Here is a 69765-nt window from a genome sequence, read left to right as displayed (position 1 = left end):
GCTTCTGACCAGCCTGAGGAGTATTAAGTTCTCAAGACCCAAGGAAGGTGGAAAGCCCACTCCCAGAGTCTTGGCTTTGACTGCAGGAGCCACAAAGCCACAGCTGTGCCCACAGATGCCCTTTCAGCTTTCCAGGCAAGACACCCTCACCAGTGCCCTGAGCACTTTATTTCCTTTCTGGTACCTTTGTCTCCTCTTCAGCTAAACCTGTGGGCTCAGAGCTGCACTGGGACAGTCTCATCACAGTCAGCGAGGGGAGTAATCAAGTCTTCTTCAAGCTACCACTGAGGCAACGCTTTCAAACAACCTTCAAACCACTCATACCAGCAGGAGCTTAATGCAGATTTAGTTCCCATTCGCTTAAACATCTGTGCCCAGGAATGCTGCAGGCAGGGAATGCGCAGCAGGGTTAGCCGGCAGCTTCTCTGCGGAGCTGGATTTCCCCTGGAAAGAAGGGGCCTGGGAGGAGAACAGCCAGCAATCCTGCTGACATTTCCCTCTCTGAGCTGCCATCCAAGGGTGCCGCAAGACCTGGCTGCCCTTGGGACAGCGGGGCTGGCTGCGAGACTGGGGCAGGCAGTTATGGAAACACTGACAAAAGTCAAGCTGTCAAATACAGTGATCCCTGGGAACAGTTTCCCACGTGGGGACCGTCACTGTGATCACCAGAGCTGGCACAATGTGCTTGTTTTTCTCCTCCAGGACTTAGAGCTAGAGCAGCCCTCTGTCCATCTTTGTCTACAGAGGAAAAAAATGTCGTTCCCAGACACTCCCTCCCTTCACCGGTGTTTTGTTTTATTCGCTGCTTCCCCCAGAAGCTTTACATTTTTTTTTGCATTTTTCTTTACTTTCTGCCTGTGCTCCTAGTCAAAGTGTAGCATCTTTTCTCTGCCTTTCCCTTCCACCTCAGCACGTGACACCTCGTAACCTGCCGTTTGCCCCTGAGCTAGTAATGCTTCCTTCTGCCCATCTTTTGCTAGCAGCAAGGTGGGTTTATGGTAGCTACAGAAACATGAAAAAGCCTTAGCAACTGATGGTGGCCAGCAAGGAACGCAACTGGTACCGCCATGGTGGCAGCTTGCTTGTGCCACTACAACAGTTCCTTGAAAGCACTTGCTCATTTTCTCAGGGAAATGTCAAGGGGCTGCAGAAGAAGTCCCAGCGCAGGTGATCTGATGGGAAAGGCTCAGCCCTCGGGGCAACCTCACCTGGGGAGTGCTGGAGAAGCCTTCCAGCACCATCTCCATGCTCTGGCCTGGCATCAGCTCCATCCTCGGAGGATGGAGCTTAAACACAGGGCAGGCAGGCTTGCGGCTCTGCAAGGAAGCTTTGCCCTTGGTGTCTGTGATGGCAGGCAGACGGTCACACCGGTGAGATGGGGCAAAACCTTCCATTGTCCCACAGAGATGATGAGTGTGTCCTCCTTTCTTCATTGTCTTGAAAGAGTAACAGCAGCACGGAACCAAGCTAGAAGAGAAGCAGAGATGGAAAATGTCATGGGAGCTGCCATTTCCAAGGAGTCCCTCAGCCTCAGCACCCCCACGGCCTTAGCGCACTGCACACTGCGCAATAAAGCCACCTCCAAAAAGGCTGACCCAGCTCAGAGCTTCAGCAAAAGCCAGACCTTGGCTGCCCCTAAGTTCATCACCATCCACTAGCTGGTCTGTTTGCCTCACGGAAGAAAAGCTGCGTGAAGAACATCATCTCAGTTGCTGTGGACAGAGCAACACCAGCCTTTGGCGCTTGAGACCCAGAGCATTTTTCCAAGGTGCTTCCTGCAGGTCTCGCTGCTTCGGATGCCGAGCTGGCCTGTCCTGGCTGCAAGTGGATGGCGGAACAGCTTGGCTGCCGTTTCACCTTCCCCTTGGGAGCTGCTGCCTCAGCTGGCTTCCTCTGAAGATGCTATTTGGGAGCTGCAGGGTTTGCAGCCTCATCTGCCCACCTGGATGCTGGGCTGGCCCCCGTGGTGGGGTCCCTGCCCTGGCACCAATGTTATCCACATCGGCCCCCCATCCCTTAGGGAACAGCCAACCGCCACTGCCCCACACCTACCGCCCTTTGCCTCAACAGTGCAGCTGCTTTGAGCTTTAGGAAGACGCACTGTGAGAACACAGGATCAACAGACGTTTCCCCGAGATTAACGCTGCAGTGACATTGTAAGATAAATAACTACAGCTAGACAGAAAGCAAAATGAATATGCAATGGAAATGGATTCCTTCGTGTACAAGAAACACTCACTGTGTCTTTTAATAGATTCACCTCAATAACCCGGTTTTGCCCACCCAAGGGATGCCCATCCTCAGGAGAAGGTTATTTCCCCCTCCAGTCTCTCTTCTGGAGCGCGCGCCAAGGGAAGCTACTTTATCGCTGCTGGCTCCCCAACAAGGGTGGCCAGGTTTGCACAAAGGCTCAAGGGCAGAGGAAGCCAGGACTGCTCAAATCCCACCGCAGCAGCCATGTGGCTGGGCGATACTGCTGAGAGCATGAAGAACAGCTCCGCAAAACCGGTTGATCAAAAGCACCAAAGTCTTCTTTCCCAAGAGTTAGGTAGCGCTTCTCAACAGCCCCTGAAGGACTGAAGCACTCACTTCTGTTTCTGGAAGACGACAACCAAAGCAAAACCTGTCAGCAGAGCTCTGCCTGCTCCCCCAGAGAGACCACAGCCACTGAGCCTCCTGAAACCACCCAAACATCAGCACCAGATGCAGTTTTGTCTCAAAGGCCAGGGATCCACACAACCCCAGGAAGGCAGACAAGAGAAGTGGCCTCAGCGACCACGTAGGATCCCACCAGCCCTCTTCTCTTGTCTCTGCATCCCGTGCGGAGCCCATCACTAGCCTCAGAGGCACCCACTGCTCTGCCATCAGCCAAGGGCTACCCAGCCAACACCTTCATACCCAGCTGGCAGCTGGCAGGTTTTCATTGACATTAATGTACAACTTCTCCTGGGATTCATGCTGACACAGGGGAGCTCGCTTGAAAAGGAGACCTGATGGCTCTGCTCCAGAGGTGAATCTGCAAGGCTGCTAACTGGCAAAGCTCATTTATCAAAGCTTGCCAACGAGCCGCGCAGGACGTTGCACCCGAGAAACTCTTACAGAGGAATGGTGCTAGGCTGTCTGGATGGAGCCAGGCGTTGCATTCCCCAGGGGGACCCAGCGCAGACCACCATGCCCTGCCAGGCCAACGGCCCACTCCACAGCAGCACGATTTCCCTTTTGTTATCACCTTTTATTCCAGTTCCTCTGTGCTTTCTCCCTGCGGCACTGTCACCCTGCAATTCAGTGCAAAAGCTCCAGCACAGCTGAGAGAATGACCAGGAGCCTGGTGTTAAACCTTCCTGCTCGCTCTTTAAACAAACGCCGACGCTCAGCTGACACTGAGGTGGACCAAGCTCCCTTCCAAGAGGCTGCTGGAGATCCACAGCTCCACATGCTGTCATGTACAGCTATGGCTCCTGCCTTAAGGCCTTACACTACGACTGTCTCTTCTCCCAGCATTTCCCTCTGCTCTCCTGCCTTCCCAACTTGCACCAGCTCTGCCTTTTTATTCACTCTTGGCCGGGCATCTGGCCCACATTTCATTTTGGGTCACAATGCATCAGAGATCCCACGCAGCTGGCGACTTTGGAAGGGAAGAGCAGAACCCAAAGGACTATGAGTGGATCCCCAGGGCAGCAGCCAGCAGCCAGACGCGCGGTCAGAGCTGACTGTGCATGGCTGAATCCAGAGCAGCAGGTGAGCGAAGCCGTACCACTCCTGAGGGGCTCCTGTCAAGAGCCCATTCCAAGTTCCTGGAAATCACAGGAAGACTCCTGTGGGGATCAGATTGTCTGAGAAATCTGCACCCTCCTGGAGCAGTCCAGCCTTGCTGTTTTCCCTAGGTGTACGCAGGAACCGCTCCCCAGAAAATCACCCACGGGTTTAAAACGCAAGGGGAGTCGCGGTGAGTCAGCTTTGCAGTCCCTTCCAGCTGGGCCAGCTGTTGCACTTCTCATCATAAGCCTTCACCGCATTTTATAGACAGAGCAAGCACAAATAATCTCACCCCTCATTGACAGGCTGAGCCAGAACATGCAAAAGGCCACGTGCAAGATGAGGAGGGCAACAGCAGCAGCCGCGAGGCAGGCAGCCTCTGTCCCCTCCACGTTTAACCCACAGCCTGGATGCAGTCACATCAGCATCCCATGGGAAGAAAGGAAGAAGTTTTGGCAGTTTGTCTTTTGGGGAGCAAAGCTTGCTCCCTGTCCAGCTCTGCGGGGGAAGAAGGGGCTCCAGCTCCCAGGCCCTGACACGGAAAGCGCTGCCGCCCCCAGGTGCCTCTCAGGCAGCAGCAGAGCCCCCACTCTGCTCCACAGGCCACCTCACCCCTCAAATCCTCCCCCAGAAAAGCAGCTTGGTCGCAGGGGAAGGGATCCCACAGGAGGGGAGCACAACCTGCTCCCAGGAGAGCTTTGTCAGGCCCGAGGTGGCCCTGGCCCAGGCGCAGCCCTGCCTCTCTCCCCCCTCTCACACAAGGGGTGCCCCCACACCGCTGCGTGGGACAGGGGGTGTCAGCCCTCCGTGAGCTCCCCCACAGCCCTGGGTCTCTGCCCAGCCGCGCTCCCCAGCCCCTCCTCCCGACCCTCAGCAGCCTGGGCTCAGCGGCACCGACGGCTGCCCTCCCTCTTTCAGAGGGGACAAGACGCAGCCACGTCAGCACGGGGGTGCTCACCAGCATCCCTCACCTTTCCCACACCGCGGGGACACCGAGGCACACTCACCCGCTTGATCCCAGCTGTCAGCCGGACTGTTGCCCTCGTTCCCGTAGCAACAAGGGCATCCCAACACCGCCATGGCGACAGCAGGGACACAGAGGGGAGGAGGCGGCTTCGGAACACCATGGCGGACACGGAGGCAGAGGGGACGGGGACGCTAGCGCCCACCCACTCCCGCAGGAGCAGCGCACGCCATCAGCAGGGATCTCTGACCCGCTCCTTGCTGCCCCAGCGCCACAGAAACCAGCCGCTCTTCCCTCCTTTGCTGGGGCAGGCACACCAGAGTGCCTGGCTAGCAGGGCCTCATCTCACAGCAGCAACAGCAGCTCAGGGAAAGCACACAATGGCCACTGCAGGCATCTCTGACATTGCCGCCAGCACAGCCTCCCCGCTCCAGCGCAGCCACATCCCTCGGGGTGTTACCCTGAAACACAGCAGCGGCCAGAGGAACTCATGGCAGCACCCAAAGGCTTCCTCCCAGCTCTATCACCTGTGCCAGGGCTCAGACCAAGCCAGCTAGCCTGCAGGACTGACCGTGAGCAGAGTCACACACCACCTGCAAACACCCACTCTGGCCCAATATGCCAAAAGCCAAGTCCCACACAGCCCACAGAGGTGCCAGCGCTGCCCTCAGAAGGGGCCAGCTGCTCTTCTCTCCGGCACGCTTGGTGATAACTTGGACCCTGCTTCAGCCCGCTGCCCTGCTCTGCTGGCACCTCGCACCTCCCAGCCTGCCCGTGGCAGGGCTCTGGGCACAGGCTGACACCCACGCGCACAGCCCAGCACAGCCGGCCCTGTCGCTCTCACGAAGCACCCCGAGAAGCACAGCCTGACACACACAGCTCTCCACTCTCTCCTGAACCCAGGCTCCCCCTGACTCCCTCACCCAGGAGCTCCACACGGCCTCCGCGCTCCATCGCTCTGCGCACCGGGGCTCCCTTCAAACGGATGCGTTTCACCCGAGTGCCCCTGCCCAGGGCTCTTGGGCAGGCTCTGGCACGGGGCTCAAGGGAGGTCAGTGCCTGCTGACTGTGGCTCAGATCCCTCATCTTCATCTCACGGACAGAGATGCTTCTGCAGCTAAGGAAACAGAACTGCTTGGCTGGCCGTCACGAGCACAGCGGGAAACTCCAGTTGCATAAGATGGCAAACCAGAGCACTTCCAAACCAGGTCTCTGCAGATTAACTTCTGCTTCACAGGGAGCATCGCCGCTATTTCAGTAAGACTCCATCTATAGGATAGCAGAAGCGGGGCGGTAGGGAGGCGGGACAAAAATTGGGAAAGCCAAACAGGGGCGAGAGGGGGCGGGCTAGGGAGGTCACGGGGTTCCGGGGCAGTCGGGTGTCTAGGTGGCGTGTGGTACATAAGGCTGTGTGACGCAGCAATAAATCAGCATTTGGAGCTAGATGCAATGTGTCCGTCTCTGCGTGTCCCTGTCCTGGGAGGGCAGACGAGATGGGTCTGAGCCCTAGTATTCGGGACCTCCTGAGGAGAGCAGCCCACAGAAGAACGCTACAAGTGGTGACCCCGACGTGATAAAGGCCCGGCTGGGTGAAGGGGTCTTTGAGGTAGCTGTGTGCCACAAGAGAAGAAGGACGGTTCCAGAGGAAGAAAGGAAGGGTTCTCGAAGTGGGTAGCGCGTGCTCTTCGGGAACGCGTGTGGCACCCGGGATAACCATGGCATCCATGGAGGCGGTGGTGAGCACGTTAAAGACATTAGCATCTCGTGCAGGCACGGAGGTGCATGGGAAACAGACGCGCGCGCTACTCCAGTGGATGATGCGGCGTGGTCTGGCTTCGAGTCCAGGGGGTGCCTGGACCGGAGCGTATTAGAAAAGGCGGGGGAGGAGTTGTTTCAATCGGCTTGTGCGGGAAACAAGGAGGCTGCAGGGCTAATCTCGGCATGGGGAGCTGTGCGAGATACCTTTAAGGCGCCAAGAGAGCACCGCGACACGCTAGCTGCCGCGGTCGTGGACCTCGCTGACCCGGGGGAAGGGACGGGAACACCCGCGGAAGGAAAGGAGAGCAAGAAGGGCGAGTCGGAGGACAAGTCGGGGAAAGGGGGGGTGGTCGAGGAAAACCCCGGAGAGCAGGAGACACTGTTAGCGCCGGCTGAAAAGGAAAAACACGCTCAGTATAGGGGTTCAACAAAAATAACTCTGTCGGGGGAATAGCAGGATTCCCAGGGTGGACGCACCCCGTCACGGAGGGAAGGGGGATGGGGGGAGGCCCATTCCCCACTCCGTTCCCCACGCCGCCATTCTCCTCTAGGAGTCAGAGTCGGAAGGAGGGAACAAATCAGCCGTTAGACGCCTCGGCGCCACCGGCGTATTTGGGCCGGGGGGGGAACAGGCGGATAAAAAGGGGGAACAACAGGAGCGAGAAGCGGGTGGGGGACAGGACTTGGTGAGGAAAATGATAGATCTTATGGGGCAACCGAGCGAGATGGTGGAAAAGGCCGAACAGGCAGCCCAGAGTGTCCAGCAAGCGGCTCAGAGAGCAGAAGCAGCAGAGGGGGTAAAGTTGGGGGAATTAGGGGATCTTGCAAAAAATTGGCGTTTGCGAGCGCGGGAATGCATTTTGGCGGGCTGCAGACTGGAAGCGGGGGGAGGGGACCTTCCCTTGTTATACCCGATTACCATGGGCCCGGGGGGGCCGGTGTGGAATCCTATAGATTATAAAATTCTGGTTCAGCTGCGAAAAGAGATAAAGGAGGGGGGCATACAAGGGGGGCCGGCTCAACTGCTCCTAGATAGGGTATTCCAAAACTGTCCGAGTGCTTTTGACTGCAGACAGATGGCCAGAGCAATATTCTCCCCGGCACAATGTATGCTTTGGGAAAACGCCTTCCAAGCAGCTTGTGAGGGCGCTTTCTTAGAGGCACAGCATAATCCTGCGCACCCCGCGTGTGGGGCCACGAAGGAGCAGCTAGCGGGGAGGGGGGCCTTCACAGACCCGCAGGTCCTGTGCCATCTGCCGGTGGGTACTTTGATGGCGACGCCGACTGCCGCTCGCAAGGCTTTGGACAAAATGGGAGCGCTTATAAGTAGTTGCCCTGCGTATACCCTGATGAAACAAAAACCGACGGAAAGTTTTGGGGCTTTCATTGATCGGCTGTCTGCGGCTATAGAGGCGAGTAATTTAGATGATGGGGCAAAAACACAGTGCTAAAAGATCCCGTAGGAACAAACTGCATGCAGAGTTTTAAACAGGCACCGGCTCGTCTCCCATGGGAGGCAAGTCTCGGGGAATTGTTACAAGCTGGGGTAGATTTCGAAAAGCTACAAGAGGCAGCGCCGTTGGCGGCAGCCATCTCTGCAGCCTCTCAGCAGGGGGAGGAGGACCAAAGTGCTTTGGGTGTGGGGGAGAAGGACACCTGCAAAGAGAACGCCCCAACAAGGAAAGGTCGGGGTGCGATCGCCTGCCCGCTGCGGGGTCTGCGGGGGGCAGGGCCATCTGGCCCGGAGCTGCAAACAACGAAAGCAGGCCTCGGCGGTGGGGAAAGGTGCAGAGGGAAGGAATATCGTGGCAGGAAACGGGAGCCGCAGCCAACCGCGGGCCCAGGTGGCTGCGACAAGATCACGGGCCCAGAACCGAGACCAAGCTACGACTCTGACGGCACCGCTCATTCCCTGGAGGGGACCCTGGCCGGGGCCCAACCAAGAGGAAAACTAACATGTGCCCCTATCACGGTCGCGCCCGGTGAAATTCGACTCGCGCGAATAACCTCTCCCATGGAGCCTGGATCAGTGGTATATGGGGCGGGAGCACACGCTTGGGGGGTGGACATCCCTCCTCAAATAACGAATGGACACACGGTGGTAGTAGAATCAGTAGGGCTAGAAGGGGAAATACCGGGAGAGTGCCCGTTAGTAGGCCTAGCAATGCAGGTGAAAGGCGCCCGACCCATGGTATTCCTACAGCTGACGTGCTCAGCGGGGCCTTGTAAGGATCCAACAACACGCGTTGCAGCAATGATCGACACGGGAGCGGACATCACCACGGTACCGGACAGTGTTTGGCCAAAACACTGGCCCCTGAGCACAGCACGACAGCTGGGAGGGTAGGCGGGATGGCGATTGCTAGGCAATCAGAGGTAATGATTACAATTCAGATAGAAGGAGAAAAGGGACAGGGCCGATGTCGGCCGTACGTCCTCCCGAGTTTGTCCATTTCGTTGGTGGGAAGGGATGTCCTCTCACAAATGCAAACACAAATTGTCACTGGGGAACATTTTTGTTAGGGGCCACTGGAGTGAGTTGCCAGCGGATGAAATGGGTTTCCGATAAGCCGGTCTGCGTGGACCAGTGGCCCCTCACAAAAGAGAAGCTGGCAGCTTTGCACGAATTAGTGGACAGAGAAGTAAAAGCAGGACATTTAGTCCCTACCACGAGTCCATGGAACTGCCCGGTGTTCCTTATAAAGAAAAAGTCAGGTCAGTGGCGATTTTTGCATGACCTGAGAGCGGTAGCGCTGTGTTAGAAGCCATGGGCCCTTTACAACCTGGTCTTCCCTGGCCTTCCATGTTACCGGATAATTGGCACACCCTAGTAATCGATCTAAAAGATTGTTTTTCCAGTATTCCGTTGCACCCAGATGACGCTCCAGGATTTGCGATGAGCATCCCCACTACCAATAATGCGGCACCCGCAAAAAGGTATCACTGGGTGGTGCTCCCACAAGGGATGACAAATTCACCCACCTTATGCCAGTTATACATTGCTGCGATACTAGAGCCGCTCCGCCAGAAACATCCAGAGTGGGCTGTGTATCATTACATGGATGACATCCTGACAGCAGCCGACCCTTGGCCTAGCACTCTGCGTGCTGAGGTTGTAGGGACCTTGGAGTCAGCAGGACTCCAAGTAGCCCCCGGAAAAAGACAAGAGGGATGTCCCACAAACTACTTGGGGGCCCGCATTCAACAATGCTTTATCTCTCCGCAAAAGATAGTAATAGAAGACCCTAAAGTGCATACCTTAAATGACATGCAAAAACTGGTGGGGGCAATCCAATGGCTGCGGCAATTCGCCCTCTTTTCACCTGAAGAGATGAAGCCGTTCACAGACGAACTGGCAGGGACTCAAGATCTTGCAGCCCCGCATAGCTCGGCATAAAAACCTGCTGTCCACCTTGTTCCGCTGACTACAGGAAGGCGGACTACGGCGGTGGGACCCGCAAAAGGAGATGGGACGCCACATCATTCTGCAAAAAGAGGGAGCAATCGTACTCATATTTCAGGGTTTGCCGGAAGCACCCCTGATGTATGGGTATGTGGGAATTCCAAGAGTGGCGTTACCCCAGTGGTCAGCAGTACTGGCCGGAGCCATCTCCTGGGGCTGGAAAAAGATCACACAATTATGCGGGGAGGAACCTCAGAAAATCCAGGTAGAAATGGAGGCAACATCCCTCCACCATGTTATACAACATAGTACGGCAGTGCAAGCCGCCTTAGCCGACTGTCCTGGCCTGCTAATCGGCTCTGCGCCCACAAAAGTAGGCACAATCCTGGCGGTGGTTCGTGTCTTACCAAAAATACTCATTGCAACTCGGCCGGTAAATGGGCCGACGGTATTTACAGACGCCGCAGGAAAAAAGGCAAAGTATGGGGTCGTTTGGTTGCAGAGGAAGCAATGGCAACAACGTGTGGTACATTCACCTGAAACCCCCTCAGTACAGCAGCTGGAACTCGCGGCAGTGTGCGCAGCGCTCCAGCAGTTCGCTGCCTGCCCGGTCAATACAGTGACAGATAGCCAATACTGCTTTTGCATGGCACAACTGTGTAAAGACTGCTGTGGGGCTCGCACCCCCACGGCGCTACGACTGTATCAGGCGCTGAGTGAACGTGCATGCCCCGTGTTTATCATGCACTGCAATAGTCACACCTCCTTACCTGGGTTTATAACAAAAGGAAACCGCAGAGCCCACAAAGCCTGCGCCATGGCCGTGGGAATCTCGTCCTTAGATCTCGCACACGCCTCGCATGCTCAATTCCACCAGAGCGCAATTGCATTGCAAAATTTGTTCCATATTCCTTTAGCGCAAGCACGGCACATCATTCAAGAATGCGAGGCCTGCACGTCACTCCCCATTTTCCCTTCAGGAGTAAATCCCCGTGGCTTAAAACCGGGAGATCTCTGGCAAGGAGATGTCACGGAATACCCCATATTTGGTCGCTTTCGTTACCTTCATGTAGTGGTAGATACCTGCCGTGGAGCCATTTGGGCAACGGCCGAAACAGGGCAAACGGCAAGACGTTGGAGAAGGAGTTGCAGAAGGTCCAGAGGAGGGCCACAAAGATGATAAAAGGGCTGGAGCACCTCTCTTATGAGGACAGGCTGAGAGAGTTGGGGCTGTTCAGCCTGGAGAAGAGGAGGCTCCGGGGAGACCTGAGAGCGGTCTTCCAGTACCTCAAGGGGGCCTACAAGAAAGATGGGGAAAGGCTGTTCAGTAGGGCCTGTTGCGATAGGACAAGGAGTAATGGTTTTACAATAGAGGGGGGTAGATTTAGATTAGAAATTAGGAAAAAAATTTTTTACAATGCGAGTTATAGAACACTGGAACAGGTTGCCCAGAGAGGTGGTGATGCCCCATCCCTGGAAACGTTCAAGGCCAGGCTGGATGAGACTCTGAGCAGCCTGATCTAGTCGGGGATGTCCCTGCTCCTTGCAGGGGGGTTGGACTAGAAGACCTTTGAAGGTCCCTTCCAACCCTAACCATTCTATGATTCTATGATTCTATGACATTGTGTTTGAGGCCTCCGCGCGGCATTCGCGGTACTGGGAGTTCCAGTAGAAGTAAAAACCGATAACGGCCCCAGCTACCGCAGTCAGACCTTTGCTGCATTTTTGGCCAGGTGGGGGATACGACACTCTTTCGGTATCCCAGGTAATAGCCAGGGACAAGCAACAGTAGCAAGAGCCCATCGAACACTCAAACAGCGTCTACAATGCCTTAAAGAGGGGGGAGGATTAGAGAGGGAGGAGGGGTGTCCTCACGCAATGCTACATAGAGCACTGTCCTCGTTAAATCATCTGGAGGGACGCATTAAAGACCACTTTGGTGGCCCACAGCACCGTATAGGGATAGTGCAGGTAAGAGACCCCCTCTCAGGAATGTGGGACAAGAAGCCGGTGCCTTTGCTGGTAATGGGACGCGCTTATGGTTGCGTACAAACAGCATCAGGACCGAAACGGTATCCGGCCAGATGCATCCGGCCAGCTCTTGTGAATGCAACACCCAGCGACTAAGAAAACCTGTGAACGCATTTGTAAAAGCCCTAATAATGAAAGCCAAGAGTGTGTTTTGTCTTGACAGGTGAGCAGCCAACGCCTTCTGCTGGGACTGCCAGCAATCATGATCGTCCCAACAACAGCGACAAATTTCTGGGAGGAGTTTGCATCGTACACTCATGAGCATTAGGTTTGCCTGGCGCTGAAAAGCGTGGGAGCACCTTTCACCACTTGTGCCATCGGGGTACGCTTTAGCAACATCTCAGACCGACTAGGCAACGCAAGTCAATGGCTTACTTCACCACAGATACAAGTACGGAATATCAGAATGTCGGAGAGTGGAAATATGTCTGACCGGTACAGCAAAGACAAAAATGTCAAATGGTTCGCTAGCGTTTGGAAGATGAAAAACGAAAACTGCAATCATAACGACATATGTATATTCAAAGACTCGGATCGCTGGATTCAGAGGACTAAAGGCTGGATCGATAGGAGTGGATGGACTGATTATAGACAATTCAGTGGATTCGCTACGGCTGCCTTAATCCTCAGTGGGAAAGAGGTGCCAACAGGAGAAAACATCAGATGGCAGACCCTAGGGACGATGCGCCCAAAAGGTTCCACGGTGGGCTGGCTATGGTTCAACAGCACATAAGCGAAAACAACTCTCCCCATCAGTGAAGACGCCCGTTGGGAAGACATTGGCCCCAATGATTTAGAGTTTCTCGGCAGAATTGAGGGAATCTACAAAAACAGACGCTGTGCCACCATAATACAACTGACACTAACTAACGATCGGCCATTAAGACTGCCGGAAGGGATGTTCCTCATTTGTGGATCAGGCATGGTGTATCCGACCATTCCGCTGAGGTCTCGGGGCGGACCCTACAGCAGCGGTTTCCTGGCCATAGCCCCAACAACCATAAGGGCGACCAAAAGCGCCGCAAGCAACAGAACAAGACGAGAAAGCATTCCATTAGACCCAACTTGCAACGACCAGATAAGCCTGACCGGAACGACACAGATGGTCTTCGAGACATTCTTCACGTGGCCGCAAATTGTGCGTAACACGGGCAACCTGAAAAACTCAGCGTGCTGGGCTTTGAAAAATGCCAATCGCACGGCCAGTGCGGTGAGCGCGCTAGCGGATGTCCTGGAAGGGCACGGCGAGGCGCTCATGACTCTAAAACTAGCTATGGACTATACACTGTCCAGACTGGGTATCGGTTGTGAAGACACAACAGAAGAAATAAAAAGAGAATACTGCTGCCTGGACTTTGACAAGAACGCCTCGACAGCCATCGAAAAGGTGCGGGAACAAGCAAAACAGATAGCAGAGTCAGGCAACAAAGCAAGAATCCAAAAAGACTGGGGGTGGTTCTCAGGGCTGTTCAGCCTGCCTGGGTGGTTGTCAAACGTAACATCTATGGGCTTGACGATTTTAGTAATCACCTTAACAGCAATGTGTTTACTGCCATTACTCTTAAAAATGCTGATGCGCGTGGTGGAAGGAGTCGCTAGTAAAGTAGCTATGACCACTTATGCTATGGCAAATTATCAACCGCTACAGCAGAAGGACCAAGCATAAAGAGGGGGGAAATACAGGATAGCAGAAGCGGGGCGGTAGGGAGGCGGAACTAAAAGGGGGAAAGCCAAACAGGGGCGAGAGGGGGCGGGTTAGGGAGGTCGTGGGTTTTTGGGGCGGTCGGGTGTACAGGTGGCACGCGGTATATAAGGCTGTGTGACGCAGCAATAAATCAGCATTCGGAGCTAGATGCAATGTGTCCGTCTCTGCGAGTCCCTGTTCTGGGAGGGCAGACGAGATGGGTCTGAGCCCTAGTATTCGGGACCTCCTGAGGAGAGGAGCCCAGAGAAGAACACTACAGGTATCAGATTGTCTCCACACAGGACACATCTCACTCCACAGCAAATGCTTTGGCATGACACTTACCCTGGCCTGCAAAGGAGAGCTCAGATGCAATGACCAATCCTGTACTCCCTGGGGGTTACAGCACACGAACCTCTGCTCTGCTGACACGCAAGGATTTGTTAATCTACCAGGGAACTGCACAGCCATGCTGGGACAAGGGGCACTGCCAGCACCCTGAAAAACCACCCTCTCTCCCGTTCTGAACTGTCTCTTGGCTTCTGCAGCATCAACTCGACGCGCACAGCACAGCCTGCACGACGCACACATCCTGACCAGCTGCCTTCACCAGCCAGGACCCTGAGAGCTCAGGCATCAGCCCCGTTGTCTGAAATGGTCCTGTGAACCTCCACCCAAGCCAAGCTGGATCAGCCTCCAGCTTCAGAACCTTCCCAGTGAAACAGTTCTGCCTGTTCATGCCCAGCTCTCACAAAGGCCTTTCAGCCTCTGGAAGAACAGAACCACGCATTGCATCCAAAGGTGCCAGACTGACGACAGGGAACCCACCGGAAGCAGAGGCAGGAATACCACCCCCCAGCCCCACCTTGGCTGCCTCCAGCCTCGCACCCAGTTCTCCAGCACACACACACTACTGGCTGCCAGGACAGGAAAAATCTTGGATGTACGGGATTACTGCTGTACTGCTACAGCACTGGCTGTAAGCCCCAGGTGTTACAGAGCACACTTTGGCTTCACTGAGTCCTTTCCCACCCTTCAGTCGGGGGGCAAGGCTGGACAACCTGGTACGAGCAATCTGCAACCTCCTGGAGCAGTCCAGCCTTGCTGTTTTCCCTAGGTGTACGCAGGAACCGCTCCCCAGAAAACCACCCACGGGTTTAAAACGCAAGGGGAGTCGCGGTGAGTCAGCTTTGCAGTCCCTTCCAGCTGGGCCAGCTGTTGCACTTCTCATCATAAGCCTTCACCGCATTTTATAGACAGAGCAAGCACAAATAATCTCACCCCTCATTGACAGGCTGAGCCAGAACATGCAAAAGGCCACGTGCAAGATGAGGAGGGCAACAGCAGCAGCCGCGAGGCAGGCAGCCTCTGTCCCCTCCACGTTTAACCCACAGCCTGGATGCAGTCACATCAGCATCCCATGGGAAGAAAGGAAGAAGTTTTGGCAGTTTGTCTTTTGGGGAGCAAAGCTTGCTCCCTGTCCAGCTCTGCGGGGGAAGAAGGGGCTCCAGCTCCCAGGCCCTGACACGGAAAGCGCTGCCGCCCCCAGGTGCCTCTCAGGCAGCAGCAGAGCCCCCACTCTGCTCCACAGGCCACCTCACCCCTCAAATCCTCCCCCAGAAAAGCAGCTTGGTCGCAGGGGAAGGGATCCCACAGGAGGGGAGCACAACCTGCTCCCAGGAGAGCTCTGTCAGGCCCGAGGTGGCCCTGGCCCAGGCGCAGCCCTGCCTCTCTCCCCCCTCTCACACAAGGGGTGCCCCCACACCGCTGCGTGGGACAGGGGGTGTCAGCCCTCCGCGAGCTCCCCCACAGCCCTGGGTCTCTGCCCAGCTGCGCTCCCCAGCCCCTCCTCCCGACCCTCAGCAGCCTGGGCTCAGCGGCACCGACGGCTGCCCTCCCTCTTTCAGAGGGGACAAGACGCAGCCACGTCAGCACGGGGGTGCTCACCAGCATCCCTCACCTTTCCCACGCCGCGGGGACACCGAGGCACACTCACCCGCTTGATCCCAGCTCTCAGCCGGACTGTTGTCCTCGTTCCCGTAGCAACAAGGGCATCCCAACACCGCCATGGCGACAGCAGGGACACAGAGGGGAGGAGGTGGGTTTGGAACACCATGGCGGACACGGAGGCAGAGGGGACGGGGACGCTAGCGCCCACCCACTCCCACAGGAGCAGCGCACGCCATCAGCAGGGATCTCTGACCCGCTCCTTGCTGCCCCAGTGCCACAGAAACCAGCCGCACCTCCCTCCTTTGCTGGGGCACGCACACCAGAGCGCCTGGCTAGCAGGGCCTCATCTCACAGCAGCAACAGCAGCTCAGGGAAAGCACACAATGGCCACTGCAGGCATCTCTGACATTGCCGCCAGCACAGCCTCCCCGCTCCAGCACAGCCACATCCCTCGGGGTGTTACCCTGAAACACAGCAGCGGCCAGAGAAACTCATGGCAGCACCCAAAGGCTTCCTCCCAGCTCCATCACCTGTGCCAGGGCTCAGACCAAGCCAGCTAGCCTGCAGGACTGACCGTGAGCAGAGCCACACACCACCTGCAAACACCCACTCTGGCCCAATATGCCAAAAGCCAAGTCCCACACAGCCCACAGAGGTGCCAGCGCTGCCCTCAGAAGGGGCCAGCTGCTCTTCTCTCCGGCACGCTTGGTGATAACTTGGACCCTGCTTCAGCCCGCTGCCCTGCTCTGCTGGCACCTCGCACCTCCCAGCCTGCCCGTGGCAGGGCTCTGGGCACAGGCTGACACCCACGCGCACAGCCCAGCACAGCCGGCCCTGTCGCTCTCACGAAGCACCCCGAGAAGCACAGCCTGACACACACAGCTCTCCACTCTCTCCTGAACCCAGGCTCCCCCTGACTCCCTCACCCAGGAGCTCCACACGGCCTCCGCGCTCCATCGCTCTGCGCACCGGGGCTCCCTTCAAACGGATGCGTTTCACCCGAGTGCCCCTGCCCAGGGCTCTTGGGCAGGCTCTGGCACGGGGCTCAAGGGAGGTCAGTCGTTCTGGCCGTGAGCTACATCAGCAGCAGAGAGAAGCACCTTCACCTCTTCTCTTCAGGGCAGCAGTATTCCCCTGGGAACTCCTCCTGGCTCATGACATGGGGCAGGGTCACACAGCCAAAGGATCTGTAGGCACAAGGCAGGGCTTCACACAAGGGCAGTTGGGCCAGGACCTGGAGAATTCAGATGGCTCAACAGCACAAATCCAGACCCAGAGGGGCCCTTCGGGGCCCACGAGCTTGGCAGAAGCGGCCGTTTCAGCCACAGGCACAGCTCTGTGTCCCCACAGACGCCGTGGCTGGCACTGCCCACACGCCAGCGCTCTCATTTCAAGGGACCCCACCTCCCTGGGGCTGAAGCAGCAGCAGCGGCCTCTGGCCTGGTCTGACACCAACCGACGGCGCTGCAGACGGAAAGGCTGGGGACGGATGGGCACACTGTGCGCTGCAGAGCACTGCGCCCAGCTGTTCTTGCAGGAGCACAGGCCAGCGGGTGAATTTGGCCTCAGCGCGCAAGAAATCCTCTTTCTTCTGCCGGCCAGGCCGCTGCGCTGCACAGCTCGGCCTCCATCTGATTGGCGGCCCGGGCTGTCACTCTCTGCAGGCACAGTGCCCGCCCTGCCCTGGGGCGATGCTTCCTGGGATTGGCTCTTTGCTCACTGTCAATCACGTGACTTGGCCCCGCCTACTCAAATGGCACTGGCTGTCCTGGGCCCACTGGCGCCCCCCTGACTTCTGGGCGGGCGTTGCCAGGCAACGGGCTGGGCCTCCCGCGTTTAGGCCCTCAGGATGGAATTTGGGCCCCCAGAAAAGGCCGGGGGTCAGAGCAGACGGGTTGGGACCCGAATAGTGAGGATTTTGGCCCTAAAAGTGGGGCGGTGGGCACTGACAGGATGGGCTGGTGCTACAAATGGCGCTTTGGGCCCTGAAAACGAGGGGAACCTCTTGGTTCCGACCCGAGCTGGCTTTGGTGCCCAATGGCTCCGCGCCGTGCACCACCCAGAGCCCTCAGCTGCTCCTCTGGGACACGCCTGCCAGCCCCGCCACCAGCTTTCCTGCCCTCCTTTTGACACCGCGGGTACGGGACAGCGAAATAAATTGCTGTGGGTAATGAAAGACACATTGTCCCTTAAAAATGAGACTTTCCAGATCACGACTCGGGGAGGCTGTGCCAGCCCAGAGTACACAGGAGGTGCCCACCTCTGTGCACGGGGACAAACTTGGCAGGATGCGAGTGCTTTTTCGTGCTGTGGGCTGTCTCAGGAGGGGGCAGGTTGCCTAACGCGCCTCTCCCCTTCCTCCCCTCCGGGTTCTTGTGCTCCAGTGGGGCAACGGGGGCTTTGCTGCAAGGACACCCCGGGTCAGCGTGACGCGCGGATCAAACTCTACAACTCGGAGAGAGTTACAAAGCAGGCATGTTTATTCGGCGCCGGGTGCGTGGGGGATCGCTCCTCCAAAAGCACGCACACCAACAGCACATTTTATCCAAAATTTATCTGGTGCAGGTACACACATCCATAGGATTGCACAATACAGACATACATGTGCCTGAGCGAGGCGGGGCTATTAAAAAACCACTTGCGTTAGCATTTCAGAGCTGTCTCTGGTGGTCGTTCCCTTCTCCAGGGGTCTGATCTTCCTGGAGATGAGCTTCAGTCGTTCACCCACGCTCTCCTTTCACTGGGGCATTTCAGCAGTTTCCCACTTCTGACCGAATCTGAACTGACATTCTGTCCGTTGCTAGACATATCAGTCCTTGACAAATACCAGTTTCTTGACAAATTCCAGTCCCTGACAAGCTGAAGTGAGTTTCAAGGCAAACAGGATTGCTAGGCATTGTCTAGCAGTCTCCCAAATCAAGCGATATTTCGCAAGCTGTCAGTCTCCCAAGTCAAGCGATATTTCGCAGTCAGTCTCCTAAACCAAGCGATATTTCGCAGTCAGTCTCCTAAATCAAGCGATATTTCGCAGTCAGTCTCCTAAATCAAGCGATATTTCGCAGTCAGTCTCCTAAACCAAGCGATATTTCGCAGGCAGTCTCCTAAATCAAGTGATATTTCGCAGTCAATCTCCCAAATCAAGCGCTATTTCGCAGTCAGTCTCCCAAATCAAGCGATATTTCGCAGGCAGTCTCCTAAACCAAGCGATATTTCGCAGGCAGTCTCCTAAATCAAGTGATATTTCGCAGGCAGTCTCCCAAATCAAGCGCTATTTCGCAGTCAGTCTCCCAAATCAAGCGATATTTCGCAGTCAGTCTCCCAAATCAAGCGATATTTCGCAGTCAGTCAGTTCCCTGTGCCCGCCCCGGGCACCCTCCTGCGGCCAGAAGGAAGGACGGAGCCCTCGCTCTCCCCAGGGGGGCCGACCACGGCCCCTCCCTTCTGTCCCGGGGGCTCCCCAGCGCTGCCAGGCCCCGCGGGGCTGCAGGGCCCAGCGCAGGCCGAGGCGCCAGGGCCTCCTGGGGCTCAGGGCAGCTTCAGGCGTCTCTGGAGCGCAGGCGCAGCTGCCCCCGGGCTCCTGCAGATGCACTTGTTTGCCTATTTGAGGGGAGGGCCCGGGGCTCTCAGGGAGGGAGCGTGGCCGAGGATGCGGCTCTCGCCGCGGGGAGCCAGGGGGTACAAAACCCAAACGCCCGCTCAGGCTGGGAGGCCCACAGGAAAGGTGGGAACAGCCAGGAGAGCTGGGCCGCCTGCCGGGGCGGGGCGTGCCGGCGGCACCAATCACGGCTGGCGGGAGAGCAGCACGCGCACGATTGATAAGCTGCCTGACCCATCACTTGATGGGAGGGGCAAGGGGCACATCCCACGCAGCCAATCAGAGGACGCAGCGCCTCAGGTGAAGGGCGGGCACTGCAGCCCAGCAGCCTGACCCCCCCCGGGGGCCAATCAGAGGCAGCATCCACACAGGGAAGGGCAGGCCCAAACCAGGGCAGAGTGACAGCCAAGGATCCAATCAGAGGAAGACGAGGGCAGAGTGACAGACCTAGGCAACAATCAGAGCCAGAAAAGAGAAGAGTGACAGCCCAGCGAACCAATGAGAGGCAGAGGAGGGCAGAGTGACAGCCCAGCAGACCAATCAGAGCCAGCTAAGGGCAGAATGACAGCCCCGGGTACCAATCAGAGGCAGATGCGGGCAGAGTGACAGCCCAGGGCACCAATCAGAGCCGGCACCCCCGCAGGTGCAGGCCCGGGGCTGTGGCCGCCCGCTCCCCGACGGTGGCTGCGTGCCCCAGGCCGGCGCTGGCTCCTCAGATCCCCGCGGCCAGGGCGGCTCTGGGCGGAGCCTGGGCTGTGGCGGCGGCGCCAGGCCCGGCTGTGGGTGCTGCTGCGCGGTGCCCGGCCCGGGGAGGGCTGCTCGTGTTGGGGGGGCTGCCTGCTCTGGCCAGGGGGGCGCAGCTCGGGCTGCTGATGGCTCAGGCCCACGTTTGGGCACGCGCCACGGGCTCTCTCCTCGCCCGCAGCGTCCGAAACCAGGACAGCGAGTGTGTCCGTGGGTTCCAGAGGGGACAGCCAGGACAGCCGCTGCTCCTTGGGCTGGATGCTGGGACAGCGGGGTTTGCTGCAGCGGGGCTGGAGCAGAAGGTACCGGCTTCTGGTGGCTTCCCCAGGGTGACCCTGACTCACCAGTGCGCTCAGTCAGTGCAGCAGAGCTCAGAAGCGGTTTGGCTCTGAGCGCGTGTCGCGGCTGAGACTGCCTATTTACGTTTCAGCCGCTGCCTTGACTCATCCCGTCGCTCTGTGCGGCTGTGAAGTGACCTGAACGGCTTCCTGAAGGAAAGAGTGGCAGCAGCGGTCTCCGCAGCGTGAGGGGAAAGAATGAAGCAGCAGTTAGCAATTCCTAGAGTGCGATGAAGCTTAAAATGAATAACGACTGGCCTGGCCTGGTGGCCTGGCGCTGGAGTGAAGCAGTCCTTGGAAATCTACAGCTCTGAAGCTGAATTCCTGTCATTTCCTTTAGGCACCGCCTGCGCTTACAGCCCACTTGTAGATTTGTGTTGTCCCCCGGAAGGTGCAGGAGGTTTTGAGGACCCCACTACTGGGCCTTTTCACAGCAGAGATTAAACTGAAGCTGGGCTGAAGATGTTTGAAATGGCCCGGACACGGCGTTTGGTTTGTTGAGTTGTTAACGCGGGTGCAGCAGGCGGTATGAATGGATGCACAGACACCTCCTTGCTGCAGGGTGAGCACCTCAAGTCCCAGAGGGGTCGGTCCTACTCTCAGGGCTACAGAAGAATTTTCCTGCTGCAAGGCTCAAGTGGCATCTGCTGTGCAATGGTCTGTGGTTCCATGGGAGTGGACAGATTTTTAAGAGCTCTTTCTAGTTTCCTTACCCCAAGTCTGGGCATTAAGGTTCTGACCAAGCGTCTGCATGCGGACCCACGGGGTTTCCTCCTAGGCTGGGGGCAGAGGTGGAGGGTCAGATCTACTCGTGCGGCAGGGACTGCGTTAAGCCCCTCCCCTCCTGTTGCAGGAATGGCCGCAGACAGAGGTGCTAGGAAACAAACATCCAACCTGTAATGAATTAAGAAAGAAGCAGAGGTCTGGGAGAGGGCTGGGGCTGAAGTGGGTGAGTGCAGGTGACGTGTTGTGGGGGATTCGTGCTCCTCTCATTCTCTGTCCAGGTACCAGCAGCGGTCAGGGGGGTGTGGGGCACCTTTCCCCCCGGCAGCCCCCCGGGTTCTGGCTGGCTTGTTGGGCACGTTGTTGCCATCCATTGCTTTTTGCTTGTTGCTGCCCGCTTGCTGCCTGCTGCTCCTTGCCCCCACCCCGTCCTTGTCTGGCTTCCCCTCCCACGGGGCTTCCGAGCGTTTTCCCACGTGGCACAGCCTCCTCTGCTTGGGTGAGCTGTTGTCCCACGGGGAGGTCTCTTGTGGCTTGGAGCCACTGGCTGGCGCGGGGCGCTTGGCCTCTTGCCGCCCGCCTCTCCTGCTGTGGGTGCCAGCTGGCAGGAGATGCTGGCCGGCAGCAGCGGCAAGCGAATTTGGGGCTTCCTCCGCAGCGCCTCCTCCAGCAGCTGGACCAGGCATGGCGGGTGATGCTGGGAGGAGCCGGGGGGCTGGGCAGGGGACTCAGCAGTGGGATGCGCAGGGGGCTTAGATGGGGACCCTCTGAAAGGTACTTCAGAGGAGCCTTCTGGGGACTGTCCCCAGCACTGTCCTCTGAAGTCTCGGCGGAAATCTCTGGAGACCTCTCTGGAGAGCTCTCCGCAGAAGTCTCTGGCCAGCTCTCCCGGGAAGTCTCCCAGGGGCTCAGTGGCAGCCAGCTGGGAAGGTCTGCCGCCAGCCCGCCCTGCTTCCCCTCAGGGTCCTGCGAGGGGGAGGCCGCCACTCCCCAGAAGGGGTCAGTATCCCCCAGCATGGCTTTCGCCAGGCGGTCCCTGGGGCAGCCCCCCTCCAGCCTGGACTCCAAGAAGTCAGGGACTTGGTTGAAGGAGGTGCTGCTGGCCGGGCTGCCGGAGACATCGGGGAAGGTGGTTTTGCTGTCTGTCAGTGTCGCCTCCCGATCGGCAACACGGCTTAGGCGCCCGTCCATCTGCACACCTCCCTATGCAGGGACACAAGAGACGGACACATGGTGTCTAGCTCTGAATGCCAATTTACTGCTGCGTCACAAAGCCTTATATACCCCCTGCTACTCGTACACCCGACCGCCCCCTGATCCTGTGATCCCTAGGTCCGCCCCCTGGTGCTCGCAGGCACCTCCCACCCGCCTGGCCCTGTATCCCGCATCTCCCCCCTCTTTATGCCCTGCGGTGTACCCCCATTACCGTTTCATAATCTCTACATTCTTGTTGCTAGTTCCCTAATTGAGCAAATTGCCTTTATTAGAGCTGCTTGTATGTGAGAGTTATCTCGGGTTTTTGTGCCTCTGACTCTTCACGCTCTTTATTTGTGTCAACATCTACCGGAAGCATCATAGAATGAATGCCTCCAACGTGTTTGCGGATCATACCTTCCAGGAATCGGAGAAGCATAGGCAAAAGGCAAATAGTGAGGAGGCCAATGATAACCCACGTCAGTATGGTATCAATGAGTCCTGTGAGCCAGGTCCAGCTCCAAGAGAATCCATTTAGGTACCTAATTTTTTGTGAGGTATCGCCCAGTTCCTGGCCCATTGCCGTAGCACGAGCTAAGAGATTTTCGACTGTGCCGTTAGCGCGAACACAGCAGTAGGAAGCCAGGGCTGGCGGCAGCGATGCAGAGCAACCAGAGCCCAATGCAGTAAGAGCATAATCAATAGCCTGTGTATGTGCATCTTTCAAGATTTGCAACGCTGTCGTGAGCACATCAATAACTTCTTTCGTACGGTTTGCGTTCTTTGCCACAATGCAGGCAAGGCTATCAACATTATTGGCGGTCCAGGCCGAAAGGAGAGGAGGCAGAAACATGGAGAGGAAAATACGGAGGCCGGACTTCGGCAGGTTGACGCGCTCTTGGCAGTCTGCCGCGATGCTTGTTGTCTGTGTTGTAATCTCTCGCTTTTTTTCTGGCCGCCGTACGCTCGTCGGGCCAAAGTAACAGCCCAAGAGAACAGAGGCCGTAGGTTGTGTTCTTCGCTATCGTCTTGCAGCCAGTGCCGTTTGCACAGAATAGCCACCATGGCTCTGGGAGGCGGATGTTCTGTGGGGGTTGGTACCCAGGCACAAGCATAGAAGTCTCCACCTCACTGCCTTTGCTAGAGCTTTTCATCGGAAAAGACCATCTATGCACGCTGTCTGTCAGTAAAAAGTCTATAGGGCACTTCGACAGACCAGGCGGTCCTATCCAGAGCCATGGTACCGAGCGATTCTGGATCATGCCTTCCGTGATCCAAGGTGGTTGGAGCTCCGCGGCTGAAATGGGAGTAGCGTTCCTTAGCAGCTCAAACGTGCCGCACAGATAACAGCTGCCCATGACACGTTTTTCTGACCTGGTCCATTTGCTGGCTGTACTGTTTACGTCACTGTGAAGTGTGATGTTGAAGCTGTTTGAATTTTCCCAGAGGACCGTGGCATTCCAGTTCGTTGAGAAATTGACCTGAACGTCCACCGTTGTGAAATTGTATTTGCAGTTCCAGAGGCTGACTCCTTTGGATATGTCAGCCAATGTGCATTTCTTGTAGCTGGCATCGCCTTAGATGCAGGTGCCATTAGGGGACGTGCGGAAACCTACTGCACAGGTGATGATTGGGTCAGCCAGGCCATGCATCAGAATACAGATGTCCGAGTGCCATTGCTCGGCATACCTCTGCCAATAACCCGCTTCCAGATCCCCACCACTTAAGAGCAGGAGTGGTATCATCTGAAACGACAGGAATATATGTTAGTAGCAAACAGCCTTGTTCATTATGAGTGGCTGTCGTGGTTTTGTTTAGGGAGGGGGGCCTAAGGTGGCAGCTTCTGTAGGAAACTGCTAGAAGTCGCTCCCCTTTGTTCAGTGGACTCAGCCGGGCCTAGGGCAGACCCGCTGCTGGCCAAGGCCGAGCCGATTGGTAGCAGAATGTTCCCTGATAACGCCTCTGCGATAACGTATTTAAGTAGGGGAAAACAGAACAAAAAGGGAGAAGAGAAGATGTGAAGAAGCTGCGCGGGGGGCAGAGAGGGGGAGGCGCAAGCCTTGTGGGCCTTGCAGGCCTCACCATCTGGCCTCCCGCCAGGCAGCCGACTGGGCCCAACTCGGCCTGGCCTGGGTGCAAGAAGTGGAGAGGAGATGAGAAGTGAATAAGATGTAAAAAGATCCTGAGAGACATCTGCCAGCCTGTTGTGAGGAACGGCTGCAGACACCAAGGTCAGTTCAGAAGGAGGGGGAGGAGTAACGCGGCTCCTGGCCAAGATTCCCCTGCAGCCTGTGGTGACGACCATGGTGGAGCAGGTTGTCCCTCTGCAGCCCGTGGAGGTCCACGGAGGAGCAGAGATCCTCTTGGAGCCCATGAAGGACCCTATACCGGGGGAGGTGGATGCCTGAAGGTGGCTGTGGTCTGTGAAGGGCCTGCTGGGACAGCTGTTCTGGAGAGACTGCACCCCGTGGAAGAGATGACCCACGCCGGAGCAGTTTCACAAAGGACTGTGGCATATGGGAGGGACCCCACAACGGAGCAGGGGAGGAATGTGAGGAGTTCTTCCCCCGACCATGAAGCAGTGGCGTAAAACAACGTGTGATGAACTGACCGCAACCCCCATTCCCTCTTCCCCGCTATGCTGCTCGCGGGGCGGGGGCGGGGGGCGAAGGTAGTAGAGATAATGTTAAGCTTGGGAAGAGGGAGGGGTGGAGGGAGGTTATCTTGTTCTCTGTCTCATTCTCCTGCTGTTTGTAGTAATAAATGAATAGTTTTCCCCAAGTTGAGTCTGTTTTGCCCGTAACGGTAAGTTTAATGATTTCTCCCAGTCCTTATCTCAAACCTCGAGCCGTTTTTCTTATATCATCTCTCCCTGTTCTCTCGGAGGGTGGGGGGAGTGAGAGAGAAACTGCGTAGTCTGGTCCCACTCGGGGCTGAACTACGACAGTGGCGGTCACCCAGTGCCGGCTTAACCCATCGAGCAGGATACCACCGTGGCCCCGCAGGGGTCTGCACACAGGCATATCCTCGTCCTAGGACCAGCAGGGGAACAGGGTCTGTGGTCCACGACCCGTCCTCTTTGAGGACAAAGACCATGCCCATGGGAGCCCTCTCCGTCAACTGATGGTCTTGGGCACGGCGTTCTAGGTGATTGAGACTGTACAGGGCACGTAGCAGTACCGCATGGGGACAAAGTTCAGGTCCCGTCAGGTTTCCCCCCTCTTTAAGAGCCCGTAGCCGTGTCTTCAGGGTCTGATGTGCCCGCTCAACATAGGCCTGACCCGTGCTGTTTCCAGGAATGCCAAACACGTGCCGGATTCCCCATGCAGTGCACCAATTCTCAAAGGTGGCACTGCGGTACCCGGGCCCATTATCCATTTTCAGTTCTTGTGGTGCTCCCAGAACCGCGATGGCCATGCGAAGAGCCTTTACACAAAGATGCGCTGTTTGCCCTGTCAAGGCGGACGCCCATATCACTCCACTGCAAGTGTCTACTGCTACATGCAGATGGCGAAAGCGGCCAAATTCTGGGTAATCTGTGACGTCCATCTGCCATATCTCATTGGGGTGTAATCCTCTTGGGTTAACTGCCGGGGCAAATGCCGGTGCCGTACGGCATCCTGGGCATGCCTGTACTATTTCCCGGGCAGCAGGCAGGGGGAGGCCAAACATGCGGTGTAAAGCAAGGGCCGACTGGTGGAACTGAGCATGCGACTGCTTGGCTACCTGCAAGTCACAAAGGGCCACATAACAGACTGCATCGGCCTGAGCATTCCCTGCTGTAATGTAACCTGGGAGTTGGGTGTGGCTGTTGACATGCATAATAAAGACAGGATGTCGCCGGCGCGACAAGGCATTGTATAGCAGTACTGCCGTCTGTGTTCGGGGTTCAGTGCAGGCACAAGAGAGACGAGCAGAGCGAAGACAATACTGGCTATCGGTAACAAGGTTAAGGGGTTCATCCTGAAAAGCCTCCAAAGCTAAGCATACTGCTTTTAGCTCAAGCTGCTGCAATGAACAGGAAGGGTCTTCTTGTACCACAGATCTCCACTTGCCGCGGTCGAGCCAGGTAACAGCATAGCGTGCTGTTTTCCCTGCAGCGTCAGTGAACGCCGTGCGGCCTGCCACCGGTTGGTCTAAGACAGGCAGTATGGGCATCACCGTCGCCAGGGAGAACAGGTCTGCATAAGGTGTGCGTGGTGAGGCAGCGAAGCAGCCCTGATATCCCGCAAGAGCGGTTTGCACAGGCAAGGAGTATCGCAGCATGCTGTCTAAGGAGATCGGGTCTACCTCTACGGTGATTCGTTGAGGCTCTGACCCTGCAACAGCAAGCACCCAATCCCTAGCCCAGCGAAGCGCTAAGGCAAGTAGCGTATCCCACTGAGGCAAAGCAACTTTAGGTGCAGCGACATAGCCAAACAACAATGCGGCTTGAACCTCCCCCTGATGCAGCTCAATGACAGCTCCCGCCGCCTGTAGTAGGAGATGCGCTGGGATGCTCCGTGTGGCATCCCGCCACCGTAAGGCACTGCGTTGTAGGCGTTCAAAGAAAACAGCTAACAACTGTCGGTGTTTTGCTGTCAGTCTTCGTGGAGCTGCCAGATCCGTGTCACCTTTTAGGAGATCTGTCAATTCACGCATTTCCTGCGGACTTAAGGGAGCAAACTGCCGCAACCACTGTATACCGCCCACCAGTGTTTGTAGCTGATGGAGGGAGGTCACAGTCGTTGTAGGTACTAAGAGCTTTTGTGGTTTTACTATGCGGGGAGAGAGCTCAGTACCCAAATATTTAAACGGTGGCACTGTCTGCGTCTTTTCTTCTCCTATTGCAAGGCCAAAACGGGCCAAAACCTGTCTGATTGTGGTCAACAGGGCCGGAGGCAGACAGGCACTTGCGAAGAGGAGGTCATCCATATAATGGATGATAACCACATCAGGATAACGCTCTCTCACCGGCTGCAAAGCAGCATGTACAAACATTTGACAAATAGTTGGGGAATTTTTCATGCCTTGTGGCAGCACCACCCATTCGAAGCGCTGAGCCGGCGTCTGGTTGTTCACGGCAGGAATGGTCATGGCAAACCGCTTCGTCTCTTCTGGATGTAGAGGAATGCTGAAAAAACAGTCTTTCAGGCCAATCACAAGACATTGCCAATCTTGGGGTAACATTGATGGAAGAGGTAAGCCTGGTTGCAACGCCCCCATTGCCTCCATGGTGGCATTGACCCCTCTCAAGTCGTGGAGAAGTCGCCACTTACCAGATTTCTTTTTTATGACGAATACCGGGCTGTTCCAGGAGCTAGTTGATGGTATTAAATGCCCCTGCTGCACTTCTCTTTGTACAAGGTCCCATAGGGCAGTCAATTTTTCTTGGGGTAGGGGCCACTGAGGAATCCACAGAGGGTCATCCGATCGCCATTGCAGACGCCAACAAGGGATGTCCCCAGTGGCCCCCACGAAAACCCTGCGGAGGACCAAGATGTATGACAGTGCCAGCACCGACCATGGCGTCCTTGCCCAAAAGGGTGATCGGTATGCTCAGAACATAAGGACGCAATGGGCCGGAGGTGCGTGACACCCCGCCATCCTCCCACCGCAGGGTGAGGGGCAGAGCACTATGATGAGCCACGGATTTTCCTCCCACGCCCCCCACCGTTACTGATCCCGTGTCCAAAGGCCAATCTCGGGGCCAGTCAGTAGTTGAGATGGTAGTCACGTCAGCCCCAGTGTCTACCAAGAAGGTGATCGTAGCTTGAGCAGGTTTGTGGTGTCGTGAACCTACCAGAGAAACCTGAACCTGTACCTTGGGTCGAGTAGTCATGTCAAATGTCAGTGCAATCAAGGGTAAGGGTTTTTTCTCTTGAGTCTCTGTATGCAGGGATGTAACTGCCACCCTCTGTCCATCGGTTTTTTGTGGTGGTATTTCATACCCCTGTTCAAGAGCCGTATGTCCCGCCACCCATGCCCCGGCCTCAACTTGATTGGTGAGGGGCCCTAGTGTAGAGGAGCCACCCCCCACCTGGGCTGCCTTTGTTGCTATTCTTGCTCGGGTTCGGGCCCCGCCCACGGGCCCGTCCATGCGGCTGCTTGTGGGGTCCAGGCGTTTTGCCGGGCAGGCGACCCCTTGTTCCGTCCGGCCCCCCATTTCCCTGATCACCTCGGAACCTCTGCGGACACTCTCGTGCTCGATGAGGGCCTCCACACACCCAGCAAATGATGTTTCCTCGTCCTTTCTTCTTTGGGCACTCCTTTACTCGGTGACCTGCTTTTCCACAATTAAAACAAATACCCCCCCCCCCCCGCTGGAGCCAGTCAACTGCGCTGCAAAAGCTTGCAAGGCCTCAGCTAGTGGTGCTGTTTCCTACGTGCGACCAAATTCGCACCCTCGCTGGATGATATCCCTCACACTAGCCGTAGCCAGGAGCGCTGCAAGAGCTTGCGTGTACGCCGCTAAGCAGTTTGTACGCAAGCAGTCTCGCACTAGCACTTCCTGTGCAGCTGCTGGGAAAGAGGACCCTGCTATTGCAGTTTGCACTCTGTCTGCGAAGTGGCCGAAAGTCTCATTTGAGCCTTGTCTTATATGGAGATAACTCGGTGTCCCTGAGAGCACAGGATTCATACGCTCAAAGGCTTGTCGCCCGAGCCCAGCTGCAGCAATCAGCACAGGAAGTGGCAACTCAACTTGATCTTGCGGAGCGAGCCAGGGTCCCGTGCCTAGCAACATATCTATGTGGGCCCCATAAATGGGATGGTCTGGCTCATCTCTCGCCTGCAATAGCAGCTTTTCCCCTTCCTCTCGCAGCATCTGCTCCCAGATGGGGACTTGAGCAGGAGTAAGGCAAGCACGAGCGCATTGTCGCCAATCAAATATTAATGGGCCGCCCATGGCGATGGTGTCCAACAGCAGTTGTGCAGAGGGTCCCATGATACGCCCTTCTGTCACAGCTTTCCGCAACTGCATTAAAAGCTTGTAATCAAGCGGATTCCAAGCACGGTTTCCCCCTGGTTGGATCAGCACTGGATATGCCGTTCGCGCTGGCCCCTCCTCAGGCTGCAGCGTGCAATCAGCAAGCACGCACTCCCGTGCGGTGATCGTCCAGCGTTCTGCTGCTGCTCGCTTCCTCTCCTTATTCGGTGCCCCCTCTTTGCACACCAAGCGCTTCATTTCTTCTCGTAACTCCTCTACCTTTTCCTCAAGCCTTTTCTCTCTTCCCTCTTTCTCCTGTATTTCTTCCCTTGCTCGCTCTGGGAGCAGCGCCTTATCCTCTCGCCCTGCTGTCGGTACCCCATATGGCGGGGGCACTGAAGAGGGGACTCGTCCCCTTGGCTCCGGAGCCGGTGCCCTCTGGAGGCGCCTCGGGAATCCGGACCAATCCCCCTTTTCCCAAACCCCAGTACGCACCACCACCCTCTCTTCCCCACATCTGACACTCAGACGGCGCTGAAGGGCCAGAGGGGAGCGTGTGGAGCGGCACTGTAAATGGCTCCAGTAACGGCTCTCCGGCCCCCCTCCCGCCATCTTCTTCCCCGCCGCCATTTTCTTTTCCCTCCACGACTTTAGCTGGGACGCAAACCTTCTCACAATTTGTTCCCCCACCCTGTTCCTCCTTACTTCCGCCTTACTGCGCGCCTCCCTCACCAATGCTGGCCTGCCTTATCACGTCGGGGTCACCAATTGTCGCCTCTCGATCGGCAGCACGGCTTAGGCGCCTGTCCGTCTGCGCAACTCCCTACGCAGGTACACAAGAGACGGACACATGGTGTCTAGCTCTGAATGCCAGTTTACTGCTGCGTCACAAAGCCTTATATACCCCCCGCTACTCGTACACCCGACCGCCCCCTGACCCTGTGATCCCTAGGTCCGCCCCCTGGTGCTCGCAGGCACCTCCCACCCGCCTGGCCCTGTATCCCGCAGTCAGCATCGCCGCCACCACTTGCTCCTTGTTGCAGCCACCTTCTGCCCTGCGCTCCAAGAGGTGGGGGAGCTTGTTGAGGGAGGTGGTCAAGCGGGGGACACTGGCAACATCGGGGACAGCGTCCTCAGCATTCCCCAGCCCCGCTGCCCCCACTCACTCCTTGAGGCAGCTGCCCTCCGCCACGTACTCAGAGAGGTCGAGGAGCTCAGCAAGGGCCTCGGCAGTCAAGCTGGCGACATTGGCGGTCAAGGCGGTGTCCTGGCTGTCCCCTCGCTGCGTCTCAACAGCTTGGTCCTGGGGGCAGTCGCCAACCACCACGTCCCCCGAGAAGTTGTGGTGCTCAGGAAGGAAAGCAGTGCTGGCGAGGCTGTTGGGGAAAAGCAGGACGTGAGGGACGGTGCCCTGGCTGTCCCCCAGCCCTGCCAGTGCCACTTGCTCCTGTGGGCAGCTGCACTCAGCCACATACTTGGAGAGGTCGGGGAGCTCCTTGAGGAAGGCGGTAAAGTCGGGGACATGAGGGATGGTGTCCTTGCTGTCCCCCAGGCCTGCCAGCACCACTCCTTCTTGATGGCAGCCGCCCTCCGCCCCGTACTGGGAGAGGTCGGGGAGCTCGTGGAGGAAAGCGGCCAAGCTGGGGCTGTCGGGGACACTGGGGCCAGTGTCCTCAGTGTGCGCAGCGTGGGGTCGGCTGAGCGTGTTGTTGCTGGTGGCGTGCGCTGGCTGCTCCAGAAGGGGCTGGGTGAGAGCGGCTGGCCCCTTCTCGGGCACATGAGCAGGCTTGCCCGGAACTTCCAGCGTGCTCAGTGCTGCAGGAAAAGCAAACACAGCCGAGCCAGCCACGGGGCGATGCAAGCTTTCCTCGGCTTGGCCACCCGCCTGCAGGCTCCGTCACCCCGCAAAGCTCAGCCTGGGGCTTTGCTGTGGTTCTGCCAGTGGGCAGAGCGAGGACAGGCTGGCGTGGGCTGGTGGCAGGGACGCTGTTCTTGGTGGTCTCCCCGTCCTCGCTGGAGGCCTGTGATGGCTTCTGGGTGCTGCCGGGCAGGGTGCGGAGCGCAGGGGGGCCCTGCACCCAATGCTGAGCTGCAGGGCGGCAGGGTGGCGGGGGCCCGTGGCAGGCAGCGATATGCAGCGGGCAGGAGCCTGTGGGGTAGAGGGGCTCCCCCTGGACCACAGCCCACAGCCCCAGCCCCGTCGGCTGGTGGGACACCAGTGTCCCCCTCACCACCTGCTGTTCCCAGCCATGGGCACGGGGACAGGAAGCAGGCATGGAGGGGAGCTGCACCACGGGAGGGAGCTGCCAGCTTTCGGGGAGCTGCTGCAACTTCCCCGCAGCCCCCAGACGCTGGCCTGTGGCACCTGGTAGGTGACGGGGTGGACCTGGGCAGGCTTACAGGACCCCGGCAGCTCTGGAACAGAGGGCAGCACACAGGCGGGGACCGGCGGCGGCACGCCCGGAACCATGAAGCTCACACCGGGCACCTTGGGCGGCATCGACAGCTGGAGAGGGAGCTTCTCTGTGGGGGAAGCAAAGCGGGGCGATGGGGTGAGCTGTTGGCAGGTGGGTCCGACAGGGGGTTACCTGGAGGGCAGGAGCCCCAGGAGGAGCTGGAGCCTGCTGCTGTACCTGCCATGGCAGCTGGTCAGAGTCAGGTTTCTGGGGGACAACCAGCCTGCATCCCTATGGCGAACACTGCGCCAGCACCTGCTTCAGCCAGCCTTGCCAGGGTTTGACTTTTCCTACCACAGCAACTCCCCAGCTCAAGGATTTCCTGTCCCGCTGATGATTTCCTGTCCCCAGTGCTCATTTCCCATCCCCACAATGGATTCCCAACCCAGCCATGACTTCTCAGCCCTGTCACGGTTTCCTACTCCAACAGTCTCCCATCCCCACCATTTCCCACCCCAAGTGTGATTTTTGCGGGGAGGTGAATTTTCTGTCCAAGGGGAAGGGATGGGGCCAGCACCCGTGGCCTGGCCATGCCCACCTTTGTGTGCTGCTCCCTCCTGCCCTGGCAGTGGGGATGGGGCTGGTTTTGGCACTTTTGAGGTTTTGTGACCCTGTCCCTCTCTGCCCCAGTGGGGCAACTGCTGTTCACAGCTGTGGTGGAACTGGTGCCGGTACTGTGCGGACACGATGAGAGCTGTCACAAAAATGCGACAGCTGGCCCGTGCCATCTAAGCAGAGAGGCTGGGGCGCAAAGTACGGCATCACAAGAGGAATTCTTGCAGTTGTGCATCTGAATGCGCGCCCACACTCTGCTGTTCTGCAAAGCAACTCCAATTCTGTGGCATCGTCAGCCGATTCTTTCTTGATCCAGGCATCCCTGGAGTCGCTCTTGCTGCAGTTCCCTGTCTCTGCTGCCAGAGAAGGGCTCAGGCACCTGGGAGTTGTCCTTGTCTCTCTTCTGGTAGAGACCTGAAGCAGCTTGCCCCCAGAACAGACCTTCTTGTGCAGAGAAAGCCCTAAAAATGTAGAGCAAGTGCTTGGACCCTCTTGGACCCAGAGAATGAATTGTCTGGCTCCTCTGAGAACCTCGTGCTGCAAACATTTCTGAACCTAACAAGGATGTGTATCCTGAAGGATTGTTTGTCCTGGCCAGAGTAACAGGGTTGCTTAAAACTGGGACCCTCATGCAAACAAGTAGAGGAAGTTGTCGGTCCTTGGTTTTTACTTTTTTGGGCAGGTGAGTGTCTGCGTTCCTTCTTGTCCTCATCTCCCTGACCTTTACCGGTTTTCCATAAAATACGTCAGAATATAGATGTGGAGAGCTGACTGACCCTACTCTCTTCTTGCTGTCTGAATCCCATCCTGACCTCCTGAGGCGTTTATTTAGCAGGCTGGAACAGTCTCATGCCCTAGCTGCAGCTCCCCGGCCGTGCCTTGACCTGCAGCCGTTCCTCTCACAGAAATCCTTCACAACAGGCAGGCAGACACCTCTCAGGGTCTCTTCACATCTCATTCCCATCTCATCTCCTCTCCGCTCCTTGCAGCCGGGCCGGGCCGAGTCAGGCCCAGACGCCGCCCGACGGGAGGCCAGAGGGTGAGGGGTGCAGGGCTCGTGCCTCCGCCTCCCTGCCCCCGCTCAGCTCCTTCACATCTTCTCTTCTCTTTTTTTTTTTTTTTTTTTTCCCCTTCTTAAATACGTTATCGCAGAGGCGTTATCACGGAACATTCTGGTACCAATTGGCTAGGCCCTGGCCAGCAGCAGGTCCGCCCTAGGCCCGGCCGAGTCCTCTGGACAAGGGGGAAACTTCTAGAAGCTTCTTAGAGCAGCTGCCAGCGTAGTCCCCCCTCACTAAACAAAACCAGAACAGAACGTGGCACAGCACGGGAAGAGAGAATTTGCTCAATACCTGCTCAGACAGAGAGAGAGCTGAGTTGCTTTGTGCTCAGTGGTTTGTCTTGGCTTTCAACACCAACTATGGACACTCAAAAACGGGCAGGCAGGCTAGCATCTTAGGATCTATCCAAATTCAAATAAGGTTTATCATCACCAGCGGGCAGTGTCTAAGTTGACTGGAAGGACTGAAGAAGTCCGTTTTTAAGGTCTGTAGCAGCAAAACGCAGACATCCACATTTTCCCTTTCCTTTCTAACCTGCCATTCCCGATGTTTTAGGCGCTGTTTTTGTACGGTTATATTGGGAACACAAACATTTCATAGAACTGTTTGTGAGTTTGAATACAATTCTGAGCATTGCCATTTCCCTGTCATTCAGTAAAACCACATGCAACGCTATTTCCACCAAAAGCAACCTGACAGTCCTTCTCACAGGCCCTTCCAACCCAGCCCCTCATGTCAAAGACCTTTGAATGAGACTTCCAAACTCCTTGCACCAACAGCCAATGCGGACAGTCTAGAGCATCTCTAAAATCAGCTTCACTGAACACCGCCTGCAGTGTAAAGACTTCCCCAACAAAGACCTTCCAGCTGGAAGGAAATTCAGGTATCTGAGCAGTATTTCTTGCGTCATCTCCTACGTCTGTGTCCTGGTTTCAGCAGGGATGGAGTTAATTTTCGTCTCAGTAGCTGGTGTGCTTTGGATTTCATCTGTGAAGACTGTTGGCAAAAACACTCTGATGATAGGAGCTGTTGTGAAGGAGACGACGGACACTGTCTGGCTTGCCAAGTCTCGTTAAAGTCTCGTTAACGTGCAGATGTGGGAAGCTGGGCAGAAGACAGACAGAATAACTGGCCCAAGCTGGCCAAAGAGAGTATTCCATGCCATGAACGTCATCCTCAGCATAGAAGTGGGGGTTGCCCATGGGAGGGGGCATCCATTTGGGCATTCCATTCTGGTATGCACCCTTGGCATCCATCTTCTTTCCATCTCTCTTGCTTGCTGGCATCGTTCCCTCTCCCTTGCTGGCTTGCTCTCCCCCTTTGCTTGCTGCTCGGTGTCCTTTCGTGATCGCTGCTCGGGACGGGCTGTGTTGGTCATTCGGACATCGGGTGGTGAGAAATCCTACACTGTCCATTTTGTATATTTTGTAGATATTAATACCCTTATATTCTGTTATCCTTGTAGTTTTTAGTATTTCAGTAAACTGTTTTTATCTCAACCCACAAGTCTTCCTTTCTTCCCAGCTTCTCTCCCCCATCCCACTGGGCAGGGGGAGGGTGAGTGAGAAGCTGTGTGGTGACTTGGGCTAAACCACCACACTCTAGGACACAGAAGGGTTTCCCCCAGCTCCCGAATCTGGAGCTCGCTTCCAAAGCAGAAAGGCAATGAAAAAAACACTTGGCATGAATAATTGCAATCAAAATTCGTTAGCAAGCAGTCTCAAGATAGATCAGAAAGCCGAGCCACAGCCCATCAGCTGGAACCCTTGTCAGTGCAGCAGAGCCAACCCTGAGGAAAAAGGCACACAGCTTCTTCTGAAGAATACCAATCCGTGACGGCAAGCGCTGAGAATGAAAACGTTTGGGTAAGGATTAATAACAGGCTAGCAGATAAAAGTCCAGTGTGTGACAGGCTTGTCCTACCAGAGTGGCTGTCACGGCCAGGAGAAACTGCAGATCCTCCAGACAAAGCCCTTGCTGTTCAAGGAGCTTACAGCCACCGCACAAGGGGACCTGGACTGTCACACACGGTGACAAGGCCAAGGGAGCTGCGTGCAGGCCTCCCACGCGCGGCTTGGACCACGTTTGCAACTGAAGTCTCTCTCTGAACCAGGAAATAGCAACGGTAAAGACCGCCCAAGAAGGTGAGAACCAAGGGGCACCCCCGCTGAACAGGCTGTTCCCGTGCCCCTGTAGCCGTCGCTCACCAAGGACGGACCCTCACGGCAAGACGAGGGAGCCGTGGCTCCGGAGAATGAACTCTCAAACCTCCCCAGACTTCTCCCTCCTCTGCCTCACACGTTTGTTCCATGTTTGGTACAGAAACCCAGAAACAGAAACATGTAAAACCTGCACTCATTTGCCGGCCAAATGAAAATATGCAATGGCCAGGCAAAACAACATCCCTTCATCTACTCAGAAAAATACAGATATCCTTCAAAACAAAAGCGCACTTGGATGAGCTGCACAGCAAAAGCTGTTCGATCCTGGGGATTTCCACACACGCAAACATGAACACACCCGTGTGCACAAGAAAGGCGGCACACAACTGGTGAACTGCTTGTTGGGGTGGCTGTGCCCCAAAGCCTTTTCTAAAGGACTGTTAGCAAGGAACGGCTGGCACACCCCGTCAGCTGCGTGTTCTGTTGGCCTCTCCTGGCTGGTGGAAAGGGTTCCTGCGCTTGAATGTCTCCTGAAGGTCCTGCTGGGTATAAGCGTCTACAGCCACCGGCTCATTCTGTTAGCAAATTTCATTCTTAAGAGCTGAAGCCAGCTCTGCTCCCATCAGGAGTCACAAGAGAGGGCTCGATGGCAATCCAAACTCTTGCCTAACGAGTGAGCACTGAACAGCCGCGGGCTGAGCGCAGCGCTGGCAGAAACGGCTCCGTTTGATCCTTCTGTCAGTGCCTGAAGGGCACAAAGAACTGGAACTCGGGAGATCAGCAGGGCATTTGTGGGGATAGTTGCACAAATGAGATGGGAAAACCATTACCAGCCTTTGGCAAGGAAATTTGATCTCAGTCTTCACTCAGTAACGTGCTAAAAACCCCTGAAGAGACCGACACGCAAAGGCTACAAGTGATGTTGAGAGGCTGTGTTTTCAACTGGGAAAAGGGGGCAAGTGCTGACAAACAAACCCATTTCATACCACCCAGAACGGTAAGGCAAGGCACCCAGGATTGGCCCCGCTTCACCATGAAGGACTAACATGCTGAAAAGCAACCATAAATCAACGAGATCTCAAAAGACAGTTTTTCGGGATGGTCACAGGAAGCAATAGGGCTCTGGGGCTTCCGCTACCAGTCAACCCTTGCTGCCAGGGAGTCAAGGACTTGGTGTTATTCTGCATCCCAGCGCACCCAGCTCAGCTGCCAGAAATCAAGGTGTGTTTTTCTTTGCTCTGATTTTCTACATGGGCAATATTAATCTCTGGCCGCTAAGTCCCAAATTGTTTCTCTATTAGAATGCAACTCTGCAACATACTCTACTTTTACAACCACTAATTTGATGGATCCAGCTTAAATTAAGATGAATAGACACCAATGAGAACTCTTTTAATAGACTATGGGTGAGGGGCAGCTTTGTCCAGGGACCTCCCAAGGGGGCACAGGTCACTGGGGAGGGGGGAGGCCCCTGAGGTGGTAGACCCAGGAGATGCCTGCCCCTCCCCGGGCAGGAGAGCAGCACCTTGCTGGTGAAAGGGGCCTCGTCAGCGTACAGGCCGCCCTCCAAGGAGATGGTGATGGAGGCGGTCTTCCTGGCACGCCAGCTCTCAGGGCCCCTGATGGTGAAGGCCAGGTGCTCCACTGGGTCTGGAAAGGCCAGGGGCTGCGGGAAGAGGTTTTTGAAGGGGACGGAGGTAGTGGTGCCGCCGGCTGTGATGGTGAGGGGTCCCTGTGCCTTGGGCAGGAGGATGAGGCCGAAGAGGGATACGCCGGACTCCCCACCAAGCCAGATAGAGAGCTGCAGCCCGGCCCTGGCTCTGCACACTTGGTGGGGCTTGGAGGTCACCTCCATGCTCTTCTCTGACCTCCTCTGGCTGGCACGGGCCATGCTGATGGTTTTCGCTGACTGGAAGTTGGCCCAGTTGTTCTGCAGAGGAGAGAGAAGAGACAGTGGAGGGGCTGATCACCAAAGCAGAGCCAGCAGCTCGGGAAGGAACCGCTGGTCCCCTGCCATCATGCTGGCTGGGGTCCCTTTCCCTTGCCCATCACCCACCTGTACCCTCCCACCCCTCACACCACAGCCCTGGGGAGTGCTCGTGATGAATGGCCATAGGGGCTGCTGCCCAAACGTGCCCAGCAGGGACAACCCCGCACCCAAACGCTGGGGGACCTCAGCGCCCAGCTCTGGCAGCAGTGGAGAAGTGCTTTGGTTGCCCATCTGCAAAGGCACTGCCATGCACCCGCATTACTTTGTTTCGGGGGCACCCCCTGACCTTGAGAAACGCTGGTGCTCAGAGCAGGCTCGCAGGCCTCTGCAGAGATCTTGATGTTTTCGGTCTGAACGACCCCCAAGATGTCTTCTGCATCTGAAACCTGAGGTGACAAGAAACAAGCACTGCTTAGCCCCTTCTCCTCCATTCTTTTGCTAGACAATATCTGAGTCCTTGTCTCTACAGGCTGCTTCCCCCATGGCCTCCCCTGCGTGACAAGCGCTGTGAGCACACAAGCTTTCCTAACCTGTTCATCTCCCGGGCTGACCCAGCGGGGTTCTGCCACAGTAAGAAACCCTGTCAGCCCAACTCTTCTCTCCGCCAGCAGCCGCGTGGCTGCTAAAGCACCCTGGGAAGCAAAGGGATCTTAAAGCCACCACAAGCGTGAGGTGTCCCAGAGCAGGGGGCATCGACAACCAACCCTCTCCTCTTCAATCACCCAGCGTCCTCACTGAAATGCATCCCCGAAACCATGGGGAACAGCCTCCCAGGGCGAGAGTTTGTCGCTCTCTGTCAAGAGCCCCAGACAGAGGCCAGGACGGGTGCAGCGAGCATGCCAAAGTCTGGACAACCCAAGGACAGCATTCAACCTGGCACAGCAGCAAGGTGGTTGTAGCGCGGGCTCAGGGCGCAGCCTCATAACCCAGCCGTAAGCCCTGCAGAGGCAGCGGCTGGTTTTCTGGGGTGACATGGATGCCCGGGGATGCAGCGCGTGTGCTGGCAAACCCAGCTGGAGGCAGCAGAAGCTGGGGTCGTAGCACCCCTGTCCCTGTCAGGCCCATCTCTTCCTGACTCCCCAATATACTTGCCCCATGGAGCTCAGCTACCAGGGCACCCGAGCAGTCACTTCGTCCCCAAGAGCCCCTTGCTGCTAAGGGCACGGCCCCCCAGCAGTGCAGGAAGGAAAGAATCTCTGGAAGCTCATCCTTTTGCCCTCTTTGCAGGGTACCCTTCAAGCAGCCTCCATCCCTAAGAGCACAGGGCTGATCACTCTGCCCTGCTCTGCCAGGGAGGGCACAGTCCCCCTCACCTCCAGCTGGATCGTCTTCAGAATGCTGAGAGCCTTTGTGGCCTTGAAACGCAGCTGCACAGCAAACTCCGTGTGGGGACCCACGATGCCGCTGTCTTCTGACACCGAGAAGTCCTCGCCCAGGTCTTCCAGCCCAATGAGCCGCCAGGCCACGGGCAGCGGTGTGCGGTTTTGCAGGGCCAGGGTCTCATTGTCCTTCCTGCAGACAAAAAGAGACACTCAGCACCAGCTGCTTGATGGGCATGTTAGTCTTGCAGTTGAATGGAACTTGGAGCAGCCCTGGCTGACAGCTCTCGTCCCCGGCGAGGGGCTGTGGGGTGACTGACCTGGGCAGAAGCAGCGTGTTGAACGACAGCTCCTTGGGGCTGACCCCCAGCTCCACCTGCACCCCCTGGCAGCACAGGCGGAAGACCACCGGCTCTGGGTTCCCCTGAACGCAGCAGATGAGCTTGTCTTCCACCAGGCCGGCTGAAGTGGGGTACGCCCAAACGCTCAGCTCCTAGCCCCGTCCCCGCAAGAACAAACACACAAGAGCATTCAGTCAGCAAGAGAAACAGCTCCTGGGCACTGCCACCGCTGCCTGTCCTACCTGCCTGTCTCCTACCTGCTTCTCGTTCGGTTGCAGCCTCATGCTGGGAGGCTCTAAAAGGAACGTGCTCTCCTGGAGATCGCGCTCAAAGGAGAAATGCACCTCTGCTTCCAAGGGGCTGACGTTCAGGATGGTTATCTTCTCGCAGTTGCTGGGATAGCGCAGCTCCTTGTACCTGTCCACAAAAGGGGAAAAGGCTGCAGAGGAGATGCCAGGACCACAGCCTTGATCACATCTTGAGGAAAGCACCGTGTCCGGGCAGCGGCAGGCTGCACTGGAAGACCATGTTCCCACGAGCAGGCTAAGAAAAAGGATCACTTTGGGGCACATTGCACGGAATATGGGTTCATCCTTGCGTTGCTTTGATGTCTGCCCCTATACTTGGTGCCTGCATGCCAGAGGTGTGATGATGCAGTCACGCACTCAAAGAGCGTTTTACAAAATCTAAGTGGAAAGGCACCTGGAAAAATAACAGTATGCCAGGCACATGGCTTCTTCCACCTTCTGTGTGAGCATCAGCTGCTAACTCAGGGCTGGGAGCACGTACCCGTCTCTTGGCTTCCCACACAGCAGCGGTCCAAAGTGGAAAACACCCGTGTCCATGACATACTTCTTGGAGATGATGTCCTCATCCTCCTTGCTCTCCCTCTGGTGGGGAAACACCAGCCTGGGGAGAGAAACAGGGAATGAGGAGCTGTGAGATGCTCCTAGGTAGGAAACCTGGTCAGAAAGCCATAACCCTTCTGGGTGGCTGAGGTACCAGGACTGGTTCCCAGCTCCAAGCACGGGAAGATGCTGGGCTGCTCAGGCAGCACGCTGTGCCCAAGCCAGAAGGTCACAGGGGTACAAGGGGCAGCCCTGGCTCTGAGTTCAGGGGGAGCCATGCGTGAGGGCTCCCACGCGCCAGCCTTACCGCGGGTCCTGGCTGATGGCGGGATACAGGCAGGTGCCCCTGCAGGGCAGCTGGTACAGACGCTTTGTCCCCAGGATCTCAAAATGCAGCGTCTGCTCAAACTGGCCCAGTTCCGTGGAGCTGAAGTGGACCTTCAGTTGCACCTCACCGTGGGCAGGCACTATCCACCGACAGCTGCTCAGCCTGGCAATTAAAAAGGAGATTTCAAACACTGGGAAGAAGCAAATGAGGAACGGAGGGTTGTGGACTTGCCATGCCATGGAGGCACCGGCCGAGGGTGCCTGCAGAGCTGGAGATGAGGGACCTTGTCTGGCGAGATGGCTGCGAAGCAGAGGGGTCACATCCTGCCTCACAGCTCGCCTGACAGGTCTCCCTGGGGATGGAACCGTGTCCACATCACTTTGGTCCAACCTGGGAGGACATGTGGGTGCTCCTGTGTCTGGCCTCTGGAGATCTCTGCTGCCCCGGCTGGAGCTGCGCTTCTTCCTCAGAGTCTCCAGGCTACCCACAGCTTTCTCCTTCCTCGACCGCCCCCTTGTTGGAGTGACCTGTTTCTTGGAGGTCTTAACAGCAAGGGGAGAGAGAGAAGAGAGAGAGAGGTCAGACCTGCCTGGAGACATCCCACCCTGGAAAGAAAGCTGTGGCTCTTTTCTCTCATGATAAAGAACCATCCTATTTCTCAGCAGAGAGACAGCACAGCTGTCTCTTTTGGACAGACAGAAGGGATGCCTGCAGACACGTGGCCCCGTCATGATTTCACCGCCCTTCCACAGTGATTCTTTTCCATCTCGCCTGCCCCCCGTGCCCCCATGCAGCCTGGCCCCTGCCCTGAAACCTTCACTGCGGGCACAGCATCCACGACACTTACAGTCGCCGCCTGTTCTCCTTCCGCAACAGCACCTTCTGGCACAACAAGCTGGAAGTGCTGGAGGGCTTCTCCTGCTGCAGGGGCCGTTCGCTTCTCTGGGTAGCGGATCACGGAGTACAAAGCAGGAGGGGGAATGGGAGGCCCAGAGGGACCCAGTCCCAGCTCATCCAAGATCTAAAGCAGAAGAGAAAACTCTCTTTATACTCCCGTCACCTTCAACCTCCCACTTCCTTAAAGGCACTGAGCTTTTGGCAATGGGGTTTTTAAAATTATTATTTATAGGGAGTACAGTGCTTTTTTACGCCCAGTGGGGTGGGCAGGCTCCAGAGCAGTGCCAGGACCTACAGCTGAGACCTAGAGAGAAATCTCTCCTCTGAGTGACTCAGCTGAAGGCAACACCGACCATGAGCTGCCCTGCCCTGGAACCATCTGGAATGATTTCCACACTGGGAAACTGAACGGACAGGATGCTTGAAGAGAGAGCACTCCCGCTTTGCACCCGTCTGAGGGATGGTGAGAACCTCTCCAGCCACGGGGCTGCTCCGGAGCCGTTGTGGAACAGTGGCCTGGACAAGGCTCTGTGCCCTTGTCCGTGGGACGCAATGCACCAGGGCAGAGCATGGCAGGCTCAGCACCTGAGCTTCACAGGGCTTTACCTGCTCTGCCACTGGCAGCTTGCTGCTCTCCAGGATCTTCCTGGTCACATCTTCTGAGCCCAGTGCTTCGATGGTCAAGCAGGGCACCCTGCCACGCTGGCCTCTGCATGACCCTTCTGCACCTTCCCCTTCCAGCTCAGATAATGCGGAGTCCTCAAGAGCCTCCAGATTTTTTAGCCGCTCCTTCTTCGTGCGCTTCTTCTCCACGCGCTCTTTCTTGGAGCAATCCTTCTCCAGGCGCTCTTTCTTCACACCCTCTTTCTCCAGGCGCTCTTTCTTGGTGCTCTCCTTCTCCATGCGCTTTTTCTTCACAGACTCCTCCAGGCGCTCTTTCTTCCTGCACTCCTTTTCCAGTGTCACCTGATGCTCTTTCCCTCTGTTTTGCTGGCTCCCGTGGCTCAAGGCAGGCTGGCGCCGGGCTTCTGCTTTGTGCCGCACCTCCGCTTGGTTCAGAGGGGACAGCAGGATACCCTGAACCCTGTCCCAGAATGACAAGATATGCGCCACATACTTCTGCGATGCCTCATAGATCTTAAACCTCAGGGCCAAGTTCTCGCTGTCACTCAGAGCCCCCTGTTCTGCGTCTGAGTGTTGCACACGCACGGCTGGGCAGGCATCCATCAGGGAAACCTTGCTCTGCTTTCTCTTCTCTTCCTTGTCACTCCCAACAGCGCCTGAGTGCTTCTTTACAGATCCTCTCTTGTCTACCCCTTTGGTGGCATCCAACTGGTTGCTGGTGGAAATGCTGGTGTTGCTGGCGGATGCGTTCGTGTTCTGGGCAGGAGGAGCAGGAAAAAGCAGTGAGCATTTCAAAGCACCAACTCAGATGCTGCAGGGCAGTGATGATCTTTGCAACAGCACCCCAAGCCTCGCCTGAGACCTGTGCTGGGTGCTCCACAAATCCCAATCCAGAACACAGCTGGTACCCAGGGTAGCTCAACTGAAACCAAACTCCCCAGTGCCAGACTGATGGGGAGTCCTGCCCACCAGATGAAAAGTAGAAAAGCTTCTCCGAACCAAACCAGGAAATTAAAACACCTCCGTACTCCTGTGCAGTCCTCTGGGCTCCATTCTGGTGTGCTGAGCGTCCCTGTGCCTGGCTGACACTTGAGGAAGTCTGGTTGAATACCTAAGGCCTGGCGGGATCTCCTGCCAGGCATGTAGCAAAAGACACCCCATCCCAGACGGATCATGGCCCAGAGGTGTAAGTCATGTGCAGAGTGGGGAGAAATGCTGGACTAAAACTATCTAGGGCTTCACAGTGAATGTCTGGAGTTATGTGAAGCCAAGACTCAAAGGCAGCATGATCCCACAAATGCAGCTCCCCAGCAAACCCATGGGAAAACATCCCTGGCGAAGCAGCAGCATGAGCAAACACCGGCTCTTGTTTCCCAGCACAACCCCACGTGTTACTCACTCAGGCCCATTCCTGGGCCCAGCGCCGCGTGTGGCTGCTGGCTTCTCGGGGAATGGTACAGCTCCGTGGGAAGAAGCTCCCCAGGGCTTTTACTCATCTCTACAAACACAGCCACCCACCTGTCTGACTCCAGGCTGCATTTTCTTCCCTGAAGCGTTAACTTGGTCTTTTCCAAGCTCGCTCCTACTCCTCTTGGAATTCTCCAGCTCTTGTTCCTCCTTCAGGGGTTCCAGCTCCTGACGGTGCTTTTCGTCAGGCTGCTCCATCGCCCTTCAGGAAGCCAAACAGAAAACAGCCCTGTGAGTCACCACCAGAAATGTGGGCTCGCTGCAATCCCAGCTGGCCCTGCACGCCATTCATTGACCCTGAGGCCAGACAGAACTCTTAGGCCATCGCCATGGACTTCCCTCAACCTGGGGAGCCTGGGAACATCCAAAGGGCGGCAAGGTGAGAGGGGTCCTCCAGGGCCAGCCAAATCTAGGCTTTGCTGTCCTAAAGTCTAAATTGTGCTGCTTCTCCAATCAGGTCCACCTGGACCCCTCCAGCACACTGCCAAGGACGGATCCACCATCTCTGCGCACTGATGCCAGAAGCCCTCTCTTGCTCTCCCAGTTTCAACCAGCTCACAAATCACTAACGCCTCCTTATCCCTGCGCCAACACCTACGAGGCTTATCCAGCCCTTCTCCCTGGGCATAGCCTGCTCCTTACTGAGGACACTCACATCAGTCAGAAAGCAAAGGTAACTCCCCTCCTGCAAAACAGGCTCTCATCAACCAGGCTTCCTGCTGGAACCCAGCCGTCACCACGGGAAACTTGTGCCGTCTCTCCTGGAAATCAAGATTGGAAGCAGCCCTAGCCATCTCCTCCCAGAGCAACAAACTGGGGCCTGTGCTGACAGAAAAGCTGAAATGCATGCTCACTTGAAGCAGGTCCCCCTCCCAGTTTGACACTTCCCCTGTGCATCCTCCTGGACAGGGCTGCTTTGCTGGGTCACAGCTTCTCCCAGGCTCCCCTGCTGCTGCAGGCGAAGGGGAGCCGAAGAGACACCAGCTTCTATGGCTGGCGGCGCTCAGTCAGGAAAACCCTGGGAGATCAGCGTTGCACGGGCTTCACCTACAGCAGGACTGCTCTCTACACCAAGGCAGCACAGCTGCACCTCACACCAGCCCACACCACAGCCCCTCTGGTTTGGTGAGGAAGGGGGATGAAGAAGATGGCCATCCACAGCATTAACTCAGAGACACTTGTGGGTGCAGCGGCAAGGCAAGCACAGAGCCCAGCTGCCTGCAGCCAGCGTCTACGCCAGAGGGCTCACTGCTGAATCGGAGAGATGTTCTCTTCTCTCCGAGCGCAAAGTCCCTCCCCTGTTGGGAGCCAGGGAGGTGGAACTGGCCATCCTTGTGCGGCTTGGAATAGACGCTTTTGGCGTTTGCTCTGAAAGCCCTCTTAGCTCAACCAAGGTCTCTGGAGCAGGGAAGGCCCTGAGGGACACTATCCTGGGGAGTTGTCCATGGAAGGCTTACAGACCTCCTCCTCCTCTCACGCCGGGCTTGTAGGAGCCTCTGATTAAATTGAGTTTTCTCTTCCTCCATGAGGGCATCGTACTCGTCCTCATCCATCTCCCAGAGACGTGCTTCCTCCCTCCTGGCAGCTTCTTCCCGCTCCCGTTCTTCAGCACAGACCAGAGGTGAAACCATTAGCCACTGCAAGTTCTGGAGGAGCTGCAAGGATTCACAGCTCTGTCCCGACCCAGCCTATCATCCTGCCAGGCCATCCTGGGGAGCTCATATCCCTGCTCCAGCGTTCAGAGAATCCCCCAAACTGTCGCCTGTACCTTGCCTGGCTCACGTGCACCAGCGCTGTGGACAGCTGGAGGGTGGGTAGTTACTGAGCCACAACAGCTTGCACTTGTGCCCAAGCTTTAATGGCAGAGACCAAGGGGAATCTTACAGCCTCAGCTCTGCTGTGTTTAAGCAACTGTGAGCTGAGTGCTGGCTACACTGAGGCAAAAGGCGGAAGGATTCATAAAACCGTTTCTTACAAGCTCTGCTGGTGACACAGATACACACGGGTAAGGTTGAGGGCTTGAGAGAAGATTGGAAAGGCACGGAGATGAAGATTCTTACCTTCCTGCTCTTTCGCGGCTGTCTCCCTGGCTTTCAAAGAAGCATAATCCCGGAACACGTTCACAAAATAGATGTGAGGCCGATTTCCCACAGCTTTGAGCAGGCAGAGGAGCGCAGATGCCGTGCTGCATGCAAAGCAGGTCTCCAGGCCATCAAACACCACTCCCTGGAAGCAGTCGCTCAGCTGTGAATCAAGTGGCAAAGGAAGAGAAAGTCAGCGATGGCACGCGTTGGGCTCTCAGCTACTCAGTCAGACCAAACGGCAAAGGGCAGCGCGTCGTCGTTCCAAGAGCATCGGCTCAGACAAGCTCTGATCTTTCCCTGCGCTCTGCCGGCTTCTAGCATCTGCAGCTTGACCCAGGCGTGCCTGCACGCAGCCCAGGACTTCTCCAACAGCAGATACAGATCCCCTCCTCTGCAAACTGTACCTCACCGCCTGTCTCTCTGTAGCAGGAACGTATCATTTGCCCCCACCCCACGTACCTGCAGCCTTTCCGAGAGGATGGCCACCAGCAAGTCCTCAGGCAGCACGCAGCTCATCAAGCCCAGCTCTCCCGCTGCGCTGTCACTGATGCTCAGCCATCGCTGCGCAGGAACGCAGGGAAGGGCTGAGCTGAGCTCAGAACTCAATGAGCCCTGCAACATTGAACACCACGAGAGAAATAAACCACCTTGGAACCCCCTGAACATTTCCAGCTGCTGGGCTTGCAGCTCAGGTCTCTCGCTCGCAAGACAATAGACCCAAAGGGCAGGCCAGCAGCTCCAGGGGACAACCCTGGGGGGTCACATCCCTTGGCCACAAGAGACCCAAGCTTGCAAGCCCCTGGCACAGCGTCCCACAGCTTTGCTCACCACCTGCAGCCACTTTGCCAACAAACCATACGACTCAGTCGAGTTTTTCTGGCAGAACACAGGTTTTTGTTCCCACCCCACGCCATCCCCAACCTGCCCAGCTGCCTCTCTGCACTATCGTTCCCCACACCAGGCTCTGGGTGACACAGAGCCCCGCCACGGTAAGCAGCCCCTGCACTTTTAACAAGGCCTGTAGCCACAGGAAAACACGTAACGGTTTTACACTCAAAGAGGGGACATTCAAACTAGACAGAAGGAAGACATTTTTCATGATGAGAGCGCTGGAACATCGGAACAGGTTGTCCAGAGAGGTGGTGGATGCCCCATCCCTGGAATCATTCAAGGCCAGGTTGGACGGGGCTCTGAGCAACCTGATGTGGTTGGAGATGTCCCTGCTCCCTGCAGGGGGTTGGGCTGGGTGGCCTTTAAAGGTCCCCTCCCGCCCAAACCCCTCTAAGATTCTATGATTCTCAAAGGCAACAGAAAGGTGCCATGCACTAAGCTGTGCCGATCACGCTTCACCCGGGAGCCTGTCAGGTCCATTACATGCTGTTTCTGGGACAGGCGCTCCTTTTTCTTTGTCTTGGCCGCTGCAGAGCTTTGGGAACCGACAGACTGCAGGCTGACTTTGTTGGCAGAGGGCGACTGGCTCCTGTCTGGGCTGCGCTTGCCATGGGCCCGGAACTGCCGGCGGCGGGAGGCATCTGCGTTTTGACCTGTGGAGGGGACAAACGGCTCAGTGGGGCTGGCGACGGGCGCTGTGGGGAGCAAGCAGGCACCTCGCACCTCCATGAGCACAGCCTTGTGCCCTGGTAGGGACACAGCACTTGTCCCCCAGCCTGCCTGGCACTGGCAGCACTGCTCCCAGAAGCAGCTCCCTCCCTGCTTCTCTTATTAGCACGAGAAAGCACACCACCTGAAACTAGATTGGAAAGCTAGAGAGCTTTTAATTCACAGCCCTGTGTCCGTCCCAACAAACGTGCACACAAGTAACACCTTTTCCACAGTCACTCCCCCTATGGGTCAAGCCAAGGATTTGTCCTCCAGGACTATTGTTTCTGTACCTTGCCCCCATCCTACATTCTCAGATAGAGACCGTAACACGCAGCCCTGCCCCAGCTGCATCACCCATCTCTGCTGGAGCTAAATCCTCCACATGGGATAACCCCACCGGGGACCCAGGCCCTTCTTCCTTCCACCAGCTCCCAACCCAGCCAAGTTCAAAGCTGAGCAACGCAAAACTGCCCCCACCACAGACAGGGTCTGGCCTCACCCTGCAGAGCTTGGGGCACCAGCTGCCCAATAAAGTTTCCTTAAAGTCTCCGGTCTCACAACGGAGAACAGCACAACTGGCACGAGCTGCCTAACCTGACAGCCTATATAGGAACATCTCAGGAGAAAAGAGCTCATCTGCAGCATCTCTCTCATCTGAAACTGCCCCAGAAGGTGATCCTTCCCTTCCTCTCATGTTTGTGAAGCCACACTCAAAGTCAGTCGTCTAATGCTTCATGAGCCACTTTAGAGACCTTTTTCCTTCTTAAAGTGGGCAGCAGTTCTGCCTGACGGCCCTGAGGAGCAAGCTGGATTCAGCTTTGAGGAAACAGGAGAACTCTCAGTAAGACACAAACAAGTGTGCTTCACTGCTCCTAGAAAAAGGAACCCGTGCCAAGAAGCTCAGGAGCAGGAAAAGTGCCCCTGCCGGATCCCGGAAAATGGAGAATTTTTTTAATACCCAGAGATGTTTGAAGAAACGGCTTTGCATTTCTACACGCTGCAGCCATGTTCCCCAAGAGACCCAAGGGCTGTCAAGCTGCTTCTCTGGAGCAAGGGAGGTGGATGGTCATGGTGGGTTTCTGAAGCGCTGCTGGGGGTCCAGCGTTTCTCCTTACCCGCACGCTCTGTCTCCTTGCGGCTCTTCTGCTCGATGGCAGCCCTGATGCACAGCTCCTGGGCACACAGCCCTGCTGAGCTGCTCCTCTTCGAGATGGCTTCCTCCACCACGGCATCGATGGACAAGCAGGCAGCGCCATAGTATTTGGACAGCGCGACCGCTGCCGTGGTCTTGCCTTGAGAGAGAGGAAGACTGCTTGGTGACACTTGCACATGAGGCATTGTCAGGGACAGGCTCTGGAAATGCCCCAAAAAGTATTTCACATTTTCAAGGGCAGGGGGAAAGCACGTGCCCCTTAAGGAGAGACCATGAGGGAGGCAGCCTGAGCATGGTTAGAAATGTGGATCATCTCCACCTCATCTTCAGCTGAGGACTTTGTCCCTTGTGGTGACCTCGACCCTGGGCCAGAACACTGCTTCCAGCCCTGTCCCACCACCACTCAGACTATTATTCGCTAGCCTGTGCTGCTCGCTGCTGTCTCAGGCAACCTCTGGGCACACTTTGAGGGTCAGTGTGGGCTAGGGACTGCTCCCACGAGGCAACATGGACCCGAGGCAATGTGGTCCCACAAAGCAACAGGAACATGGCCACACTGCTTGCGGGAACGAGAGCCCAGCTCCTAGCAGGGACACAAGATGAGCCACACCACCTGCATCAGCTAGGCGAAGGCCTGAGGCTGCTTCATGTACCAGCAGAGCTGTGGCTCACCTTGCTTCACTTCACTTGGTCAACCAAGCACCGTGGTCCACCAGGAGATATATGTCTCTCCTGCTGCCCCCCATCCTGGCAGCCACGGCCTGCCGCTCACGTACCTGTCAGGGGTGCCCCATGGACGATGACGACGATCCCTCTCCGGTTTCGGGCTGCGCGCCCTTCTGCAGAGAGATCGATGCCAAGGTGGCGGGCAATGGCCTTAGTGACAGGGCTGTTGTCCAGTTCTCCCGCTGCCTCCTTGCTGCTGGCGGTGCTTTGCTGATGCTCTCCTGTGCAGAAGCAGGTAGAAAAGTCGGTCTCCTGCCTACCTGTCATCCTGATCATCCTCCCATCCCCTCAGGTCCTGGGAGAGGAGACTGCTGAAACCAGCGTCACACCCAAGATCTCACCATGCCCTTCCTTTAGACTTGTGCAGATCAGGGTCTGCCCTAGATGCTGGTGAAGGTGCCTCTTCAGGGTACAGGAAATGGGGTGGCAGAATGGGGTGGCAGAAAGAGAACAAAGCAAGCAGCCAGCAATGCCTGAAAGGCCTGGGCCAAATCTTTCATGAACTGTCGTCATGGGAGATTGGTCTCAGGTCCTGCTGAGTAAGGGGACACAGGCAGAACCAGGCATCTTACTCAGTCCCAAGGCAGATCGCAAGCTGAGGATCAAGCCATTATCCAAAAGCCGGATGCTTGAGGAATATTACTAGCAGGACATCTGGCCGGGCTCTGAATTCACCAGAACAGCATTTACAAAGAGTTCCCACCTTTGACCTCAGGAGGTCACCAAAAGACAACTCAGCTTGCAATGCCACGTAGGACAGCGAGCGCCCTGCCCTGCCCTGCCTAGCAAAGGGAACAGCATCATCCTGATCCCAGCAGCTCCTGGGGGCAAACATGCTCATGTGGCAAAGCTGGGGAAAACCTCCCTGGCCTCTCCCTTGTCCCTGCCCCAGACTCCTCCCGGGATCCTGCAGACTTCCCAGAGAAGAGCGCATTCCGGGCCTACAGGAGTGAAGGTGGCCCCAGGCTGCAGGGAAGTGATGGAGCTGACACTCAAGTCCTCCACTGAGACCCCTTTGCCACAATGGACATAAACCAGGTGACGAGCTTAGGGTTGTTATCTGTCCCGCATCTTTTCTCAACGCCTTCCTCCTCCTCTTCTCCACATTCAGCTTTAGAGTCTACCTTGTTGGACTGGCTTTCATCAAAAATGGAGGAGGGAACGACCGAGCTGTGGGATGAGATGGTGTGAATGATCCCAGCAGAGTGCTTCCCTCCTTGAGCTGACAGAGACCGGACACTTTCAAAGTTTGCTCAGCAGGAAGGACACAGGGAGGGAAGAAGAGAGTGAACATGCTCAGGCATCTGCTCTTTGCCATTTGACACTTTGCACAGCCACATGCAAAAGACACAAAATTGCCCAAGGAGGGAGACTCCCAAGGCACAGGGAAGTCTGTCCAGGCTCTGGCTGCCCTCAGGGGAATTTTGAGCTTGTGCTTTTGTTGCTGGGAAGAAACAAATCGGACATAGCCAGTGGTATTAGACCTGGTCCGACTGTCTGAAGAACTCATCCCATCCTACTCTTTGTGGATGAGGGACACAAGGGGACATCCTGACTACTGCCCCAGTCCACGGCAGGCAGATACGAGCTTGCTTTGGCTGCACTCAGGGCTGGCAGAGGATGCGTGTTACAAGCCACAGATTTCCACCTGGAAATTCCTCCACCAAGCTAGGGAATGGGAAGCTGCTAAAAGCATGGGCTTTCCATGGACAACGAGGTCATGGGGAGCTCAGGGTGTGTGGGCTGAGCTCCCTGCTGTGGCCACACTCAGGAGAGCCAATGCCAATCCCTCACCGTTGTCCTGGCCTGCTGCTTCCCCAGTCCTGGACTGTGCCTGCTCCTCTTCCAGCCCCTTCTGGTCCTCATAGTACTCCAGCACCTCTGGGGGCAGCTTCTCACCCGGGGCACGTGGTGGCAGCAACAAGGTGTTGTGGCGATCGTAATCCTTCAGCGTCCGCAGGATCTGTGTGCATAGGGAAAAAAAAACGTAGGTGGGATGTGATTCTTGACCTTCATCACACGAATAGACTCCCCAGCCAACCCATCTTCTCCCTCATTCCTTCCTCCCAACGGCACGGACTATCCAAGCCCCTACACACCTGCCAGCAGAGGTGGCCAACCCTGAAATGCCACCAGGCTTTGCCCTGGGGACTGCCTCCACCCCCCTGGCACGAGCCTGGGAAGGCTGGAGCGCTAGGAAGCGACGGGAGTGTGCCCATGGGACCAGACCTTCCCTCTCACCTGCTCCTCAGCAAGGTACTGCTGGTCGAACTCCAGGGAGTAAAACTCGATGGGGAAATCGCACGGGTTCTTCACCACCACTGTCCCCTCTGCCCCGCGGCTGCACGGCAGCGATGGTCCCAGCTCCAGCACCGAGGGGCTGAACTCCAGCTGTGGCTGCAGCCCATGCCCCGACATCTGCAGCTCGAGCTGCTGGCTGCTCTGGCAAATGTTAATCTTCACCTTGCTTCTGTAGGATTTCTGCAAAGAGAGAAGCACAGAAAGCTCCTCCATGAAGCCCCAGGTGACAGGGCCTCCCATTCAAGCCTTCCCCAAGGTCAGACTGCCTGGGAACATGCAGACAGGCTGGGCCAGGGCCATGGGGACTGCTGGCAGCACAGCACTGCAGGTGACTGTCCTGCCGTGCCCAGGAGGGTGTCTGGCGGCTGTTTTGTCTGCTGGTACCAGCAGCGGGATTAGCCTCGATGGGCCCTTCCAGCGTTATCCCCTGTGAGCACGCCACGTGCTCTGCACCAGGGCAATGCAGCCTGCAAATACGTCCTGGCAAGGGGGAAGATGATGGGAAAGAGGCAGAGTTCCCCATCATGCACCCACAGGTAGCCACACTGCAGTGCCCTGATGCTCGCTGTGCAAGCTCCCCATGGGGATTTCAAAGCCCCTCTCAGAAGGCTGTGCTGCAAGGGAAACCGAGGCACAGTGGGGACGGGGCTTGCAGAAAGCTCCATGCGGAGGTAGACCTCATCTCCTCCTCCCCACGCTGGGCTCTCGTTACCACACTGCCCTGACAGACCTCCTGGGGGTGAGTGAGCAGGATGAGTCCTGGTGTGCAGGGGAACCGCATATTTGTTTATCAGATGGACCTAAATTGGTCTATCAGGTGTTTCTGCCTCACCAATCTCACCTCTTCCACAGGTGAAAACCTGACTTGCACGTGGCATCGCTGTCCTGGAGCGAGGACTCCAGCTGGGGGCAGCACCTCAAAGACACAGGGCTTGGCCTTCAACTCCTGGAGCAGCTTCCGATGCACGCGCACCGACAAACGTTTGTCCACCTGAGCACAGAAACCAATCGTGTGAGGTCTCCTTGGTCTGTGAGGACAGACTCTCGGTTCCTGCAGTGCTCTGAGATACTGTCATGGTGCTGCGAGCACCCACGTCCAAACCAGCCACAGCCACCACTGGCCTAGAACTGGAGGGAAAATGTGCAGGCAGGGTGCGCAGATGCACTGTCAGAAGAGGAGCAATGGGTGAAGCTGGCAAAGAAGTGAAGCATCAGCTAGTGAACAGGTGCAGGCAAAACAGATTTGCTCTGTACCTCTAAAGCTTCCTCAGGTGGGCTGTAGCCCAAGGGCTCAGGCAGCCACAGGCGCAGAAAGGGCAAGAGGGGCAAAGAAAGCCCAACCACGACGTTACGCGTTCCACGGAGTCTGTGCTTTACCTTCTTAACAGGCTCACTCCTGGTGGTGAACCATTTGCAGGGGACCTGGAGTGGATTGTGGAGCTGGATGGTTTCTTCCTGGCACTGTCCGCACTGGACAGTGGAGAACTCCACTGTATCCTTGGAGAGGCAGAGGGACGGCACAGCAACGTTGGCACGGAGACGGACGTGAAATGTGGGGCCCCCTGTTACCTAGTGAAGGACAGAGCATCCCGCTGAAAGCCCAGGTGACATCTGCTGCTGTCCCAAGCTGCCACCTGCCCTGAAAGGTGGTGAGGGAGGTGAGGAAGCATGCGGTACCTTGATGGGCAGGAGCACGTCCACCTCTCCCAGCGGCAGCTTGGCACTTTGTGGGTCGAAGCGCACCTCTAAAGTCTCTGTCTCCCAGCAGGGCAGACGTTTCACACGGGCAGGCTCCACACTGAAACCTTGAACAGATGAAAATAAAGCAGCTGAGAGGCACAACCCACATCAATGTGTCACAAGCGTGTTAAGGCCATACGAGTGTCCTGGCTGCTGGCTCTCTGAAGGACCCCTTGGCTTCTCCGGAGAAGCCTGCCACTCTTTCTCCCTTCTCACCACACACGGACAAAGGGTTTTCACAGCCAGAATCCAAGGTCCACACGGTAAAAAGGAAATCTATCATTTCAGGACCTCCAGCAATTTCTTCTTCAGGCATCCCACGGAAGGATGCACAGACCTCTCCAAAGGGGAATTTCCAACTAAGATCCCTCCATGCCATGGTGCTCCCTGGAAAACAACTTAGAGGAGACACCTGACCACCCCTCAGACACAGCGAGTCACCGTTGGATGGCAGTGCAGCCTTACCTCAAAGGCCTGCTTCAGAAGCCTGTTTCCATACAACACAGGACCTCACAGGCCACGTTCTCAATAAAGGCTGAACACAAGCGTGACATCTTTATGAACTCTAAGCAATGCACTTCCAAACCCCAAAGAGTCCGTCTGCTTGTAACACAAGCCCAGAGTGCACAAAGAAACTCAGATGACACTCCTGGCAGTCAAGAGCAGAGGTTGCTGAGAGGTGACCACGCTGATCAGCCCATCTAGCCCCCAGGGAAGTGTTAGGGCAGTCACAGGCAGGCCAGGTCTCTGGGTCCTGCTGGCCAGGAGAAGTCAGGCTCCAAAGCAGCAGGTAGAGAGGGTCGCAAGGAGGAAGAACTAGACAAAGAAGCACTCAAAAAACTCCCCATGGCCAGCAGCTGAAGCTACTTTGTCAGACAAGGCTCCTTCAAGCCCACGAGAAGTCTCTCCAGCACTGGTTACCTGTGTCACGCAGGACCTGTCCATCGGCATGGAAGGACACAGGGAAGTGGCCAGTGTTGGTGATCTTCACGCTGTGCGTGTGGATGTCACCAGGAATGACGGAGCCAAGGTCCAGGACGTACTCGGGCAGCTGAGCCCTGAAAGGACGAGTAAGGACAGTTCTTAAACCACAGCCTGGCTACGTTTCCAAGTGGGTGGACGATGCAAAAAATGTGGGTATTTCTGTGTCCACTGCTGTAGAAACTCAGCTCTAGTCAGTGAATCCCAAGGCCTGACTATCTGGTAGTAAGACTTTGGCAAGTCCCAGGGAGTGTAGGTTCTAGGCTTCCTCAACTAGCAAAGGGACCTTAAAATAAAGTTACTTTAAAATGGATACTGGTCACCGCTCGTGTGCTATGAAAAGCCACTGCAGACAAGTTCACTGGACCTCCACTGGTCTCCGTGGAACTGCTGAGCCAGGGGTACAGCCCAAGCCTGAACTTGCTTCAGGACCCTGAAATAGGATTTGCCCCCACCGCTCTGCAACCAGATCTGTCCCCAAAACAGCAGCAGCAGGGCTGCGCCTCTGGCTGTTACCCTCGGGGTGCCTGGAGATAGGCTATGAGAGTCCCCACTGACTTGAGAAGGCTCTGACGAGAAGGCTGGTCAAAGGCTGTCTCCTCCGGGGGATGGGAGGCAAGAGCTTTCTGCTGTGCCAGGGCGTGTTCCTCTACCAGCATCTGCTCCATCTGCATCTGCAGCCGAGTGTCCAACTGATGACAAGGAAAGACAGTGGCTGGTTAGCAAAGGTCCTTCCCAAGGCACAACCCTGTCTCTGAAACAGGATCCCAGCCTGCTCTTGTGGAGAGGGGTGATGGGGTCCTCCTGGCTCACTGCTCAGTGTCTGTGACACCTCCTGCTCTCTTAGCCAGGACCTTATCTCTAGGGAAATGAACTCCAGCGCCTTCGCCTGCCCGTCACTGTTACAAAAGCTGATCTCGTCAGAGAGGCAGACGGACAAGCCAGGAACCTTCCAGTGCTCCGAGTGCCTACGCACAGCCGGTGCCAAAGCAGGTTGGACAAAAGCTCTTTTGAAAAGGGAACCTTTTGTTGGGCCGGTGCCACTTGGAGCTGAGCACCGACAGCACAACCCCAGGGCACAAGTCAGGCTGCTGCGATTAACTCTGTAAACCTGGCAGGGCTTGGGTTCAGAGAATCCTAGAATCCTGGAATGGTTTGGGTTGGAAAGGAACTTCAGAAATCATCCAGTCCAACCCCCTGCAGCGAGCAGGGACATCTCCAACCAGATCAGCTTGCTCAGAGCCCTGTCCAGCCTGACCTTGAACGTCTCCAGGGATGGGGCATCCACCACCTCTCTGGGCAACCTGGGCCACTGCTTCAACACTCTCATCATAAAAAAAAATTCTCCTTATTCCTGGTGTGAATCTGGCCTCTTGTAGTTAAAAACAATGACCCCTTGTCCTGTCATGCTGCAGGCCCTGTTAAACAGATTGTCCCCATTGTTGTGAGCCACAGACACCCCAGCCATGACCTGCAGCGCCAGCACAAAGAACCATCAATTCGATGCCTTGAGCAGGGTCTTCAGGATCCCTCCCTGGGGCAGTCAGGAAGCTGGTGCATCTATGGGAGGGACAATGCCCCGAGGTGGGCAGCCCATGGGCAATGCTGAGTTGATGCATGACCATGGGCAGGTGTGGGCAGGGAGGTCCCAAGTGCCAGCAGGACCCCAGGAAGCCTGCTGTGGGGTGCAAGGGGCCCAAAGGACACAGGGGGAGCACCCTGTGCCAAAGAGGGAAGCAGTTGTTCCTCACCAGACTCTGCGAGTTGTCCATGGGTGGCTCCGCTGCCGCAGCCTCCCTCAGAACAACTGCTTCGTCCCTCTGGCTGTCTTTTTCCACCTTTTCTTTCGCCTCTTTGAGCAGCTTCTCATATTTTTCATTTCCTGAAGGAAGAGAACATCCACAAATACAAGTGTGGGCACAGCGCCATTCCCATTCAAGCTGGGAAGCCCCATTCCCCTAACGCTGGCCTCTCCCAGAAACACATTCCTCAAGCAAGATGCCCTAGGGACATATAACATGGGGGAAAAAAACCCCAGGGCCTTCCTGGGGAGCAGACGGGCAGTGCTTACCTTTGACGTTCCTGGGCAGGTCCAAGCAGATCCTGGGAAAGCTCCCCTCTCCTTTCAGGGAAATTTCTTCTGGCTCCAGGTGAGCCACTCGGATCTGGAAAGTCCTGCAGAAGCCTCCAGGCACTCCCGGCAGGTAATAGACTTTGAGAACTTTCCGCGTGCCAGGTCCAACGTAACCCTGCAGAGCGCGGGAGAAGAGGGAGGGAATGCACCAAAGAGGCTTTGGTGGAGGGATGGCTCAGACGATAGACATGCTGCCAAGAGAAGGCATGTTCTCCAGGCTCAGAAAGGGTCAGACAACATGGCCTTCTGGCCTTCTTCTGTCCCAAAGCTCACATCTCCTGCACCAGGATGCACTGTGTCCTTCAGAGGGCTCCTAAGGCTGCATTCCCACAGCACTGCCTGCCCTTTGCTCAGCGTGAGCACAGCTCTTCTGCTCACGAGGTGTGCCCTCTGCCAGCCAGAGCCAAGCTGAGGGAAGAAAGGCTCTTTTGCCAGCCGCTACGCAAGATGAGGGAAGTGCCCGCACTCTCAGACGGGCCGGCAGCTCCTGTCCCAGCACGTCAGCGGTGCCCAGGCTGGTGTTGAGCGCCGACGTATTCACAGATCCCAACCAAACGTCTCCTGCCTGTGTGGTTGCACCCAGGGTGCTCGAGTCTCTCCAGACTCACAGTGATCTGCAAACGTACATCTCTGGAGAAGCAGGAGCCCAGTGCAGGAGGAGATCCAGGGAAGAAGGTGCTGCCAGGAAGGCCACCTCCTCTCTGGGCTTCCAGAAGGGCTGTCGGAGTCCCGGGCTGGGCTGACACCAGCCAGGTCAGGAGCAACTACAAGCAGACAGCACCACTGCTCGAGGTGACAGGACATGGTCTCAGCTTTTGCAGCTCGCCCTCTGCACACTGGGCTGGACCCTCAGCTCCCGGCTCCCCTCCACGCTGCAGGGAGAAGCTGCTGAGCGGGACACATCCTGCCACTTGGTCTCCTGTGCCCTTACTGCAGCACACAACACAGCTGCAGCGAAAGCCAGCCCTGCCAAGCTGCCCGGGCCCATGAAGCAACTACAGCAACCACTGCCCGGGCCCAAGCAGAGCTGTGCTTTCGGGAGCTCGCGGGAAGGGGGCATCAGCGTCTCAGCCCTTTTCGGAGACAGGCATGAGGAAATGTGAAAGCCATTTGGCTTCCTCTTCCCATTGCACAAAGGGACATAGATAGGAACACTGCTTCAGCTCAAAGACACCCACGCAGAACGGAGAAGCTGGGATGGTGGGGTGCTGCAAACTCCTCTCCTTGCTATTCCACAGCCCCGCTCCTCCCTGGCCCCCCTCACTGCCCCACAAAGCTGCTGCAGAGCAGCAAAGCTGGAGCAGTGAGGGACCAGTACAGGGGCTGTCACCATTTCTGGCAAAGGACCTTCACGCCCAAACAAGAAAGTATTTCAGTCTCCCCTGCTTAGTGCTGGCAGGGGGCAGGCAGGGTTTGTGCAGGCTCGCACCAGGAATAAGTCCTGTCCAATCACACAACCGGGGGAAGGCGACCCTCAGCAGAGTCTGCGCCATCCGGCTCCAGCGCCAGCATGAGCAGAGAGCTCAGCAGCTGGGGGCCAGAGAGCTCCCCAAGCACTCGTGCCTCCCGCCGGTGGGTGCTGTGTGACAGCAGGGCCACCCGCCAGCAGCGGCCGTTAAGGAACTCTCTCAGGCCCGCACCTGCTTGACCCTCTCTGCCCCCCAGCAGCAATTGCTTACAGCCCTGTCTCTCCTGGCTGCTTCTGTGGGTCTTGTCTTTTTTCCCTTTTTTCCCTCTCACCCTCTCCTGGGCAGCCTGAGACAGGCCCAGGGTTCATCGCTTGTGCTACTCACCGTGCTGGGCACAACCAGGGGCACGCCGGGCAGCGGGCTGTCTGCAGTGGCCGTGCTGGGGCTTAGCACCGCGTAGGTGATTCCCACCTTGCCGCTGTTCTGCAGGGTGAGCTCTGCTTCCGCGACTTTGTGAAACGGCTGAAGAGAGGGCAGAGGAGCGGGAAGTTACACACACCAGTCTGCTGCTGGGAGTCTCCTGCTGCTTGCATTGGGATGAGAGCAAATGAACACAACGCAAGAGAGAAGCAGGGACTGCAGAGAAGATACGGGCACTTGACTCTCCCAGGTCAGGCTGGGGAGCCCACAGCCACAGGGTAGCTCTTAGCCCTGCACAGGAACAGAGAGTGATGGCGGCATGCAGAGGGGCAATACCAACCATAGACAGATCAGTAATCAAGAAACCAAAGAGGATGCCAGCCCTCTGCACTTCAAGGTGTCATCTAACAGCTGGCTGAAAGAAAGGAGGAGGCACCAAGACATTTCAGAAGAACAGGCACCCGCACGCAAGTATTTGCAGAGCTTGCAGTGACAGCGACAAAGGGAGATGGACGTGCAACATGTACAGGGCCAACAGCTGGAAATATCTGGGGGGTTTTGAGCTGAAAAGAAGCAAAGCAGGGATCATTGTGGGACATTCTCTCCAGCTACAGTGACGGGAAGCCCAAGTTCACTTCCTCCCTGGTTTACTGTGTTGGTTAATCAAGAGCATGGAAAGAGAGCATCTCCTTGGACCTCAGGCTTTAGGAGCGGATCAGTGGATGGATGTCTTGGGGCATGTCCCCCTGGAGATCACCTCTGGGATCCTGCCTGCCCCAGGAGGCAGCATGAGTGACCTTGAAGAGGAGGAACTGCCAGTTTTGGGGGAGCAGGGGTGGAGATGGCCATCAAAACCCAGCCTGGATGCAGGACGTATCACTCAAAAAGTAGCTGGGAAGGGGAGAGAGCCCTGGACCTAGGTGGGCAGCAACGCGCTGGTGGTGGTTTCGTGACAAGGACCTCTGCCAAGAGAAGTGCACGGTACCTGCAGCCCGTAGTCAATCTCCATGGCGTCTAGGTGGTAGCTGATGAGCGAAGCCTCCCCACTCAACGCCATCTTGTAGGTCGGGCCTCCCTCCACCCTGCACAGCGCCATGGCGCGGGCAACAATGTTGGCGTGGCCAAAGAAAGTGAAGGTGACTCGCTGGCTCTCGCCTGGCTGCAGCACACCGTGCAGCGGCAGGATGTCGAAAACCTGGAAGCGAGGGAGGAGAGATCAAGATGTCGAGCACTGAAATGGGTGCAGAAGGGGAGCCGTGGCTTGGAGAAAAGGACAGACATGGCTGGAGGGACCTCTCCCTCAAACACAGGCAAAATCATCCTCATCTCAGCCTGCATCCATTCCACTTTCCAGCACAGTAACCACGGGAAAATTTTTCTCCCTTGCTCACTCATTAAGGCATTCATTAATACACTACACTGAAGTACTTTGGAGGTCTCCTGGCAGCAACAAATTCTCTCTGCTGCCTTTAGAAACAGGTTTTACTGCCTTTAGAGAAACACAAAGACTTGGAGGTGAGAGCCCTAGGAGCCCCTAGGAAGACTCCAGCCCAGCTCCTCTGACTCCTGATGCTTTGCACTCTCTCTCTGATTTGCATGCTGCTCTCTCTCAAGACGCTACAGCAAAATCTACTGCAGAAATTTCCTGCTGACCACTCGATTAGAGACAAGATGGATATGCCCTCCATGGGTGCAGCAGAGGTAATGCCCTCCATCAATCCTATGACACGTCCCGCACAGCCTCTCCAGTGACCAGTCGCTGCAGTAGTGCTGTGGGATGTGCTTGGAGGGGTGCAAAGCTGCTCTGTGAGCAGCATCGAGAGCCACCCGTGGGAGCGGGAGCTGCGTAACTGCTTGCCACACTGGAAATGCAGGAGAGAGACACATTCCTACTTACATCCTCTGCTCTCAAGGCGAGGGGCTCTGCCTCCCCCAGCTGCCTCAGTTCCTTCATCCTCACCGGGCTCTGAGTCTTGATCCTCGCCACGCTGCCCGGGGATGACGTGCCTCGCTGCTGGAATAGCGCTGGTGCGGGCAGCTGGTAACTGGTTGCAAGGAGAAGTGGAAGAGGACAGAGGTGAACGCCTTGTGGGGAGGTAAGAAGCGCAGCAAGAAAAGACACATGAACTGTGCAAAAAGGTGACACTGAGACACAAAGGGGCAGATCTGGACAGCGATGAGCTACAACAGACCCCCCAGTGCCCTCCTGAAAGCACCCACCCCTGCAGACTGTGCCTTCCACACCCAGAGGGCCTAAGTGAGAGAATCTGCAGCTCTACTGGATATTTCTCCTGAAATTTCCCTTGACAATTACCCACAGCTGTAGGTCCGTCCAAACAAGCAGCAGTGCTGGTAGTGTTCTCTAAGTGCGATCAGGCCGGAGCAGGGATGGAGCCTGCTTGTACTTAAACTAGCCTAGTCTAATTCAGCAGGAGATGGCAGAGGCCTCCAAGCAGAGCTTACAGCCCTGCTCCTCCTTCCCTGCCCACCTCCCTCCACCTGCTCTTGCAGACTTCCCTCTGCCTTTTAGGGTCTGTTCTTGAAGGCGCCGTGCATCAAGAAGGGCCACACTGAAGACTTGTTGTTACTTGGTAAGGCTCAGCTGTGAACGGGCTACCCCAGTTCCCAGGACTTCTCCCCCAAGCCCTGCTCGGAGCAACAGCTCATTTCCAGTTCCAACAGCTCGTCTCCTCCGGGCCAGATCCCAGTTCCCTCAACAAAACTGTTTCGTGGTGATCTCTTGTATTTGGAATAGCAGCACTTCCATGTCCAATGGTAAACTTGGCTTCGTTTCCTACAGCGTTACAGCAACATCGTTTGCTGCTGTAATTAAAACTGTCCAGACCAGACGTTTGCCCTGTGCAGAGAGGCCACAGCGGGAAAAACTGCTAGCAATGTGTTGAGAGATGGGCTCCAGCGCAACTGGAAGACTGGTCCTGGGCTTGGAACCCACAGGCCAGCGCTGGACAGCCCTGCTCGCCAGGGATGCTCAGACAAGTCCTCCCGCCAACATCTACAGCTGTACCCGAAGCCACAGCAGAACCTGCCGTTTGCTGTGAAACACTCAAGAGCTGGTTCGTGAAGGTGACGTGCACGTTAACAGATGGAAACTCACTTCACCAAGGTGCTGTTTGCCTCAGGCCACCAAGCTCTGAGAAAGCAGCTTTCCACGCCAGCTTTCCTTCCCAGGGGAACCAGTACAGAGGCTACAGCCAAACAGCAGCAAGAGGCTGGGACAGCAGCACAGCGTGCTGGTGGCAGTGCCGTTGTAGCTTCTTAGTAGGAGACGACAACAAACAGAGTTGGCAGGGAAGGAAAAGAGGCCACATGATACATCTGCTTGTCCAAGTGCCTAAGCATGGCTTTGTAGCTCCAGAAATAAAGCAGGATTCTAGCTTACGGCTCTGCAAAACGTGCTGGTAGTATCCTACAGCCCCTGCTTGGCTGGAGAACATTGTCTCCTTCCCAGCATCAAACTGGTGAAGATCACCTGTTTGCTGAGCATCTCCCCTGACCACAGCTGGCAGGTGTTATTTCCACAAGGCAAAGTGGAAAGCAGTTTGTCAGGTCCCAGGCAAACAGCCTTGGTCTTTGCCAAGGACAGGCAGGACATCAGGAAGAAGAGCTTCAAGGAGAGGGCAGAGGTGCACATACCTCCTCCGGCTCACGTGGCTGTTTGGCAGGAGCATCCAGTGGTACCGGACAGGAAGCGGGCTGCAGTTGGTCATCTCGACGCAACGCTCCTCTTCGGTGTCATTCAAGATGCCGCCAAAGTCCAGGGCCGTGGTCTGGATGCGGAGACTGGGAAAGTAGACCTCTCCCCTAACGGGGACCAGCTCCACATGCGGGTGCTCTAGAAACTGTATCTTCAGAGTCTTCTCTGCTACCCGGCTATTCAAATCCTTTTCATAAGCAGGGTTAAAGCTGATGAAGAGATGAAGCTCCTCCCCTACCTCCAGCTTCATGGGCTGCAAGGAGATGAAAAGCATTCACCACCAGCTGATGAAGTCCCAAGGTCTGAGGGCATAAAACGTGTCAATGCTCAAAGTGTGACCCCTACGTGGGCTTCAGGTCATGCTTCATTTTCTGGACAGTGTGCACCTGACCGCAAGCACCACAGCAGTCTTCTCTGAGACTGCCTCAGGCTCACATCTCTGTGCTCTGCATCGATAGCAATACAAGGGGGAAAGAAATATTGTTCTACTGTACTCGGAACCCACCAAAGCTGTATGCTGAGTACATCACCAAAGCAGCACTCTGGCAAGCCAGGGCCTTTTCCCCTGACTCTAGAAAAACTTCTTTATCCTCACACTCAACACAAGCACAACAGCACTGCGTCCTCACCCTTGCCGGGGCTAGTCACCAGCACGGCACAGAAGTGGTGGCCGTGCCTACAACAACACGTGTTTAGCAGGGTCCACGTCCCACACCTTCCACTAACAGCAGGGCAGGCACCAGGCTGAAGGCAGAGCTGCCCTCCAAGAGAGCAAGCAGCTCCAGAAGTGGTCTGAGGATGGCGGCTGGAGAGCTGGGACGGCTTCCAAGAGACGCCTTTACTACCCGGCTTGCCCAGACCTAGTTGCCTGCTGCCTTCTCTCCATGTCTTAGAGCCAGGTGTGTTTCCCCAATTCAGATGATATTCTGTTTCCTTCAGCAGCTCGTTTCAAATCTGATTTAGTTCAGGCCAGTCTACTGCTGACTCTAAAGTATCAACTTCTCTACTGGAGGGCCTCCCACCAGAAACACGCCACCACACTCCTCCCTCTCCAACACCCACCAGCAGGAAGGTCCACGGCTGCTCACCTGGACATCTGCAGGGAGGGGCTGCCGGTGCGCATCGCAGATGAAGAAGGGTTGCTCTAAGGCCAGGACAAGGCTGACTGGCAGGGAGGAGTCGTTTTTTAAAGAAAGAGACTTGTACTGAAGGCAAAGGACATCACTGGGTTGCTACAGAAACAGAAGACAAGGGGAAAAAGTCAAGTTCAAGTGGCCATGGACCTCCTTCCCTTTCTGACGCATTGCAACTTTTTCAACCCCAGACATGCATACATCTCTATTTACGATTTTCATTAGTTTGTATCCTTCCAAAAGTTTTTCCTCTAAGACTATCAGATGCTCTCCATGTTCAGAAACTGCAGCATCCCGTGTGGGGACAGCGGAGGGAATAGGATTTACCCTGTAGTGGAGAGCCTGCAGTAGCCTGAGGTTAGTTTGGAACATTTACACGCACACACAGTCAGCGAGAAACCTCAGCTGCCCGGTAGCAACCTGTCTCCTGAGGCCCCTGCTACAGGGGGCATTGCTCTGGGTTTCCTGCATGGTTTATAGAAACCAGACAGTGTCTGGGAAACTAGTGCTGTGCGTGCTGATATCAAACAGCTGCAGTGCCATAGCCCTCCATAAATCGGAGCGCGTGGCGTCAAGCACACCACAGGCAGACATCAGGGAGAGCTGAAAAGCTTCTAATTAAATCTGCCAGCTCACAGGATTTTGTGCTTCTCAGGATGCCTGGGAACCAGAGGAGACACCTGAAAACACAGAAACTAAACACTGAAATATCTTATCTTTGTCAGACACCTCATGGGAGAGGGAAAGTTCACGCAGGAGTTGGGATCCAGAGACTAAAGGGCACCTGCTTTGGGTTGTTCTCAGCGCTGCAGCTGAAGACGTCTGCAGGTCCTTTGAAGAAGGTGAGTGTTGGGGAAATGCGAAGAGCTAGCATCCATACCAATGTCAGAGAAGGCAAAGAGAGACAAGAGATGACAGGTTTTGCTCATCACCCTGAGGAGCTGACAGCAATCTCAGTTTTCCTCTGCTTCCCTACAGGATCGCTATTCAGACTTCACCGTGCCTTGGAGGATCCTCAAGAACCTCCCTTCACACTGACTGCAGAACCTTGTGTCTCTCTGGATGTGGCCATGATCCCCTTCAGCGCAGCAGCTGTCATCTCAGTTTTACTTGGCTGAAGTTAAAAAGAAGTCCCGTCTCTGACTTGGAGAAGCTCTTTCATTTCCTCCTTGAGCACAAGCACACGCACCCCACAGGCTTTCAGGCCTCGGCCACGCTATTAAATGCCAGGATGCAGTCCCGAGACTTACCTTCTCCACCCGGAAAGTGATTGCCCTGGAGGACATTTGCAGGACGGGAGCAATGAACTCGCACGTGACGTCCATGTGCATTATCTGCCTCTTCCTTCCCTCCCTTCCCACGATGGCGTGACACAGCAGCCGCTCCTTCACCACCTGTGTGCAAGAGTCGCAGGTCACCCGGCGGGTGCTAGCACGGCATCCAGAACACACCCTGCATTTACCATCACCCAGCCACGGACCGTACTGCTGCCATGAAGTGACAGCCACTGGTCTCCTCAAGAGCCCCCTTTTCTTTTGATGCTGCTTCCTATTTATTCTGCACGCCAGTGTCCATAATGCTACACCCCAACGTCCACAAAAGGCACCTGTGAGTCACCTGCTGCCTACAGCCGTAATAATCCCTGCCACAAGGGATTATTGCTTTGATGTGCCCCCTTGCTAAGCACAATACGTACGGAGAGCTGTTGGAGCTGATTAAAAATATAGAACCATATGAAGGGAAGGAGGTGCTGGAAGGGCCAACGCCAGCAGACCCTGCCTTGGAAGCTTAGTGGAAAGGATCCATGGAAAAACCCAAGGAGCCAGCCTGCTTTCAGGTCAAGAGGGGATCACTCGTGTACTCTGCCCTCCTAAAGCACCCCAGGAAAGAGAGGTCTTGCCCTTCACAAGAAAAGCCTCTGCTTAAGCCAGATGCTCTTACATTCAAGACTTTTTCCTCATTTCCCATGGTTTCACTTCTCCAATTCCTCCTTTCGTTTCTCACTCTTCCTTCTTGTACAACACCACAACCCAACTCCTCCTCTGAGCCTACAGCCTTCCAAATCATCTGTGTCGCACGGGCAAGGCAGGGAGTTGGGCTTCTGACCAGCCTGAGGAGTATTAAGTTCTCAAGACCCAAGGAAGGTGGAAAGCCCACTCCCAGAGTCTTGGCTTTGACTGCAGGAGCCACAAAGCCACAGCTGTGCCCACAGATGCCCTTTCAGCTTTCCAGGCAAGACACCCTCACCAGTGCCCTGAGCACTTTATTTCCTTTCTGGTACCTTTGTCTCCTCTTCAGCTAAACCTGTGGGCTCAGAGCTGCACTGGGACAGTCTCATCACAGTCAGCGAGGGGAGTAATCAAGTCTTCTTCAAGCTACCACTGAGGCAACGCTTTCAAACAACCTTCAAACCACTCATACCAGCAGGAGCTTAATGCAGATTTAGTTCCCATTCCCTTAAACATCTGTGCCCAGGAATGCTGCAGGCAGGGAATGCGCAGCAGGGTTAGCCGGCAGCTTCTCTGCGGAGCTGGATTTCCCCTGGAAAGAAGGGGCCTGGGAGGAGAACAGCCAGCAATCCTGCTGACATTTCCCTCTCTGAGCTGCCATCCAAGGGTGCCGCAAGACCTGGCTGCCCTTCGGACAGCGGGGCTGGCTGCGAGACTGGGGCAGGCAGTTATGGAAACACTGACAAAAGTCAAGCTGTCAAATACAGTGATCCCTGGGAACAGTTTCCCACGTGGGGACCGTCACTGTGATCACCAGAGCTGGCACAATGTGCTTGTTTTTCTCCTCCAGGACTTAGAGCTAGAGCAGCCCTCTGTCCATCTTTGTCTACAGAGGAAAAAAATGTCGTTCCCAGACACTCCCTCCCTTCACCGGTGTTTTGTTTTATTCGCTGCTTCCCCCAGAAGCTTTGCATTTTTTTTTGCATTTTTCTTTACTTTCTGCCTGTGCTCCTAGTCAAAGTGTAGCATCTTTTCTCTGCCTTTCCCTTCCACCTCAGCACGTGACACCTCGTAACCTGCCGTTTGCCCCTGAGCTAGTAATGCTTCCTTCTGCCCATCTTTTGCTAGCAGCAAGGTGGGTTTATGGTAGCTACAGAAACATGAAAAAGCCTTAGCAACTGATGGTGGCCAGCAAGGAAAGCAACTGGTACCGCCATGGTGGCAGCTTGCTTGTGCCACTACAACAGTTCCTTGAAAGCACTTGCTCATTTTCTCAGGGAAATGTCAAGGGGCTGCAGAAGAAGTCCCAGCGCAGGTGATCTGATGGGAAAGGCTCAGCCCTCGGGGCAACCTCACCTGGGGAGTGCTGGAGAAGCCTTCCAGCACCATCTCCATGCTCTGGCCTGGCATCAGCTCCATCCTCAGAGGATGGAGCTTAAACACAGGGCAGGCAGGCTTGCGGCTCTGCAAGGAAGCTTTGCCCTTGGTGTCTGTGATGGCAGGCAGACGGTCACACCGGTGAGATGGGGCAAAACCTTCCATTGTCCCACAGAGATGATGAGTGCGTCCTCCTTTCTTCATTGTCTTGAAAGAGTAACAGCAGCACGGAACCAAGCTAGAAGAGAAGCAGAGATGGAAAATGTCATGGGAGCTGCCATTTCCAAGGAGTCCCTCAGCCTCAGCACCCCCACGGCCTTAGCGCACTGCACACTGCGCAATAAAGCCACCTCCAAAAAGGCTGACCCAGCTCAGAGCTTCAGCAAAAGCCAGACCTTGGCTGCCCCTAAGTTCATCACCATCCACTAGCTGGTCTGTTTGCCTCACGGAAGAAAAGCTGCGTGAAGAACATCATCTCAGTTGCTGTGGACAGAGCAACACCAGCCTTTGGCGCTTGAGACCCAGAGCATTTTTCCAAGGTGCTTCCTGCAGGTCTCACTGCTTCGGATGCCGAGCTGGCCTGTCCTGGCTGCCTGGATGGCGGAACAGCTTGGCTGCCGTTTCACCTTCCCCTTGGGAGCTGCTGCCTCAGCTGGCTTCCTCTGAAGATGCTATTTGGGAGCTGCAGGGTTTGCAGCCTCATCTGCCCACCTGGATGCTGGGCTGGCCCCCGTGGTGGGGTCCCTGCCCTGGCACCAATGTTATCCACATCGGCCCCCCATCCCTTAGGGAACAGCCAACCGCCACTGCCCCACACCTACCGCCCTTTGCCTCAACAGTGCAGCTGCTTTGAGCTTTAGGAAGACGCACTGTGAGAACACAGGATCAACAGACGTTTCCCCGAGATTAACGCTGCAGTGACATTGTAAGATAAATAACTACAGCTAGACAGAAAGCAAAATGAATATGCAATGGAAATGGATTCCTTCGTGTACAAGAAACACTCACTGTGTCTTTTAATAGATTCACCTCAATAACCCGGTTTTGCCCACCCAAGGGATGCCCATCCTCAGGAGAAGGTTATTTCCCCCTCCAGTCTCTCTTCTGGAGCGCGCGCCAAGGGAAGCTACTTTATCGCTGCTGGCTCCCCAACAAGGGTGGCCAGGTTTGCACAAAGGCTCAAGGGCAGAGGAAGCCAGGACTGCTCAAATCCCACCGCAGCAGCCACGTGGCTGGGCGATACTGCTGAGAGCATGAAGAACAGCTCCGCAAAACCGGTTGATCAAAAGCACCAAAGTCTTCTTTCCCAAGAGTTAGGTAGCGCTTCTCAACAGCCCCTGAAGGACTGAAGCACTCACTTCTGTTTCTGGAAGACGACAACCAAAGCAAAACCTGTCAGCAGAGCTCTGCCTGCTCCCACAGAGAGACCACAGCCACTGAGCCTCCTGAAACCACCCAAACATCAGCACCAGATGCAGTTTTGTCTCAAAGGCCAGGGATCCACACAACCCCAGGAAGGCAGACAAGAGAAGTGGCCTCAGCGACCACGTAGGATCCCACCAACCCTCTTCTCTTGTCTCTGCATCCCGTGCGGAGCCCATCACTAGCCTCAGAGGCACCCACTGCTCTGCCGTCAGCCAAGGGCTACCCAGCCAACACCTTCATACCCAGCTGGCAGCTGGCAGGTTTTCATTGACATTAATGTACAACTTCTCCTGGGATTCATGCTGACACAGGGGAGCTCGCTTGAAAAGGAGACCTGATGGCTCTGCTCCGGAGGTGAATCTGCAAGGCTGCTAACTGGCAAAGCTCATTTATCAAAGCTTGCCAACGAGCCGCGCAGGACGTTGCACCCGACAAACTCTTACAGAGGAATGGTGCTAGGCTGTCTGGATGGAGCCAGGCGTTGCATTCCCCAGGGGGACCCAGCGCAGACCACCATGCCCTGCCAGGCCAACGGCCCACTCCACAGCAGCACGATTTCCCTTTTGTTATCACCTTTTATTCCAGTTCCTCTGTGCTTTCTCCCTGCGGCACTGTCACCCTGCAATTCAGTGCAAAAGCTCCAGCACAGCTGAGAGAATGACCAGGAGCCTGGTGTTAAACCTTCCTGCTCGCTCTTTAAACAAACGCCGACTCTCAGCTGACACTGAGGTGGACCAAGCTCCCTTCCAAGAGGCTGCTGGAGATCCACAGCTCCACATGCTGTCATGTACAGCTATGGCTCCTGCCTTAAGGCCTTACACTACGACTGTCTCTTCTCCCAGCATTTCCCTCTGCTCTCCTGCCTTCCCAACTTGCACCAGCTCTGCCTTTTTATTCACTCTTGGCCGGGCATCTGGCCCACATTTCATTTTGGTTCACAATGCATCAGAGCTCCCACGCAGCTGGCGACTTTGGAAGGGAAGAGCAGAACCCAAAGGACTATGAGTGGATCCCCAGGGCAGCAGCCAGCAGCCAGACGCGCGGTCAGAGCTGACTGTGCATGGCTGAATCCAGAGCAGCAGGTGAGCGAAGCCGTACCACTCCTGAGGGGCTCCTGTCAAGAGCCCATTCCAAGTTCCTGGAAATCACAGGAAGACTCCTGTGGGGATCAGATTGTCTGAGAAATCTGCACCCTCCTGGAGCAGTCCAGCCTTGCTGTTTTCCCTAGGTGTACGCAGGAACCGCTCCCCAGAAAATCACCCACGGGTTTAAAACGCAAGGGGAGTCGCGGTGAGTCAGCTTTGCAGTCCCTTCCAGCTGGGCCAGCTGTTGCACTTCTCATCATAAGCCTTCACCGCATTTTATAGACAGAGCAAGCACAAATAATCTCACCCCTCATTGACAGGCTGAGCCAGAACATGCAAAAGGCCACGTGCAAGATGAGGAGGGCAACAGCAGCAGCCGCGAGGCAGGCAGCCTCTGTCCCCTCCACATTTAACCCACAGCCTGGATGCAGCCTGGATGCAGTCACAAGGGAAGAAAGGAAGAAGTTTTGGCAGTTTGTCTTTTGGGGAGCAAAGCTTGCTCCCTGTCCAGCTCTGCGGGGGAAGAAGGGGCTCCAGCTCCCAGGCCCTGACACGGAAAGCGCTGCCGCCCCCAGGTGCCTCTCAGGCAGCAGCAGAGCCCCCACTCTGCTCCACAGGCCACCTCACCCCTCAAATCCTCCCCCAGAAAAGCAGCTTGGTCGCAGGGGAAGGGATCCCACAGGAGGGGAGCACAACCTGCTCCCAGGAGAGCTTTGTCAGGCCCGAGGTGGCCCTGGCCCAGGCGCAGCCCTGCCTCTCTCCCCCCTCTCACACAAGGGGTGCCCCCACACCGCTGCGTGGGACAGGGGGTGTCAGCCCTCCGCGAGCTCCCCCACAGCCCTGGGTCTCTGCCCAGCCGCGCTCCCCAGCCCCTCCTCCCGACCCTCAGCAGCCTGGGCTCAGCGGCACCGACGGCTGCCCTCCCTCTTTCAGAGGGGACAAGACGCAGCCACGTCAGCACGGGGGTGCTCACCAGCATCCCTCACCTTTCCCACGCCGCGGGGACACCGAGGCACACTCACCCGCTTGATCCCAGCTCTCAGCCGGACTGTTGCCCTCGTTCCCGTAGCAACAAGGGCATCCCAACACCGCCATGGCGACAGCAGGGACACAGAGGGGAGGAGGCGGCTTCGGAACACCATGGCGGACACGGAGGCAGAGGGGACGGGGACGCTAGCGCCCACCCACTCCCGCAGGAGCAGCGCACGCCATCAGCAGGGATCTCTGACCCGCTCCTTGCTGCCCCAGCGCCACAGAAACCAGCCGCACTTCCCTCCTTTGCTGGGGCAGGCACACCAGAGCGCCTGGCTAGCAGGGCCTCATCTCACAGCAGCAACAGCAGCTCAGGGAAAGCACACAATGGCCACTGCAGGCATCTCTGACATTGCCGCCAGCACAGCCTCCCCGCTCCAGCACAGCCACATCCCTCGGGGTGT

General features: G+C 56.3%; 1 protein-coding gene across 1 annotated transcript; it reads right to left on the bottom strand.

The window, feature by feature from the left end:
* Positions 1 to 29957: 29957 nt before the first annotated feature.
* Positions 29958 to 69424, bottom strand: LOC147600344 (axonemal central pair apparatus protein HYDIN-like). Its single transcript, XM_086751234.1, has 40 exons — positions 69352 to 69424; positions 66239 to 66302; positions 65799 to 66057; positions 63744 to 63887; positions 62449 to 62592; positions 61300 to 61613; positions 59543 to 59690; positions 58631 to 58840; positions 57610 to 57747; positions 55754 to 55931; positions 55434 to 55564; positions 54241 to 54374; positions 53623 to 53759; positions 52639 to 52766; positions 52339 to 52530; positions 51803 to 51952; positions 50902 to 51141; positions 50455 to 50623; positions 49727 to 49912; positions 48711 to 48887; positions 47897 to 48073; positions 46530 to 46723; positions 45639 to 45791; positions 45156 to 45339; positions 44557 to 44698; positions 43147 to 43297; positions 41971 to 42384; positions 41611 to 41838; positions 40922 to 41128; positions 40447 to 40649; positions 40087 to 40269; positions 39721 to 39840; positions 39189 to 39348; positions 38907 to 39083; positions 38585 to 38779; positions 37550 to 37657; positions 36683 to 37211; positions 31379 to 31570; positions 30214 to 30862; positions 29958 to 30102 (listed from the first exon to the last, which is right to left on the bottom strand). The coding sequence occupies exons 1-40, from the start codon at positions 69422 to 69424 to the stop codon at positions 29958 to 29960; spliced, it is 7827 nt and encodes a 2608-aa protein (XP_086607360.1).
* Between the last annotated feature and the right edge of the window lie 341 nt (positions 69425 to 69765).

This window comes from Chlamydotis macqueenii, chromosome 6 (assembly GCF_036417535.1).
Source record: "Chlamydotis macqueenii isolate bChlMac1 chromosome 6, bChlMac1.mat, whole genome shotgun sequence".
Lineage (NCBI taxonomy): Eukaryota > Metazoa > Chordata > Aves > Otidiformes > Otididae > Chlamydotis > Chlamydotis macqueenii.
This window is presented reverse-complemented; position numbering and strand designations above follow the sequence as displayed.

Coding starts and splice junctions, on each gene's coding strand:
- LOC147600344 (XM_086751234.1), bottom strand. CDS start 69,424: ATGGCGGTGTTGGGATGCCCTTGTTGCTACGGGAACGAGGGCAACAGT. Junction 49,913..50,454: donor AGCAGCAGGCCAGGACAACG/GTGAGGGATTGG, acceptor CTTCCTGCTGAG/CAAACTTTGAAAGTGTCCGG. Junction 48,074..48,710: donor CCATGGGGCACCCCTGACAG/GTACGTGAGCGG, acceptor CTCTCTCTCAAG/GCAAGACCACGGCAGCGGTC.